The sequence below is a fragment of the Syngnathus leptorhynchus genome, chromosome 5, assembly GCF_054491065.1.
Source record: "Syngnathus leptorhynchus isolate UIUO chromosome 5, UIUO_Slep, whole genome shotgun sequence".
Lineage (NCBI taxonomy): Eukaryota > Metazoa > Chordata > Actinopteri > Syngnathiformes > Syngnathidae > Syngnathus > Syngnathus leptorhynchus.
In genome coordinates, this window is record NC_141199.1 from 7,524,313 (window position 1) to 7,596,401 (window position 72,089).

Below are 72,089 nucleotides of genomic sequence, written 5' to 3' on the forward strand. Positions count from 1 at the left end.
AGAGTATGGATCATTATTTTGTGATTATAAAGTAATTTGTTGCATCTGAAGTTGAAATGAAGGTAAAATGGAGAATGATTTGAATTAAAAATCTGACATGATGCATTAATGGTGCGCCTTATAGTCCGGTGGGCTTTATATAAGAACAAAGTTTTAAAATGGGCCATTCATTGAAGGTGTACCTTATAGTCCGGTGCGCCTTATAGTGCGGAAAATACGGTAGCTGTAATCTAGCTAACCTACAAGATCAGTATTGAATCGTAGGTGAAAACATTGCATGAGATGGATGGATGAACGAACGGACGGACGGACGGATGGATGGATGTTTGAAAATGTTTTTAAAATAGAGCCGATAATGTACATTGTAATGCAATGCTCCCAATAGTCCGTAAAATCTGATAATTCAGAGCCCTGCATACAATCACCACTGTCAAAATGATGCAAGTTTACTGACCTGCCTCCAATACACTGCAGTGCACCCTCCGCAGTCCCCATTAGTCTCTGATTGGGAACACAATTATATGTCTTGAAACTCACTAATAAATAGGCAGGTTTGCTCTGAAAATACTTGTGAGTACCGTAAATAACACCCCCTTTCAAAACAAAAGCAACTGTAACACCACAGTGCTGCCAAACTATTGTTTTTTCCTGCTCCTGCTGTGCTCTGTAAGGCTCAGTAAGGCTTTCCCATTTCAGCGGTTGTAGTTTTTGTTGTCACCCAATTTCCTCAAGAGCTACACACCGTAGGCAGCTGACAATCCTATTTTGGTTTTTTTATATGCTTGCATCACTACTTTCTGATGTCAGAATTTTAACAGCTCTGTCGCTTTATTGCTATAGCCAATCAATGTTAAGATGTTCCAGAATTACTGTGGTAGGCCCTTTGATTTGTTAACAAAGTAGTGTTTTGCGTAGTAAAACCAGGACAGCTTTTCAAGGCAGGGCTAACTTACAATAAATGTTATTCAAATCGAAGCTGCAGACTCACGTTAGGTAGAATGCTTTTATCAAATTTCTGTGAGATTTTTTTAAAATCTTTTTTTATTCCTCACACTCTACTGTAAAGGTATGAAAAGCAATGTCAAATCACAACCATACCTTTCTATAATAGGTACTGTATATACAAAAATGAGCTGGAAATATAATTTCAGGTTATCTGTTCAGAAGCAGTAGTTCACCCAATAACAGCTCACAGTGCATGGACACACAATGTACAGAAAGTCAATGAAACATTTTTCTTATCTAAATGACAACTAAAGAACCAAATGACCCATTAAATTCTTTTCCAGCATGAGTCTAGGAGTGTGGACTGAAGATTGTATGAGTGATGAGGCAGCATCTGTTCCGCTCTCTACAGCAATGATAGACTAATCAAAGACAATTATGATGTTGACAAAGCCACCCAGCCGACAGTACTGATTCAGTCTCTGCAGGAGTTGGATATTTTCTATGGAAGTATCGGAAACACTTTAGTGTCATTTGTGCGCACACGGTTTTGTCTGTGAGCAATATGTAAGAGATCCACGCTTCCGTAGTTAGTAATTGACTGAAAATACTGCACACCAATAATTTAATAATTGAATGTTTGGTACATACCCTCCATTCATTCATCCAACCAATTGATATACAGCTTGTCCCCATGGGGGTCGCGGGCGTGCTGGAGCGTATCCTACCAGTCATCGAGCAGTAGGCGGGGGACACCCTGGACCGGTTGCCAGCCAATCGCAGGGCACACAGAGACGAACAACCATCCGCACTCACACCTGGGGGCAAATTGGAGTGCTCAGTCGGCCTACAAAGAATGCTTTTTGAATGTCCTGCTTTTGTCCTGGTTCACAGGGATATTTAATGCTAAAAACATATAGCAATAAAATGTCTTTATAGCACACTTACTGTAGTTTCATGTCATGTTGCATTAGTTAGTTCCAAAAAAAAAAGTCAAATGGTTGGTTTTGTAACCTGTCACTCTCAACAGTGACAGCAAAACACAAATAGTCTGAATAAATGTATTGTTTTGCCCATGACATGAAGTGAAATGATCTAAGGCAGCCTAACACTCAGCCAATCCATGCCGCAATAATATTTAACACCAACAAAATGTGTAAACTTTTGTCGTTTTAAACAGTGGCGGTGACAAAAACGATTTCTGTCGAGCTGATCCCATGGTCTGTCTCTCCGTTATTTCTCTCTCTAGTAGCTTGCTTACTATATAGTCTGTGTGTTTCCTCTTATTTTCAAGATACATGTGTTAAAAAATACTATTTCAGTCCATCTTATTCGTCTGTCTGGATCTTTTTCTGTCAGGGAAATTTTAAGAATTTATGGAGGCTTGCAATGCTTTGCAATGGTGTTTTCATGGTGTCAACATCAACGTTTAAGCCAATAAAGTCCATTAAAGCAGTTAAACATGGCACCTGTCTTTTTAATCAAGGCCTGCAAGCTTTGAGGTGTAATATTAGGCACCCACTTTTGTGTACTATCACACAAAACCCAGATGTGTGACGGACATTTTTACAGTGAGGCCTACCAAGGAGTGGGCCGATCCACGGCAAAACCACAGCAATTAAAGAACAGCAGTGCACAGGGAACCTGACATTGCCCCGGCAGTGCTGCGATCCAACATGGCCTCCCTTGCACAGCGTAAATACTGACAATGCAGCAACTGACTAAGAGAGAGAGAACCAGGTTATGCAAATGATAATGGCCTCTAAAAAAGTGGAGCGTGATGACAATGGAGTTTCTTCTAACTATCAGGAGCAGAAAGTTAACTATAAAAAAGTCACTAGAGCTCTCAACCCATTCACTCCATTTTTCTTCCTTGCTTTTCTTGTTAGTAAGTGATTGTTGGAGTCATATTTAGATCAAAACTCTTCAGGATATTTAGAATTGCAGATTTTTAATCCAAACTCCAAATTCACCTAAATGTGTTTTCAGATACAATTTGTTTTCTTAAGCAATATCATGTCTCTTGTCACTCAAAGAGTTCCTCGTATTCCATTCAATGAGTCTGTTATCTTGACTTGTTTTTGTCTGACTTGAGCGAGAGCGACAGGGCGGCTGGGTTTAGTAGGTATATTTTCATACCATTCTGGTGGGAGAGACTTGGCCTTGTTTTCAAAGCCTGCCGCCAGATGGTACGAGCAACTTGTGAGGAAAAGGAGGAGATAAAAGAAAATAAGGTTGACTTCAAAATGAGAAGACCAGATGAGAAGACAACCCAATTCACACACGGACGTGCGATTTTGCATCTCAATCACCACTTCAAAAGACCACTTAGGGAGATTTTTTTTTTTTTTTTTTGCTCGAACCTTGCATGCTATTGTTAGAATGTGAACAAAACCATCTGTCCATCCCACATGGATCATCCTACATTAACATGAAGTACTGTCGGTAATTACAAAGCACATTGATTTTACACATCTTTCACTATGCTGTCAATGGAGAAACAACCTTGGACTATTTGGTTTATTGAGCGTTCTGTTTTCACATCCATGCACCCTACATGCAAGCACAGCGTGAACATATGAAATCCAATCAGAAAGTTGAGATTTCTTTGTTCATTTTTAATTTCTTCTATTAATTAGTGTCGCCCAAACAGAAATGTAACTCCCGCGCAGATGTAGACTTTGTTACACAACACAAAAAAAACAGATCACACACATGCAGGCATGCAAGGAGAAATTTTGAGTGAAATGTGTTCCCCGAGTGCTGCACCACTTGAGCGGGGGTGGTAGGTAAGATGGCTTGCTCAATGGTACCTCGGCAGTAGTCAGCAAACATATGAGCATCTAATTTCTAAGGTGCATTCGAGTCCAACACCAAAGCCCAGCCTACTCCTGCCAAAATTGGAACCCAAATCCTTTCAATTTTAATCTGAACAAATTGCTGATTGATTAAACATAGCTTTGTTTATAAGGCTTGTCTCGTTCTGACATTCTGCTGAGACACTCATGACAATTAACTGTTTTACTGAAAGACAGACTCTTTATCTTGGGAAGTGAAAAGGTTCCAATGGGATAAAGTGTAACTTGTAGTATCAATAAGAAATAGCTGTTAGTGTAGCACAGGGGTGTCAAACTCAATTTTGTCACGAGCCGCATCGTAGTCATAGTTTCCTTCGGTGGGCCATTATGACTGTCAATCCAAATAAATGTATGTAGAGTCTCATATTATATTCAGTATAAGCTTCAAAACAAACTGATGAATAACTAGTTTTCAAATCAGAGATTAGTAAACTCTTCAAATATTTTAAAAATATGTTTTTAAAAGTGAAGACAATTGGCAATTTTCGTATTGACACATGAATTTGATGCGCAATTTGTCTTTGCGGGCCACGTACAATTATGCGGCGGGCCGTATCTGGCCCCCGGGCCTTGAGTTAGACGTCAGTGGTTTAGCATATGGTGAAGCCAGACAGCTTAGACCCGCTTTAGACCAGCAAAGGGGTACACGTCAGGTCAACCAGTCATGTATAAAGATTGTACTTGCATGACCTTATGAAGAGATGATCCTGACTTCTGTTTACTGCTCAAACCTGAGTAATCACTCCAAAGTTCCGTCTGTAACCCTTACTATAGACATTAGGGATATCTACAGCATGGAGGATTTTAAGACCTGACATGAACTATTGTTTCCACAAGTGACTTGGATCAGACAAATCGGATGGGTTTAGAGATAAAATAATCCTGCTTTTGGGGACAATAGTTAACAATTGAACATCGATGTGTGTTTTTGTTAATTACACTCTCCTGAGTTGCATTCCTCAATGTTATATAGCAAAAATAATTACAAATTACAATTATTTACAACATCATCACAAATGAGCAAACTTTGCTGGTTGAGCAACCGGTCCACATGTGGACTGATAACTGCGGTTCTGATAAGAGCGGTTCGGTCCCTGTATCATCGATGCCAGAGTTTGGTCCGCATTTCCGGTAGTAAGTCGGATTTGTTTCCAGTGAGGGCTGGACTCCGTCAAGGCTGCCCTTTGTCACCGATTCTGTTCATAACTTTTATGGAGAGAATTTCTAGGCGTAGCCAAGGTGTTTGAAGTGTCCTGTTTTGTGACCTCAGCATTGCATCTCTGCTTTTTGCAGACTATGTGGTGCTGTTGGCTTCTTCAAGCCGTGATCTCCAGCTCTCACTGGAGCGGTTTGCACCCAAGTGTGAAGCGGTTAGGATGAAAGTCATCACCTCTAAATCTGAGACTATGATCCTTAGTCGGAAAAGGGTGGAATGCCCTCTCCGGGTCGGGGATGAGATCCTGCCCCAAGTGGAGGAGTTCAAGTATCTTGGGGTCTTGTTCACGAGCGAGGGCAGGATGGAGCGTGAGATCGACAGGCGGACTGGTGCAGCGTCTGCTGTGATGTGGACTGTGTACTGGTCCATCATGGTGAAGAGAGAGCTGAGCCGAAAGTCGAAGCTCTCGATTTACCTGTCGATCTCCGCTCCTACCCTCACCTATGGTCACGAGCTATGGGTCGTGACTGACAGAACAAGATCCCGGATACAAGCGGCCGAAATGAGTTTCCTCCGCAGGATGTTCAGGCTCTTCCTTAGAGATAGGGTGAGAAGCTCGCTCAACCAGGAGGGACTCTCCACGTTGAGAGGAGCCAGATGAGGTTACTCAGGCATTTAATCAGGATGCCTCTTGGACGCCTCCCCACGAAAGTGTTATGGGCATGTCCCACCGGCAGGAGACCTTGGGGACGACCCAGGACGCGCTGAAGAAACTGTTTCTCGGCTGGCCTGGGAACGCCTTGGGATCCCTCGGGATGAGCTGGACGAAGTGGCTGGGGAGAGAGAAGTCAAGGCGTCCCTCCTAAAGCTGCTGCCCCCGCGACCCGACCCCGAATTATGGATGGATGGATCTTCACAAATGGCAGCACAGTGCTACATGACACCTATGCCTGTGTTTGAAAATGCTTTCACTCTGGTTTCCCAATAAATTGTACTGCAGTGATTTTTTTTCACCTGTGGCTTTCATACATAGTGTGTTGGCACACCCCATGTGGTTTGACAAAATGAAATCAATTGATGTGTTACAAGGTCAGCACAACAGTTACAATTGCATTGAATAAAAATGCACATCGTACCGTACACAGGGAAAAGCAAGCTGTGAAAAGGTGATATTTTACCTGTTGAACCTCGAACAGATGGTATTAATCAGTTATAGAAGGGAATCAAATCCAAACTTGAATTTGAGCCAAACGTGAGTTGTTTGATGATAGTAAACTGATGATGGTAAACCAATATTACCATCATCAAACAACTTAAGGTTGGGAATGATCAAATGGCTAAACTGCAGCTTTTAATGCTTAATTCAAATTTTGGGCTAAAATCGGATTTTTGTGTGTAACCATTCACATTTTAGATTAAATGCAACCTCAGTCTGCCTTGTGTGTCAACCATATGTGTCTCCAAAGAGCCCTGCATGTGTAGAAGAAGAGACGTCACTGACAACGTAGTGTTTCCGGAAGTAAACGTGGTCTCGCTTGTATCAGTTAATCTTTTTATCATCTAATATCTACAAAGCAGCAATGTGCGAGGCAGTAGAATTACTTGGAGGAAATGAGACGAGGCTTTCCATTGACTAATTTCATGGAGACCTCAACTAAAGATGTTACAAGCTATGCATTATAAATTAACTATCTGCATGGCTAAATTACTTCTATAACGACAAGGTCCATTTTATGCTTGGGGTAAAAGCGGGATAAAAGTTAAGTCAAATATAAAATCAATACTGCTCCTCAAAACAACTGCAGATTCATGGACCATCAGTCAAATGCCAATCTCTCTCCCAAGAGCGTGTGTTGTTCTTTTGATAATGTACGTATAGGTCAGACCTGCCCATTCAGACTGCATAGCAATAAATCTGATAGGTATACGATGTAGGACCACATATACGTGAAAGTGATTCAGGTCTGATTTGAAAACATCGGAATTAAGCCATTCAAACTGTGAAAAAAAAAATCAGATACAAGTCACTTATGGGCAATAAAAACCTGCAGTCTGATTGTAGTCAAAGTCTTCAGTTCTAATTTTGAACACTATCTGGAGTAACTTGATATAAATATTGTTGATCATTATTCCAGACCACTACACGCCTTAAATAGCTTAAGGACTCTGGATCAATAACTCTCTGTACTCATGTGTTGTGTCTTCAATGGTCTTTTTGCCATAATGGCTTGTTGCTAAAATGTTAGAGCGGCTCAACCTACTTTTTCTACATAGTTTGGTCAGTAAAGCTGAAAATAATTGTTGATTTTGTTTTAATTGACACAATTTCTTTCTTTTTTTTGAAAACCCTTAATCTGTGATGCTCCTTTCCTTGCTGGCTGCCACTCGCCGCTAACCTGCTGCTGCACGAGCATTGATTTTTTTCCTTCAGACATTGCTTGGAACATACGCTTGTAACAGGGTAGTGGTGGTGCCACTTTTGCACTTTAATGTTACTGGTCCAGTCCATTGTCCAAGATAGAGTCCAATATGAACCGCTTTCATCCTATAGTCTGGTTGGTTAAACAACATGTCGAATTGAAAAGAGAACTCATGGGCTGCACCTCCCAATACTTTACTTACTTAACTTTTGTTCTGTATTCTGAGTGATTCAATCGAATATATATACGTAAAATGGAAAAATGTTTAAAATGTTTCACATGCATGAATGTTTATTACGTGTCAATCTAACCCACTGGTGTCAAACTCAAGGCCCGGGGGCCAGATACGGCCCACCATATCATTTTATGTGGCCCAATTGCGAATTGTCTTCACTTTTAATATCTTTTCTTTTTTTTTTATATTTGACCAGTTTTTACTTGTCTGATTGGAAAATGACTAATTTGTCAGTTTGTTTTGTAGCTTGGACTGTGTATAACATGAGGTGCTCATACATTTATTTGGTTTGACAGTCATAACGGCCCTCCGAAAGAAGCTATGACTACAATGCGGCCCGCGCAACAAATTATTTTGACACCCCTGATCTCCCCCTTTTTACTTAGAGAACATTTGCACAACGAATACATTTTTTCACCTGGCTTATTTTTGCGGAGTATTCTCGCACTGTTGTGTAACTGCTCTTTCCTAAACTACATTATTATTGCATTTGCACATTTTTCCCACAATCACTTTTGGAATAAAACTTGTGAAAAGGTCTCTAGTTGAACATTTGGAAACAAACACTTTCCCCAACTCAATACGGTACAAGAAGATAAGCTACATTTTCAGATGGATTCCGCATTCCCCCTGTGTATCTCTCACTGTCTTCAATTCTCACTACTTGCTGTACTTGCTAATAAAACCATTGGGTATTTCGGTTCCCAATAAATGGATTATACTAATTTTGCTCCCTGACAACACTGCATTGACAGTGTGTGCCTCAGTTTAATATTGCTCCAATTTCACTGCCTGTAATTTAAATAAAACATTATTATAATTAACCATTTTGACATCTAATTTAAACTAATTAATTTCAGAGAAATAAAGCCTGTGTTATTGAGCTCCATGAAAGGCAATGACACTTCTAATCAGGAGGACAATGTGTATTTCAAATTGTATATTGTATAACCGTTGTTAATTGGTTCATGTGATCAAATATACTGGTAGTCCCATCTGAATATTAGTCTGAAGTGCTCATTAACTGGCTATTTGCCACCAGAAAGGTGAAGGACAGCTCAATATGCGAAAAGCATACCAGTATATCTTACTACAACAGCCAGGAATGCACACTGAAAATATTAAAAGCCAACCTATTCAAGTGTGCCACTGTATGCGAGCCAAGCATTTTCTTGATTTTTAAATTTTTGTAGGAGTGGGTAATGGAGCGGCAGACAGGGTTCAAGTAGTGTTTTGTTGTTCGTCAACGACACACTCAAACAAATTCATCCTTTGAGTGAATGTGGTGAATGGATTCACTGTATGAGCTGAACCGTTCCTTTCTCAATTCAGTTGTGGTCACCCACTATTTCTATCTATCTATCTATCTATCTATCTATCTATCTATCTATCTATCTATCTATCTATCTATCTATCTATCTATCTATCTATCTATCTATCTATCTATCTGTCTGTCTGTCTGTCTGTCTGTCTGTCTGTCTGTCTGTCTGTCTGTCTGTCTGTCTGTCTGTCTGTCTGTCTGTCTGTCTGTCTGTCTATCTATCTATCTATCTGTCTGTCTGTCTGTCTGTCTGTCTTTTAAGCGTTGTGTGCAATCCATTCTGTCAATATTTTTCCACCTCAAATCATGTAATTTTTACTAATTAGTGAATTGTAGCAACATCCAAAATCTGAACGTGTAATAATGATTTGAATCGATGGTCGAAGTTTAGTCCGATATTGGAGTAAGAAAACTACCTATCTGCAAATAAATATTTTTAAGCATATTGTGGCCACATTGTGTAGACTAAATGTGTTGCCATTGCCATGCAAACAGTGTGATCTTGCATTACAAAAAATGACATTTTGACGTAAACTCACTTCACTAACTCAAAGAAAGCATTGTCATAAAATCAGCTGACTAACAAACTCCCAATGAGTTCAAGATTCATAGGATCTTTTAGTGTTCGCTTAGTTGAGTGAATCTGAGTGTAATGACACAGATAGCTTGATTTGTGCCATCTGCGGGATATCAATATTAGTATAAATTATGCACAATTTTCTACTCATTTCATAAGTTCTTAGTCGATAACATTCAAAAGTTGACACAGGAACAAAAATGTATTTATTCCTCTTTCCTCTTTCTAAATGCTTCTCTTCTCAGTATTTTTGTTTGCTTTGTTTATAAATGAATATGGCACTTAGGGTTGACAGGCCTATGTGGCTCTCATGTGCTTTTCATACTTCTTCTCATTAATTTCGTATTTGCGTTTGTATATAAATTTATGTGCATGCTCATGTATAAAGAACTAGTCTTTGCTCATGCAGTCTGAGCTTTGTACCAAGGAATCATGACATAGCTGCAGATGTCACAGGGGTTTAACTGCAGCTCAGGGGAAGGACATGCACAAAAGCACATGCTGTATATAAATATACACATTATGGGCAAGCCAAAACCACAACCATTGTTTTTCCCAGCATCAGGTTGATGTGTGTGTGTGTGTGTGTGGGGGGGGGGGTTCAAGGGATTAAATACAACATCCAACCTTGGAGACTTGCCTTTGAATGGATGAGTCATTTTCGCTCTCCAACAGGGTTGCTCCGATGTTTTATCGGTAAAATATAGAATGCTTGATTATCTTTAAAGGGCTTGAAGAATGCGGCTCTAATTCTGTGGCCGAGGTAAGGACACTCTTGTTTGATCGTTCTGTCACAGTTGTGGCAGTGAGAGATCAGATGAACGAAGGAAAAGGTTATTAGTTCCATAATAAATCCATAACAAAAAGGTTTTGTATTCATGTATCCATTACAACAATACACGTGTGCGCTTAAGGCCACACACTTGCACAAACATGTGCGTGCACCCACACTTAAAAACACACATACTCACAGACAGGCAGTTAAAATGAAGAAAACACATCCTTATTTGTGATCAATAATACAGAGAATTGCTTCACCGTTCTCTTTTGGTTATCTTAGACCGGCTTGTGATACTGTCCAGCATTAATGTTGTGTTGTATAACATGAGTATCACGTCTCCGCTCCTCCATGGCGCCAATCACCACGCGGAGTGGAGCTTATCCACGATTTCTCCTCCGACCCTCGTGTGTCACTTCACGTTTGTCATGGTGTCAGTTTGCGTCTGTCCCACGTCTGCGCTCTCGCCCCTCCCCCGCCTGTGTTCTACTCATGATCATTGTAATCGCCGTCACCTGCCCCCTTGTTACGCGTATCGTATTTAAGTCCTGTCCGCGTGTCACTCCCTGTCTGATCGTCCTGTTGTCCTTCCTGTTTGTCCTTCCTGTTTGTCCTGTTTGCCCATCCTGTTAGTCCCTGCATGTTAGTCCCTGCATGTTAGTCCCTGCATGTTAGTCTCTGCACGTTAGTCCCTGCACGTTAGTCCCTGAATGTTAGTCCCTAGTTTCCTGTTAGTCCCTGGCTGTTTGTCCGGCGTGTTTACTCCATCTGAGTCTTCCCACGTCTGATTCTCGTCCGTTTCGGCTGCCCGTACGTATGTTGCTATGTTCTCCTGCCGGAATGTTCCCATTCGTTTCGACTGCCAATACGTTGCTATGTTTTTCTGCCTGTTTGTTCCCCCCATCCTGTCCTTCACCACCCTTTTCCCTTCAATAAACCCTGGTCTAAGCTGCATTTGGTCACCCTGCTCCATTCCGCACATTAACAATGGGGAAACACAACTGGAGAAGTATGCTCACTTTGTTGAGGACTTTTGACGTAACGACATAATGATGTCCTGGAGCGTATCCCATTAGTCTGGGCGGTAGGTGGGGTACCTGAACTGGTCCGCAACCAATTGCATGGCACACATAAAGAAACTAGCATTCACACCCTCAATCACAACTGAGGCTGGAGCCTATGCAACTCAAATGTCCTTTTTACTTGACAGCAAGTGGCAAAATTGCCACCTTCTGAGATAGATAGAAACAGGTGGCCTGTTTAATTCATATTCCTAAATTATCAATCAAAACTTAGTGTTTTGGCTGGTTGTGCTGCACAGATAATTACTGCTGAAGCTTGAATTTATGCGCTTCGATTCTTTGCAACTTTCTAACGTAGTTTGGTCATGGACCGCATTTATTTCTTTTTTTGTTGTCATAAATAGTGCATTTTAATTGTGAGCACTAACATTAAAACATTTAGAAAACATCACACAACCATTGTTGATCCCCAAGACATTGGGATGTAGCTTTGTTTAAATAAACATATTTCAAATAATCACTTTTTGGTTCTTTTATCACAAACAGGGTATTTTAGGTTGCATTACCTAAACCATCTGACACTCTGATGAAGGCGGAAGTTCATGCCGAAACATGTCAGGTAATGCAACCTAAAATACCCTGTTTGTGATAAAAGAACCAAAAAGTGATTGAAAAAAGGAAACAGAATGAACTTAGTACAACTATATTTCAAATAAACTCAGAACAAAACGTTGTTTAGTGGACACTGCAATTGACTTCACTGATTTTGAAGTAGTATTGTAAATGGACGATATAAAGACTGTCCAAAGCTTAATGACTAGCGTTTAAACCTTGGCACAATGGATTTGATTTCCGTGGCTAATTTAAAGGCATTGGATGAGAAGTCGGAACAGCACTCCATTGTGTGACCACAGAGACAGCGATCAATCAGTAAGGGCTCAGGTAGGACGTCCCTACACAATCGCAAGCCCAATTGGTAATATAATATTTTTTAATAATTGGTATATCTGATGAATTTTCATCCAGAACAATGATGTTCCCCAAATGTAAACACGTGTATCTTACTGTGTATTTCCCTACTGCAATTTCTCCAATACACTCGTATGGATGGCTTTGATTTTATTACACTTTCAAAACTTTCTAAATAATGTGCTTTACGGGGTGACACAATTTCCAAATTCTATTGTATTACAAGAACATTTTGAGGCTGACTTACCCTTTAAATACATGTCATTCAGCCTGTGATTTAAATGTTGCAGCCACTTGTTAAATACTGGCCAAGAGGAGGATGTCACTATAAATATGCTCAAAACCCTTTGCAAAGCAGTGTTTTTATTCAGTTGCAGTGTTACCTGACTTGACGACACTTTAAATTATGTCAAAGGTGCCGAGTAGCTTTGATCAGCTGCAGGGCATCTATTATAATTATAATCACATCACTTTGGACAGGGCTTTTATTATCAATAATGCACGTGGATTGGCTAGTTACTTGCTTACAAAGCAGTCACTGAACTTAAAACCCCTGAAGAGCCTGAAAAAAGTTGTGGAACAAACTTTAATTTGTCTTTGATCCTGTCAGCAAATAAGAGTACTAGTTTGATGTGATGAATCACAACAGTTTTTTCACTTATGACAAAAATGCACATGTAAACCTATGTAAAACTTTCACACACAAAACAATATATGACTATTTGAAAGCATGAATGATTCTGCTATCCTTAACTCAATCACAGGGTTTTTATTCTAATTACTGTTAATGAGTAAATGTTTCATAATTCTGTATGACTCCTACCACCCTCAACATTTTTCCCGGGCTAAAGACCCCTGTCTCAATGTGACAGCTGAGTGCATGCACAAGAAAATAAATGAACTAGATATAATCTGGGTTAAAGAAAGGTGGAAAGAGATTTGGAGAAATACAGACACCATCCATCAGTGGATCAATGCCTATCTTGAGCAAATCCTCAGTTTTTGGACCAGATGCGTTTCCTCAGAGAAGGATTTTGGCTCCAGTGTCTCACTGTAAAACTTTTGGGATGAGAGGTTGAAGGGCATCAGTTAAGATTGTGGCCCTTGCCTTAATATGAAAGTTTAATGTTTGTGTAGCGGTGCTGATTCGAATGTGTCTTGTTGGGAGAACATATATACGAAAAGCTCTTTTCGACCTTGAACTTCAATAAGTCCAAGTACAGGTCTAGACTTAGTGTTGAGCATCTTCAAGCCCTACTAAGGGTCTCGACTGTTTCCTCCCTCACACCAAATGTGGCTCAGCTTTGCGATAGGAAGCGCTGCCAGGAAGCAAAATGTAGGCAGAAGCCATGTTCAGAACAATGCTCCTTCCAAGGTTTAAGAAATGTTAATACAGTCATGTGAATGTGGATGATAATAAATTTCTCTAGTCAGCAACTACATATATATATTTAGCTTCTTCAGTTTTCTATAGCTGCTGTATTGTTTTCATTATTACCATTTTATTTATTCTTTACTGTTTTATAATAATTTTTCTTACAATTGATAACATGAAAAAAAATAGAGCCAATAAAACCAACCAGCTTCACGCCAAACTCTACCTCCAGTGGCCCCCAGGTAAATTGGGTTTGAGACCCCTGGCTTAAAGTGAAATAAACAAGTTTGTAGTGTGTATATTCTAGGACCAGGCTTGTATTATCAAGTGTAAAGCAGTTATCTAGTTACAGTTATTTTTCATCTTTTCATGCATTTGTTGCCCTTGGAGATTTTTGTTTCTTTAAATCATTCATCGTGTATGTGGACTTAGCCTGTTTTGTCGATCAAGTTGTGTTAACTCAATGTTGGAGGCTAAGGTCTGTCCTCTCCTGGGTTGTTTCCTCCCTTAGGGGGGTCAGAGCATGAATCCGAGGCCTGATTCCGTCACCCCAGGTTACCAACTCACTACTTTGTATCCAGAATATTAGAAGAAGAGGGGATGGTGGCTGAGGGCAAAATGTTTCAGGCTTAATGAGTGCATAAGCACGCGTGTGTGTGTGCGTGCGTGCGTGTGTGCGTGTGTGTGTGTGTGTGTGTGTGTGTGTGCATGCATGTTAATTTTTGGTGCTTAAATTGAGTAATTTTAAAGTAGGACAAAATGACTGAGCCCCATTGAGGGATGAATCCCGTTCTATATTAAGAGTTGCCATTTTACACCTCTGCGAAGCTGGCTTCCCACCCCACGCAAAATTGGGGGAAACTGTTTCATTTGTGCTTTGTTTGTGCTGGTTTGTATAGTAAAATATTTTGTTGGTGCTGCTACTGTTTTAGTGTTATTATTTGTAATTTTTTAGATCACTACCCGCTTCACTGGGGTCATTTTGCCTACTTAAGAAATCTGACTGTTGTCTTCCAATCAAAACAAAACACATAGAATCTTATTTCAAAGCATACACACACACACCACCTTTAGTAGAAACGTGGTAGCCGACAACATCAAAGACTATATATGCCTTTTTTTAAGAAAAAATATCTATGATTTTTATGTATTATGTTTTTATCAATTTATATGGTTAAAAATTCAACTGAAATACAAATATTGAGAACCTATGCCAGTATATGTCACTTTCATGTAGTTAAAATTACTAAGGAGCATGCAGACCACACAGAAAGTCAAAGGAGTTAAAGTACATTAATTAGCAATATTGCACAGTTAACATGATCCAAATTTTCATAATGAGTAATGTTATTCAAATAATTTCACCCATTAGCAATATCGTAGTTTCTTCCAAGCCCATACCACTTTTTGTTCTTATGACGGTAGCCTACATTCACATAAATATGGACATATAATAAGACGGCTGGGTGGACCACTGGTTAGTACGTCTAACTCATAGTTCAGATGCTGCAGGTTCAATTCCACCTGGTCACACAGGGCAATTCCACACTGCCCTGTGTGGAGTTTGGATGTTCTCCCCGTGCCTGCGTGGGTTTTCTCCAGGCCCTCCGATTTCTTCCCACTTCCCAAAAACATGCATGCTAGGGTGATTGAGCAATTGCCCGTAGGTGTGAGCGCAAGTGCGGGTAGTTGTGCCTCTCTGTGTGCCCTGTGATTGGCTGGCAACCAGTTCAAGGTGTCCCTCGCCTACTGCCCGATGACAGCTGGGATAGGCTCCAGCATGCCCGCAACACCCCTGTGGACAAAGCGGTACAGCAAGTGGATGGATGGATGGATGGATGGATGGATGGATGGATGGATGGATGGATGGATGGATGGATGGATGGATGGATGGATGGATGGATGGAGATGCTATACAGTGATGAAATGTCGTACAGTTTCTCAAGGATGCAGAGCAGTTCTGTAGTACCGCAAGCTTGAATATATGTATACCCAATTACCCAATTGGATTTCAATGGATTTTTCATCCAAGTTTGTGTGTTTACTGTCTTATTTGCCAAAACATTTTATTTCCGGCAGCCTTGAAGTCGTTCATTTGGAGGTGAGTTCTGTAGTTTGCGATGATTGTAGAAAAGGTATTTTTTTTCTAAACTTAGTACGAAGACATTTTCTGCAATATATTGTTCTTATTTTCTACTTCTGAGGGAGATATTAAGCTTTTTAGCTGCACAGTGCTCTTCAGTGGTTAACCCTTTTGCAAAATGTGTCTGTTTTCCATTTTGCAGGCATATGGGTAGAATGTGTTCAGTGGATTAATGTAGCTCTATCTTTAGAAGAGCTTTCACCCAGAGTATTGACCTCTATTAATTATATTTAGATCAGCGTTGCATGTAGAAAGCCCCCTATTTTATGATATCTCGCCTTGGTGGTGGCATCGAGTCTGGCAAGAAAAAAAAACATTAAAACGCACGATAACACTAACAAAACACTAAGTCAAATTGGAAAATATAATGTCTTTTTCAAGAGAAGAAACTGCATTTCTTAATTGCAACATCATTTTTTTACGTATAAAGAAGAAAGATTATATATTATTTTTCAATCTATGAATGAACATATTAACTTTAGTGTCATACAAATATGAAACAACATTGAAGGTAGAATGTTGCTACGTTCGGTTCAGAGATCCTCTTTACAAACTGCAAGCTGGCTGACTACGTTTTTTGTGAGAACTGATAGAGAAAAAGCTAGTTAAACTAATTTTGACCTTGTTCACATAGTGGTGTAGCTATCACAGTAAAAGATGCTGAAAATCACATCTTTCGTGAGACCTGGGATAAATGCAGACCATAAAAACCAGCTTCTGCTTTGAATACTCTTAACTTTTTACCCACTCCAAGGGCCGATGAGCCATGTTTCATTCCATCAAACGAGTCATGAAAATGTTCTTTGAGTGTATTCACATTCAGTTCGGGTAGTTATTTTGAGAACTGATTTAATTAAAATTTAATCTTTGGATTTAACATGCCTCGTCGTATCACTGCAACAAGTACAGTACTTTCTCTAAAGGTTAAGAAGTTAGAAATAATTGATTTTTTTTTATCTTTTCAGTTTTACGTGACTTGAAGATGTGAGGCCAATTCTTATTGACTAATTATTTTTGACATGAAATTGTGACATCTTCCAGACAATCGTAAGGATGTCCATGTCTTAAAGTGGAGGAAAATGACTGCATGTCTCAGGTCAATTGTTGTTGTTGCAGGCCGACAGAGTAGGAGAGGATGAAGGTGCATTTGAGCACACACTGTAATAGCTGTCTGCCGGTGTCCGACGAGGTGGCGAGTTGATGTGGACCAGCAATGTGTCTGTGAAAGGCTGTGCATGCGTGTTGACTGATGGGCCTGTAAAGAGATAAGGCGGCAGAAGAGGGGGGGAGTGGAACATGTGTGCCTGCGTGGGCGTGTCATGTTACGCTTGTGTGTGCGTATGGCAGAGTGCGTATGTCTGATGAGGTGTCTGTGTTGAAAGGTGATAGGGCTGATGGGGTCTCTTGAAAGTCTATTTAGCCAGAGTAATGAAGTGCGTCTGCCAGGGATGAATATGAGGGAAAGGCTCGGAGGCTCAGACTGACAGCTAGGTCACCTCACTCAACCTTGTATAGTGAAAAGAAGTGAGCCAGACACAATGATTCAGTTGCAATGACTTTGTCTGCTATGGAGGCGCCTTAAGATCAAGCCAACTTTGGGTCATTGATTAGATGTCCATCTTCTTTTTAAGGTCATCTGTATTTGCCTAAACAGGATGCTCATCTTGTTCTTTCTTTTTATGGTTGTGCCAGTATATTGAACTTTTATTCTTACCAAAAAAAAATCGGGAATTTTATTCAAATGAACTCTGTGTAGAAATGTATTGGGACCTAAAATGCAAGAACAGAAGAGTTTTTTTGATAATATTTTGGAGTTTTTATGTTACCCCTATCAGAAGGTCAAATATTGCATCGTGCAATTAGTACAGCCATAAAACCACAAAACGTAATTAATTATTTTTGGTTCGAAACCACAAACTCCTTTGGAAGAATATGCAGCTAAAAAAGCATTCAAGCATTCTCACTTAGGAAAAGTGACGTAGCATAATGTCACATTCAATATGACCCTCATTAGTCATATGGCCAACTGAAGCGTCTAAAGCTAATTACTGTAAGAATCAATGCAGCCTTCTGGATAGTAAACTTACATTATATAATTTCATTCGTGAAACCATAAGGCGGTAAAGACTCCTGTTAAGTTTGTGCTTTCATTTTGTTTCATTTTGGTAATAGTGTTTTCCTTCACTTATCTCCTTCCCCTTGTGTAATTATCTTTCTTAGCCCATCAACTTTACTTTCCCCTTCTTCTAATACTCTTGGCCCCCCATCTGTTCTTCTCCAGTTCGTTACCTTGCTTTGTCTCATTAGTTGGCATTTTTCCTTATGCTTACCCTCGTACGGTCGCAGATAATTTAGGGGTATGCTTGCCTGGCTTGTGAGTGAGCAGTGTGGGATCCATTCCCACTCAGAAATGGTGTGCATGTGGGTGTGACTGGTTGTCGCTCTATGTGCCCTACGACTAGCTGGCAACCAGTTCAGCGTGTTGCCTTTCACCGGGTCTCAGCTGGAATAGGCTCCAGCAACCCCGACAATCCTCAACAGGAAAAGTGGTGTTGAGAATGGACGGATGGTTCGTCTTATGTTTTGAACCTTTGTCTGGTCATATTAACCAATGCTTTTAGCCGAGCTTGTGTTCAATGTTCTTCTTTTTGCTTTGCTTTTATCAAAAGACTTGTTCATTCTTAGACGTATTCTTGACTCTGTGTCATGCCTATAATTCTAGCTTGTCTTGTAAAATCATGAAAAAAAAATGTAACAGTGTTCTTACTGTTCACGACTAATTCAAATGACCAAGTGTCTGAGAACATCTTAACATTTTATTTTATGACAAGGTCAGCTTTTAGTTCAGTGGAGCATTTTTGTTAAAAGTCTCATTTGGCCCATACAGGCCAGGTGCTTCTTGATAAAAGGTGTGCATGGCGCTTGGTATCTCTGTAAATAACATTTAATTGTTCCCAATGGACATGTCAAAAGGGAATCAGTTTTTTTTCTCTGAATTTATAAGAAAATCATTAATCCCAGATCAAGATTCAAAACTGATGATAGTTTCCTAGTAACATAATGCAGAGATTTATCTCAATACCAAAGTCACAACATAGCAATTAATACAGCACATGTAGTAGGACTGCTCAATAAAAAGCAATACATGTTGATTAATTACCACATTTATATACATATATTTGGAGCCCATCTATTTCTAGTCTTCAGTCTCAAGCATTAGCGTTTGACGGAATGTTTCTGGATGAGATGCTAATCCAAAACCCAAAGGCCATTCATTCATGCAGGAAACCACCGGATCAGTCACATGCGGCAGTCACATGCATCACTGTTTCTAAAAGAAGGAAATCTTGTGATGGACACAAACAGATCATCTCTGTTTGCAGCCAGCCAATTGACAGAAGCCTCCACCCCTTCCGATGACCTCGAATTCAAGAGTTCTTTCTCCTCTTGTGAACATCTGCCAAGCCATGTAAGAATCACATTGAAGTGAAGGGATGATGGGATTGGAATGTGAGAGTGGAAGAGTTGTCTCCAGTGATTTCTGGAAGATGGGCGTCAGCGGAGAGTGACGGGCACCATAACCTTTTTTTTAGGTCATAGGAAAGTAGAGCAAAACCACAGTGATTACATCTTTAAAGTCCACAAGATTCGTCAGGCATAACTCAGTGTCTTATGAAAATTCAAGCACTAAAAATAACAGCGAAAGGTGTTCTGTGATAAGACTGAGAAAAGAGCAGGTTTCCCAGTGGACTTCTGGCAAATTATTCCCGACAAAACACAGATTAGAAGATTTCAATGACACAGTTTATTTATTACTTGACCTGTGTGTGTGTGTGTGTGTGTGTGTGTGTGTGTGTGTGCATGTGTGCACGTGTGTGTGTGTGTGTGTGTGTAATTGTAAGCATATGATTGTAAAATCTTTGAAATATAGCTCAGTAGTAATAGCCCCCCCCCTCCCTTCCTGTACATGAGCATATACTGAGATAAAAATACACAGGCGACCAAGATCTCGGTAACATGGTGAATATAACAATCAAATAAAAAAGTCAACCAATCCTTTGTTGACCTGAACGGGGTTTGCTTTTTTTTTTTGTAAAAGCATTCCTCATTTCCAGTCAGAACGACTCGCACTTGAAATTCTTGATTGAATGAAGTGTACAAACCAATGGTTACACAGTTTTCAGGAAAACAAATATTTTTGTTTTTATATAGTTGTTAATATATATAGTTGTATATGTATAGATTTATATTAATTTAAACGCTTTTTAAAAGAGCACAGTAAACACTTTTCACACATGATAAAAACCACCGGATGTGTCTGATTGTTTATGTATAGGCCAAGGGCATTAAAAGAATCACATCCTGGTAATTCATCACTTCACTTCCATTGATCATCACTAGTTCAGAAGTTCAAACATTCTCATAATACATGACCTTTCAGCTCCATTTCTGTAGTAGAAAGTCATTCAGAAAAAGACTGAACCTCTACGTTGCTGTATGCATCTATATGTTGTAATATATTTGCATCTATATTTCTTCACACGTGAACCACACAGAAAGAACCGAACTGAAAACGTTATATAAAGACAGTCGGTCAAAAAACAGAAACACTAAAATTGTAGTCAGTTCTCTGTGTCCTTTTTTTTTTTTTCTGTGCCATCAATACCTGAATAGCACCTGCTGGCCTTCACTCATTATTTATACCCACAGTCTTTGTACAGTTGGCTCACTGGTGACCATAGAAATAGCTAAAGGGCTCCACGTGACGTTGGTCCAAGTTGATTACGCTTCATGTATGTAAACAGGCACACACAACTCTTCGGAGTCAAAACCACATCTGGGAGTGAGCAGGTCCTTCATGGTCTGTCGTAGTCCTGTTTCACCACTTCTCTTTACTGATAACTTTGAAATCTTCACGTCAAGAAAGTTTCAAGCCCAGATCTCAGTCCGGCTGAGAGAAATAAGGCCTTGGAATGCTAGTCAAATACTGAAAGGTTGACAGCTACTCAGAATTGAATACTCCTTGCCTCTTTTGGGAATCAAAGCCCAGGCTTTGTTGTAGTTTGCCACTTGAAAGAAAATGGTATTCATCCAGAGTCGTTGTTGTTGTCCAGCTTTCTGTTTATTTAGTCAGTTTGAGGTCTCTATCATCAGTGTTGGTGGTATGTTACTGAACTTCACGCTGTCTCTGACAGGTCCACATGGAATGAGCTAGCAAATCCTCTTGCGGGCTGTAAGACAGAGAAGAGTCATTAAGACAAATGACACTATTTCCCATGTGGCTTTTTAGTAACGGCTCCAAATACAGCTGATTGAAGGATACATGCCACAAAGGACATTCTGTGAAGTTATTTATACACCATTAGAGCTACCCCACAGTGCTTAATACTAAACAACGGTGAAGATAAATATTTAAACGTCTCTGCCTGTATTGTGTAAAAAAAATATATAGACTGCAAAAATTGTTTTTGTAACCATAATAAATGTATTACCTGTTATTTACTAATAAAAAATATCAGTATCACCACAACCAAAATGGATGTAATTTTAGCATAGCAGCAATATTTGGATATAATTTTAGACCCCTTCCAAAATCACAAATCCAAAGTGTATGAAATATCTTGCGCATTTATCATTACTCAGTGAGGCAGAAGAGATGAGCAACCTGCTGTAGTTAGAGCAGGCTACCTAAAGGCTTAATCGCAATAAGCACTGGTAATTGTTTTACAGGAGAGACATTGTTTGGCACAGTTTACTAGGTCAAAAACAATCCTTTACCTGAGAGACAGCCCCCAGTCAGCATGCAGTTTCATGGCGGATGGTGGTGTGCATGCTAGTGACTTGATTGGAAATGACCTCTCTACTGAGTGTGTATATCGAATCCATTCTCTACTCTTAGAGCTAATAGATTATTCATGCTATGTGGGAGCTCGGAAATGATTTGTTATCGTCTCCTAATGAATGCTGTAGAACTCTTTGGAGCTGGAAATTCTCTTTCATGTTCCAACTCTTATCAGTATGATGCAGCTCAACTTTCCTTACTGAATGTTTTTGTGTGTTGTTTGTCAGCTTTGCTTCCTACACAAGGGACACACTCTTTTCCATAATAAAGTGGAATGATGATTATTTCCTTGTGCATTTCGAGTCTCGTGTCAAGAGTGGATTCATCCAAGTTTTAAACAAAGACAGTGCTCAGACAAACGTGTGAGACGATGTAACATAAAAACATGGGATGAGCTTGATGTAGATGACCTTGATTCATATGACCATCAGATAGTATTAAAGAATAAATTGGCAAAGGATTTTACAGGTAATATTATAGAGGGTGGGAGTGAGACAAACGGGCCAGAGCAGAATCACAAGTCCAATTTTTCTTTTTCTTTTTTTATTAGTATCTTTTATGTCACATAATTACAGACAACATTTAAATTAGTGGGGAAGTCTATGTCGTGAATTTTGGGGAAAAGGAGGGTAAGCATTAATTGATTGCATTTGACATTTGACAAAAAAAAAATATTAATTACAAGAGAACATTATATTTATAACACACTAAACTTGCACTTTTAGGCTCCTTAAAAACAGGAGAATTCAAGTTTATTGTCGAGATCTGGAAAAAATGGCATATTCAGCACGCCCTCCTTTAGTATCTGTGCTGAACCAGACCAAAGTCAAAGGGTCCTAAGGATTTTTCATACTGATACTCACAGAAAAAAGTGGATTTGTACGGGAGGGTCCCCCTATCATACTCTTTCCTCTCTAGCGTGCTGGAGCTGTACTGCGGCTGTTGCGGATGGAGGTGATGGTGAAGGCTGTTGTGTGACTGTGACCTTTGACCATCCTTGCCAAAGGTGAAGAATGACTTATTGCTGGACGAAGCGGTGGACGATGTCAAGGCGACTTGGTCGGAGAGGTTGACAGAGGAGGGTACCTCAGTGTCTGGCAGTGTGGCATCCATTCCGGGGACATGGAGGTTGCTGCGATAGTCTGGCCCCTGGCGTCCATCGGATGGGACGAAAGATGGCATCCAGCAGCGGTCGGAGTGGCCCAGGGCTTTGCACTCTTCTGTGCAGTTGGAGAACAGATCAGCACCTGCAGTCAGGTCAGTGAAAATACAAAGAGGAGATTGTAAGCACAATGGGAATGAAGTAGAAAAAGGCAGTAATAGAGGATGCCAAATAATAGTTACAGCAGGTAAGGAAAAAAAATTTTTCAAAATAGATGAGAGAGAGAGAGAAGCGGCAAATTTGTGGAAGAGGACAAGCAAGATGGGGAGAAAAGATCTGGGGTGGGGAGGAGACACAGATTATGAATCATTCATCTAACGAGAACAAAAAAAATGTGTGAAAACTACTCATCAAAGAGACAAAGCCAACACGGATTAAACAAATAGTTTGTTTTCCTCTAAACCTCATTCATTCTGTCTGAAATGTGCAATCAAAGTGAAGCAGCATTTTAAAAAGCATCTCCCCAAGTACCGTCATCTTAAAACACCACCACACATAAACAAAAACTACAATTATCCCCAAGAAATGTGACATGAAGAGCAACCAAGTATTCACTTGATGGACAAATTACACGTGTCAGTCATGCCTATACCACGAGACAGTCTGTAATTGACATAAAGTTACAGCCAAAAACAAAATAGCTCCTCTTAAAAAATGATATTAACATGGGGAATGATATAATAGAAGAGGGGACATGAAAGGGATCCACGTTATGTTAATTACACTCTCTTAGAGAGAATAAAGAGAGGAGGGTGGTAGGATAAGTGTATGAGCGAGATTATAAATGGGTAGAAAAAAGAGACAAAAAGAAACATGAACAGAGTCATCATAATAATTACACCCTGCAGCCAATTTTCTCCTTTGCAGATTGGTTGGTGTTTCCCCTGTAGCTGCTAAAATGAGAAAGCAACGGAATGGTGTGATCAAAGAATGAGACGGGAGGTTGAGGGCTTACATCAGGGAGAAGGAAAGCAAAGCGATAGAATGAGAATCAGAAAAAGGGACAATTTGCGACCCCTCCACTCTCCGACCCCCGAGACCAAAATGGCTTGCTATCAAAGAGCCTGCAGTTGCAGAAATGCACCCTTGTGAACAATGTGACTGCTGACATCGAGTAGATACTATTGTTACCCGCCGAGCAATTGTACCTAATACTTTGACCAGTGACTGCATGCATATAAAATGTTTTCATAATAACTTAAACAAACTCATGCAGAGTAATCAAAACATACAGATGGGAACACATATTTTCAGTGTACACTAAATTTCTAACTTTCCCTGTTTTTGTTTTCCTATTTAACTTTTCTCTTGCTTGCAGATAAAACTGACTCTCAAAATATCTGTCCATAGTACCGAGAATTATATTTATCCACTATGAACGAAGAAAGCGCAAAGAAAGTGGGACATGTCATAAATGCACCTCGTCAAATGTTCTATTTCACTCATGTTTACTTTGACAGGATAATAAATCTCTTCTCTGCTGTGCACCTAAAACAACTATTTGATCTCCCTTAAACAGGTCACACTGCGAGAAATAAATAAGAACATGTGGGGAAACCGCTGTATTATTATTATTGCGTTATAGAAGTTGGAGCATTCCAGAATAGTGTTGTGCTTGAGCCCAATCCTCTGTCACTATTTGTCTGCCCATTGCCATGTGCGATTTGCCGTAAAAATGATTTTGTTTGTTTTTGTCTGACTATAACTTGATAACTTTTTAGTTAATGCTCCATTATTTTATTCTTTCCATTTCAAATGTATTCTTTCAGTTATTGTGCTATCTAGAATCAGAGATAAATAAACTATAGTATGATTCACCTTAAAAAAATACAAAAGACACAGGCCAGTCATTTCTTCTGAATGATAATTAGCTAAAGTTTGACTAAAGATGGGTGAACACATTGATAATGGGGCTGAATCTGAGGAATTTCCGATCAAAGTTAGCAAAGACACAAATGTCGGATGTCTATATAACTATCTTGACTCATTTTTCCGTCATGTTAAGAATGATTTTTCAGGGCTGAAAGCCTTAAGAAATAGAGAAGAAATCATTTCTATTGAGCGTTTGTCTCATGAGTTTCCGTGTCATTCACAACAGTCAAAATGACAAGGAAAGAGGTTCCAAGTGCATTATATGAATAGATGAATGGATGAAAATGTCCAGATGTCAGAGGATGATGTCAAAATAGATATAGTTCAAATCCAAACATTTTCTTCCCCTTCCAAGTAATTTCCCTTCAAAGGAAAAAAAAAAACCCTTCACAGCAATCTCTGCCAAGCCTTCACGCATTCCTGGAAGAAACTTCTGCCTGTACTTATGTATGTATTGACAAACAATTCTGCTAACTTGCCAAAGCGAGAAGCGAAACCACTGGCGGCCATCTTGCATTGCCACTCGCTAAGCTCGCCTGACTTGAGTATAATTATTTCTTTGCTTTATTTGTAATGTTATTTTCTTTCTCTATAGTAAAAATATCACAGTGTGAGGTGTGCAGTTGTACCAATACATTATGTCTGGGAGAAGTGTTATATGCCCATTTGTTTGGTAAGATTCTGATTAAAATGTCCACTTGTAAAGTACATCTCTGAGTTTGAAAAATATATTTTAAGACACCAGCCCTGGAACCTTTCTGACACCACTTGCACTTAACACATAGGCCTACTGTAAGTGAACCGAAGCTTCTTTTATTCTATCTTTTCTTACGACTGTTCTTCCTTGTATTTTCTGACAGTCAGTCTTGCTTATCGCTCACTATGATATGCATTTGGTTAACATGAATGTTGGACTCATATCCGGACGGCACTGTGATCTTGTTCAAATGTCAGCTTTGATAAGCTTCATCCCACCATGGACAGGAAAAGGAGTTTAAAATAAACAATTAACGAATAAAACAACAATGTTTTATGTTCTCATTATTTTCACATGACAAAGATTAAATTTAAATTTGACATGGTTTTAATTGAAAATGAAATGTACTCATCTTGCCACCATCATCTGCCTCTAATTCCAAAGATAAATGTCATCTATGATCATTATCATCTGGTCAAAGCTGAGTGAGCACTGTGTGTTTGTAATAATGCTGCTACTGTAATTCAGGACACATGGGAGCAAGGCAGGCCATGCGACCGCAGTGACCATGAAGTCAGATGAGACACAAGGCTCCCAGACAATCAACAGCGCGGGCCAAACAAAAGCGGGAGTCACAGATTTCCAGGGCAGCAAAGCTGCAGGAGCCATAAGGAACAGAGAAAAAGAGTGCAGAAAACACAGATGGAGAGCGCAATGGCCAAAAACAGACAGGGGGACACTGCAGATGGAACAGGAAGTGTGCTTAAATACTTACAGAAGTGGAGAGCTTATATACAAGTAAATACACTTTGATTGGTTTGCTGTTATTCAATTATTTGCTTCAAAATATTTAAATGGAACTGTTTTATATTAATATGTATGGTTGACCTTTTAATCCCAATTAGAAAAATGACTGGGGATGAAAATGAACAGGGACACGATTTTCATCACTTCAATATGACCCAATTAATTATTTTTATTATCATTATTATTTGTTAATCCTACTGCAAAACATCTATGCAGAGGCAACCCCTGGCCTTTAGCCTTTCAATGATTTGTTGACATTTGCGTGTGCTGAACTCAAGCATCCTAATCTTCTGTGGGCAGATAAGTGCTTGACAGTAACAATGCACATACATCTCAAAATATATCGGTTTTAATCGAATCAAAACCACCAATGAGGTATGGTATTCTGGAGAAAAAGAGTAAACATAGTGTACAAAGACTCTGCAACCTGAGAGGGGCCGTTGTCTGCCAGCTTGCTCTTAACCAACAGGGACATCAACACATATGTTTGCAAACACATGGCCTTAAAAGTACTCTTATGCCAAGTTATGTAAATGTTTGGAAGCAGAGAGGCAGACAGGCCATGTGCGCATGACACCCAGTGGCTGTTGATACTCATGAAGCACCTTCACTTCCTCGGGCAGGAAGCAAACAACAACCAAAACAGTGAGTGGCAATGACAGTCCCTGCCAAAAGCGCTCTCCCTCATCATGACCTCATCCGGCAGGCAAAGACACACACACAAACACACGCACTCACACACGCATGCAAAGTTGAGCACATGCACATGAGGTAAACAATGCTACACAATGCAAAGACAATCTACTTTCTAATAAGCCATCAGCACATTTCCCCCCGACTATTTTGTTTTTCATTACATCGCTGCGCATTTCAGAAATCCCATGTTGGAGTGATTTGACTAATTGTACTGCCTGACATACAATCAGCAAGTGGGAGCTGAAGGAAATGAGGGAAAACAAATCCTGAGGGAAAAAAAAATGAGCCACATGTTTGAATGTGCTGTGTGGGTACCCAGATTAGACAAACTCACCCCCCCCCCCCCTTCCGCTCATCCCTGTCCGACTTTCTCTCTCAAGCTCTCTTCTTTGGTGTCACTTTTTCCACAAAAAAAAAATCTCTACTGCTGGTTGATGTTGTCTTCTAGCAAGACTATATATATATAATTTTATACTTTCTTCTTTGTTCCAGAGAGAATACAGACATGGCAATATTTGGACAGCAGCTCAAGACGGCAGGGGAGTAGCAAAGCTTTGTGGCATGAGCTGCCCAGTGATGAGTAAACCAGAGACCTCCCGGGGCAGAAACAGCGCAAGATGGCTGCCACTCTACCCAGCAATGACAGAGAGAGAAATTGTTGGGAGTCTCACAGAGGCAGCTACTAAATGTTTTGATGGAGAGCCGAGATGGCTGCTTGCCCATATGCTGCCTGGTTGATTAATATCCCACCTTACTGTACAGGCTCTGGGTGACTACTGGTTATTGATCTCTGCTTTGTATGTTGTTTGGATGCAACAAGATGTGCTGGATACTTTTAATGAAACCGATACAACATTCACAACTGTCACACCTCCAGTTGTTGCAAAATACAAATGAGCTTTTTAATTGACTATTTTTTTAATGACAATGCATCCATTTTTTTTAGCCTGACCTTAGTAGAGTCGGGGTTAGCTAAAGCCTACGCCGTTAAATATTGTGCAAAAAATACCATTATATAATAATACTACTGTATATACTATTACATCATAATATTTTGCCCTATATTCCCTATGTGAGTTACTGTCTTGGATGTGAGAAAAGGTGGTTGCTAAACCCAGCTCGCTAAATGCCTTTGACAGATCACTGACAAGGAAACATGATGCCAGCTACTAATTCATAATCATCAATCTCATACACTCTTGCCACTGTGATTTAATTGCCTCATTTGTCATGGCGTTCGTTCTCACGAAAATGTCATCATGACGATAATTTTTGTTCTCCCTACCGTCTCAGCATTTGTATGTGAGATGCCTTTTTTTTTTTTTTTTGCTCCTTCACTCAATTTCCTATTAGGGTGAGACAAGGGAAATAATGCAGCGAGAAGACAGTGCCGTATTTGAATAAAACAACCTGAATGAAGGTGTGAGCAGGATAAGGGTGTGGCAGTCAATCACTTGTGCTGCCGATCCTGACACAGCAGTGTTTCACTGCAGACACACTGCTTTCAGGAAAGCTATTTGCACACTTTTAAAAGCATCTGGAGATAACCTCACAGGTACAATCCCTTTGATTTAGAAGAACATCGGGAGCCTTATTTTCTAAAGTGTCAAACGGGTGGCTCGTGTGGTTAGCAAGTGCAGGTGTGGGTGACAATTTGCCAACTGCAGATAGTTTTCACTTCATTTTAAATATTCAGAGGCATACCAAAAGGGACATTGTGATGTGCGGTCCTGTGAGGACAACCTGCCTCTAAACCCCCTTTGATAATTGCTATGCAAAGGCTTCAGAAATGAATTACTGCTCAGCCAAGTGTTGCGGAGATCCAACGTGTGGGGGAAACAGAATGAAGGATGAGACTTTGCCGCACACATGCGTCACATAGTTCTTTGGATGTGTACACACTGGTAAATTTGCTTAAGCAGACAAATTCTGGAGAAATACACAAAACTGATGTGAGGTCTATGCTGGTTTTAGCTCAGGGTTATTCAGTGCCTTCTCTTTGAGGAAATATGCACTCAGCACAAATGCATGTTGACCATCACACACTGCCCACAGTGAACCAGGAGACATAATTGTGTACGGAACTGATGTTTACTAATTAAAAAAGACACATCCAGCACTTTAGATGGAAAGATCCATAAGAGGTCAAGAAGCAATCTGCAGTGGAGCACAACATATTTGTGGTTCAGCACTAATCGCAAATTATTTTTTAACGCAAAGTCACAATGCAGGGGGCTTGCCTGTTTGATACACACTAAACAAGGCCATCGGTGGAATCCGTAAGAAAAGCTCAGCAAAACATCTCTAAATCTATGGACAGCTGCCATTTCACGTTGTTCCAGTGTGGACACAGCACTTTTGGGTCAGTAAACGTTAAAGTGCTAACTGCTCCATCAGCCCAACAGGCTACAAAGCAGCATACTTATGGGCTGCTGTATTGATATCTAAAGGTTGCCCCGGGAGCGCTGGCACCTTTGATATGACTGCTGCGCTTTGCTGTGTTGCACCACTCCAATAATTCATCACTATAATATCATCATCAACAACAAAATTGTTGACATGTGCGTGCTTAGCTGTACAGTAATTTTTGAAAATGTTATTAATGATATTTAAATGTTTTGGCAGAACAGCTTGTGGTATATTCATGATTTGAACTATAAATATAGGCAACTATAATCACTTTTAGAGGAACATTAATCATTTGCGGTCAGTTCGATCTTTATCCCGGGGAATAGCGAAGGTCTACTGCATACACTGGGCAGAGTGCCAAATATGCTATGACGACAAAGTAAATATATTTCCCTAATACTTCTGCTCATACTGACATATCAGTTAAGAGACCACAAAAGCTCACATCAAATCAGATTACATTCTGCGCCATATATTATTATCTCTACATAGAAACACAACTACAATGATAGTTGCACAACTTAACAATTCCTAATTTATGTTCTTACCATTTTGGTTCAATTTGTTTCAATTTTCAGTTAGATAGACTTTACACATGTTTATGACAAAATTATTACAGAATGACGCTCCCTCAAATAATGGCAACTTTTTCTTGGGCTTGTTTTACAGCCAATGTCTGTCTGAAATCCAAACTGACTACTTTTTTGACAGAGGAAATTTAAATGTGTACTACAGTATTAATGAAAAAAAAAACAACAACAATACGACACCATACAACTATAACTAATGTATGAGAAACATAAAAAAACTAATGAATGAAATGCCCAAAATAAAAACTTTATTTTACTACATTGGCATATTTGTCCACAAACAAACAGACTTTGAAATGTTGTATGCCTCCATATTAAAAAATACCACTGATGTTCTACCACCTTCCATAGAGTGGTCATCCGTTCACTTAAAAATCAAACACAAGGGAAAAAGTGTTGATGCAAATTATAAAATACAAACACCGTACATTATGTTCTCAAAGCAGTGCCAAACCGGAGCTGAGTGTACTTGTGATTAGTTATTTTAAGTTTGGCTCTCTCTTACTTAACATGTAACATCCACGCCAAATAAATGGTAAAACCATCTTCCCTATGAGCATCGTACCAAGACTAAGATGTCTTAAAAGATTGTCTATGCTCTCTCACCCTTTTTCTAAAGTTCTTTCTTCTGCTCTGTTGAGTAGAATTGCTGACAGTTAGATAAAGAGTTAGATATTTAAATCGCAACCGCCGCCTGTCTGATTTACACAGTGTGACCTTCCTTAAGTGCTTGAAAAGCACGAGCAGAGAGCTATGCTATCAGTTGCATGTAGATGTCTCTCTGTTTTGCCTCAGGTGGTAAATAATGTCAAACGCCACAGAGGCTGATGAGTACCGTTCACGGTCCTACACCACACATCCAAAGAAGTCTAGTTTATATTCCCAGCACTGATACGATATTTGGCAGACTCAGGTCTAGACGGGGACCTTATATGAGCTGTGTGGAGCGAATCCTCAAAGGAAAAGGGCAATTCAATATGAAATGTGATTTTCGATAGCTCCTCTTTTTGTCTGACTCCACTTGGATCAATAAACAGGTATAAATGTGATTGGATGTTTGCATAAACACGATGACTGCTATGGTAAACTATTTACAAAAAAAGGACTCTTCAACACTGGAAACCAAAGAGAAAAGGGTACAGCTGCAAATAAACTGCATAGCAAGGTTTATTTTTTAAATAATAGCCAGCGTGAGTATTTAAAAAAAAATACAGCTGCTTCTTAGTATCATATTAAGAGGTACAGTTGTGTACCTTTTGGGATACAATTATTATTCATATCCCAAGCTATTATAAAAAGGGTATCACTATCAAGTATTTTTAGAATCGATTATTTAATCGATTATTTGATCGATTAATTGAATAACTGAATTCAATTTTGTTTGTGTTAAAGTGTATATATTATTTGCTTTGCCAATTACTGCTTATTAACCAATTATTTTTGGCATGAGTGACAAACATTACAAACATTATTTATGTAAATTGTTTTCCAAAGTAAAAGTGGATGTTTGTAAATGTCTTATTTTGAACAGTTAAATCAGTCTACTTTCAAGGGCTAGAGAAATCAGAGAATTATTACTTTTCAGAGCCTGAAAACTTACGTTTTCAACAATCCTTAGTAAAAAAAAAAAAAAAATGAGAGGATTGATTTGACAAACATTTGTTTTCCATTCATTGATAAATTTTCACGCCACACATATTGAATATTATTCCACATACGGATAATACAGGTCCATTGTTGGCCCTGAAGAAGGTGCAACAGTAGGAGCTCTATAAGAATTTAAGCTATGAACCTAGAAGGTCACAGATGAGGTCCTGCTGTGGACATACGTTTAAGAAAAAAAAAATAAGACAGTATCACACTTTGCTGGAAAGATGCTGGTCTCCTTCCAAGATACTGTTGAGTTGCCCTTGAATACGCCCCCGCCCCCCCCCCCCCCCCTTCACACACACACACACACACACACACACACACACACACACACACACACACACACACACACACACACACGCACATTCTTAATAGGTGTTACACTCGGACCTGCTTGTGTGTCATATGGTTCTGAGTGGTGTGCACCACAAAATATACAGCAGCATGTGAGATTGAAATCGGATTATAATGCATTCGTAAATTATCCACCCCCAAAAAACTATTATCAAACATGACACCCCCCCTCATTTTTTTTTTTTTTACAATTCAGTACTTTAGAATACTGAGGGACAGATATAGACTGTAACCCTATCTCTTACACTGTCGATTGGCTGACACGTATAAAAATGAGAAATGCAACAATTCATACAGCTGATTGAAATGCATCTCATTATGTCACTTAAGCTTCAGTGCCTTTCTCTTTCACTTGAGTGAATTTATTGATTAGTGCCACAAAAGAACTGCAGGCCTCACACTTCCTCCATGTGAGTTGCTGTCGCTTCAGTGCTACTCAGCGGAATAGCAGTGAGAAGATGAGAGGAATAAGGAAAGCAAAGAAAAGTTTTGCTCAAAAGTCTTTTCACCTGAATGCAATTAATTCCTATTTCGGTTCATGTCATGGAAGCCAGCTAACGTCGCATGGCCATCCCAGTCTTTCTAAAAACTATAAAGGTTCACTGTCTTCTCAATTTACCACGTCCCATGGACAAACCGGTTATAATGAAAGACATGTATGATGATGCTTAGAAAAACTCACCGGCAGAATGACCCCGGTTTGTGGCATCATGGTCACTGTCGCCTTGTTCGCTATCACCATGACCACTGTCTTTGGAGCTCACAATGTCTGCTTCCTGAAATGCCGAACTGGGGGAAAGAGGCATAATACAGCTATTCACAGAGGTGCAGGAGAACAAAACTAATTCGTGGGTAGAGATGGAGGTCAAGCTACAATACTGGAGGGGGGATTAAATGAAATGCCAGGCAAGTGCAAGCAACCGAGAGCGAGCGAGCGAGAGAGAAGAGAATCAGAACCCCTAACGCATAACTGCATTAATACCGTCACGGCGGCCATCACGATTCTAAATTGGATGTTACACATGGCATGTAATGAAATCCAGTCTTAGAGCTTTAATAGGCACCGCTCTGCCAGTTATGGGACTGGTGCCAAATTGAAGAGCTACATTACGGACACATTGGGAACCATGTAGTCTCTCAGAGCCACAATTAATGATGCAGAATCCACAAGACTGATACTGATGGGTGTAATATTCAGTTTTATAGATCTGTGAATAGACACTGGTTCCCTTTGGCCAACTAGATGTTAGCGGTCCTTAGGTAGTGAATGGCTAGGTGGTTTGCCTTACTCAGCACATTGTTACAATCGGGATGTGTGTGCGTGCATGTGTGTTGGGGGGTTTGTACGTGATGGTGCACATGCTTAGTATATCTGTGTGGAAGAGAAACAGACTAAGTCCTTTTCACTACCTGTTAACACGTCTCGGTCTGTCCACCAGGTAGCTGAGTTCCGCACGTTGGTGTTTATTCTACAAAACCCATAAAAACAAAGCATGTCATTTCAACTAAAAATAGACATAGGTGAACACATCCATTAGAGAAACACAACTGCATATATTAGCGTAGCTTGTTACAAACTATTTATGCTGTGGCATAGGCAGTACGAATGTTGAATGCATCCACTTGCACGCACGCATCCACTTAATGATTGGGTGAGAAGAGAGCAGTGGAGAGTGGGTTAGGAGGCAATTGAATGTGTAAATGATTGAGCCAGCCTACGCCGGGACTGAACAACCTTTGTTCACGCTGCTGCCATGCTGGGTCGTGCAGAGAATACTTAAAGCCCAGCTAAGGCAAGACTGTGACTGGCTGTCTGGCAAAACTCCAGCCACACCGCAATCAACAAAAAAGCTTCAAGTCCTCAAAGCTCTCCGGTGCAAAACGCACAGGCTGAGCACAAAATGGGGCCACCAACTCACTTATCTCTTTTCGTCTAATGTTTGCCGCCTCAATATATTTTGGCAGTCTGAGTATATGCAGTATATGAATCATTCTTGGGAGAAAAGCGGACATAATTAGAACCATCTATGTCCTCCACATAGTGAGTGTATTTATTACTTGATTCTTTTTTATGCAAAAATTCCAATAAATGAAGTTGCCTCGTAGTGTAATTTCCGTGAATGAAATTGACTGAATATGATTTCTATCACGTTAATTTCAAACGGCCTTGAAATTAGAATATGCATACACAGTATACATGCATTATGGGCCTGTCAGTGCACTTTCATGCAAATTTAACCAGAACAAATCAAAGCAATAATTAAAAAAATATATACTTTGATACAGTGTAAATAAAGATACATCGAGTCAGAGTGACAGGAACTCACATGAGCTCTGTCTGCTTTAGCTGACACGAGTGAATAAAAACTAAAAGGCCACGGGAGATTTGACAATTGACATGTCCAATCACCATTAGGTATGACAGTGATTAAAGGCCACAGAGCAAAATAATCAGGCAATACAATTTTCATCATTTGAAGGGCTTTGCTTTGACGTGATTTCAATAGAAAACATGAAACATATGGATTTCTGCTCATATAATAAATTTCAATATTGTAATGCAGCTGATGGGAGGAAAAATATGGATTCTTACCTCACTGGAAAGAATACTGCCGTTGGATATGATGTCTGGTTGTTGGTCGCTGTAACCAGTAACTAAGGCGCCACACGGGTTGGTGTGGTCCGTATCGGTGCTTCGTGAGGGGCTGCATGGTTTCAGGAACATCAGATCAGTTTTGGCCGATTCTGGTGTCAGACACACTTGGTAGCAGTAGGAGTTCTGATTCTGGTGATGATGGGAGCCAAATCCACCTCCCACACTGCCAACTCCTGACTCTTCCACGGGCACCTGCCCCACAGGCCCAACACCTGATGTCACATTGGTACTCTGAACCAACATGATGTCGGACTTACTCAGCTTCTTCTGCTTGCGGCCTCGAGCGTGCCTGCTGCAACAGGAGCCGCAACACATGCAACAGTCACCAGCCAATAGACAGGTGTACAGGTTGAGTTTCTTGTCCTTTTGGCAACGCACGGCCAAGACAATCATGGCCAAGAGGAAGATAAAGGACACCGAGCCGAGGGCTATGATGAGAATGAGCGTCAGGTCGAGAGAGGTCTCCTTTGCCTTGGAGGCAGAGCCGCGATCTCCACTGCGACCTTCGACCACACTGTCCACTAATATCACACTCACGCTGGCTGACGACGAGAGGGGGGGCTGCCCGTGGTCCCTCACTTCAATTAGCAGGTCATAATGGCCCTGAGAGTCCCGCTTGTGAGAGATCCGGCGGGCGGTCCTAAGCTCCCCCGTCCTCCAGTCCATGCGAAACATGCCCATCTCGTTGCCACGCGAGATGCTGTAGGACAGCCGAGCGTTCTCGCCGTCGTCCGCGTCCATGGCCACGACGCGTGTCACGAGGTAGCCAGGCTCAGCAGACCGTGGCAGGGGCTCCTTAGCGGTGCCATTTTTACCAATGGGGGCTATGACAGTTGGGGCGTTATCGTTTTGGTCCACTATGATCACGTTCACAGTGGCATTCGAGAAGAGATCAGGTGTTCCTGTGTCCTTTGCCTGGACCATGAAGCTGAACTCTTTGAGCTGCTCATAATCGAAAGAGCGCAGTGCGTAAAGGTAACCGGTGTCCTGATTTATGGAAACATAAGTGTCCACAGACATGCCCTGTATGTCACACTCCAATATGGAGTAAGTAAGAAGAGCGTTCTGTCCAATATCAGGGTCTAAAGCGCTCACAGCGTGAATGAAAGCCCCGGGCACATTATTCTCGGTCACATACACGTCATAAACCACCTGCGTAAAACGGGGCGCGTTGTCATTCTCATCAGAGACGTGCACTTTTATGGACTTGCTGGTGGCAAGAGCGGGCTGCCCCTTATCTTTTGCCACCACCGTGATGGTGTAGGACTCAGTTGTCTCACGGTCCAGCGGGCCGTCCGTCACAATAGTGTAGTAGTTCTTAAAAGACGACTTGAGCTTGAAAGGGACATCTCCCAGGATCTCGCAGCTCATTAAACCGTTCTCGCCCGAGTCCCGATCCGAGACGCTGAAAAGTGCAATCACGGTGCCGGGGGCGTCCTGCTCGCTCACAGACTCGGTCACGGTGCTGAAGCCAATCTCAGGAGTGTTATCGTTCACGTCCACGAGTTTCACGAGCACTTTGCAATGAGCAGGGACAGCATTTGCTCCCAAATCTTTTGCCTGCACGTAAATCTGGTGCGTGTTGCTCTCCTCATAGTCCACCTCACCGGCCACCTCTATTCTGCCTGTTCTCGCGTCAATGCTGAATAAGTCTTTAATCCGGGGGGTGTTGTGGTTGCTGAATGAATAAATAATTTCCCCGTTTTGCCCCTCGTCGACGTCAGTGGCGTTGAGCTGAATTACTTGGGTGCCCACGGGGGAATTTTCGCGCAAATTAACAGAGTAGACGGATTGGTCAAAAGTGGGCGCGTTGTCGTTCGAATCGAGAACTTTAACGACTAGGAGCGCGGTTCCGGTGCGCTGAGGGTTACCTCCGTCCACCGCGGTGAGTACGTAGCGATGCACGGCTTGATGCTCCCTGTCCAGAGGCTTCTCCAGCACAAGCTCGGCAAACTTGTTCCCGTCACTTTGAGTCTGCACGTCCAGGTAAAAATTGTTATTATTGGTGATGGCGTATGTGCTGAGAGCATTTGCGCCCACGTCCGGGTCGAAGGCGTTCTCCACTGGGAAGCGCGTCCCGGGGATGGCGCTCTCAGATATTTCCACCGAAATGTCCGTCTCGGGAAACCTGGGCGAATTGTCGTTGATATCCATCACTTCAATCTCGACGCGAAAGAGTTCCAATGGGTTGTCCAAAAACACCTCCAGGTGCAGTAGGCACGGGATGGTCTGCTTGCAGATTTCTTCGCGGTCAATTTTCTCTCTCACCACAAGTGCGCCGTTTTCTAAATTCATTTCCAGATAGGGTGTCCGTGAACTAGGCACAGTCCGAAAGTGGCGAGCGGAAAGTTTGGTAATGTCCAGCCCCAAATCCTCTGCGATATTTCCAACCACGGTGCCGGGCTCCTGTTCCTCTGCCACTGAGTAGCGGAGCTGAGAGAGCGCTCCATCCAGGATGGAGACCAGAAAAAGCAATCGAATCATTTCTGCTTTCTCCCTCCAAGTGCACTTCAAGAAAGGAAAAGTTAATTTAAAAAAACAATCTGTTACTCCTTACTTTTTACAAGCAGCGCACATTCCCAAATTATCTTCCTGCAAAAACGCAGTGAGATTAAAAGCATAACAAATTCCTCTTCTTTGAGTCGGGTAGGATAACATTTAGTCGTTTGAGCGGTGTGAAGCACAGCCATCTGATCCGAGCGCCTCTGTTTTAATCAACTCCGCAACGCGCGGTTGAGTTTTGGCGTCTGGCTGATGCATAGCCAATACTTCCTGCGCGCAGAAACACACTGAGCCCTTCTTCTCAAAAAGTCACCACGAAACTGGAAATTACTGGCTGGTTGAGGGGAGGAGGCGAGAGAGAAAGAAAGAGGGGAAAATGCAATTTCTACATGAAAACTATGACGAACACCAGAGCGCTTTCCCCCCCAACCTCGCTGCGTGAATGTAATCAGTGTGTCCGTGCGCTGAAAGCGGATGATGTTCTCAGCTCGGCTTCTGTCAGGCGAGTGTGAGCAGCGGGTTGGTTTTGCGCACTGCTTCTTTCCCCACCAGCCAATGGTGAGCTCAAAGACCGCGCGTAATGCCACCTGATTGGGGCTGCGCGACGCCAGCGAACGCGCACACTGGAGCCTCTTAACAAAACCAGTTAAGTGCAGTTGCGCTCGTCTTCTCCTCATCTCCTCCAGGCCAAGCCTTGGTTTGGCAAAGTAAATGTTCTACACATTCGGCAAATTAAGAAAGTCCAATAATAGAAATTAAGCCAATAAAGCCAGCCCATGCTGCTGTCGAGGGAATGCTCTTTTTGGTACCTGTTAAGGCTGAATTATTCAAAATGATTCGATTTAGCATCAAGATGTAATGTTGCCAGTAGCCAGTGGTGCAATTATTTTAGAATGTTTCGCAGTGATTTGAAACAGAGCGTGAGTCATATATTATGCTCACAGCTAAGGGACACCACAGAAACATCCACTGCTGGTGAAGCTACCGACTAAACTCCACATGGTGCTTCTTTTCCATTGTCAGGACGGCACTCAGAGCTCGTGATCAACGGGTACGTTTTCCATGTTGTTGGGGATTTGTCACTAAAAGGGTTTCCCATCTAGTACGATCACACATGGGTTGCTTTAATTCAGTTTAATGAAGCATTATGCTTTAGTCCCACCGTGATGCTAATAGCTTGGAGTCTATTAGTTCCCCTATCTTCCATTTCTTATCATTAACTCTTCTCACATGCTGGCCTTGGTTGTATGTGCAGTTGCATCATGCGCTAATTTAATTGACAATGAATATATTAAGTACGCAAATGGGGGAGGGGGGGGGGTTCCGAGGGGCGCATGAATATTTGACGTAGTTTTTGTGCGTAGTTTTGAGACAGCAATAACAAAAACGATGAAAAGGGGTGTAATTGAAATTAATTAGCATAAGTCTCCAAATCCAAGTGTAATAGACGGGGCCCAACAATATCGACCATAATGCAAAGCGACGTGCCCATTGTGGAGTGGATTAAACAGTGATTCTGCAACTAGCCACGCAAGTCACAAGAAACAAAGAGCAGACGTTGGATAAATTTTCACCCATGTCTGAGCCAGAGCTGTGTGACTGAATCGAACTGACACTAAAGTGGGCGCTCTCTCTCTCTCTCTCTCTCTCTCTCTCTCTCTCTCTCTCTCTCTCTCTCTCTCTCTCTCTCTCTCTCTCTCTCTCTCTCTCTCTCTCTCTCACACCCCCTCCCTTGGCCTGTAACAGGCTATTTTAGAGGCCAACGACGCCCCCTGGTGTCTGCTTTTCCCCCCATCCATTTTCAACCACTTATTCATCAAGTTCACGGTCAAGGGTGGGCTGCAGCCTTAAACGCAGACCTACATGATCACAATTTGTATTGATATATACATATATATTTTTTTACCATTTATCTCAATTTTGTGATGGACACCTGCACATGATAATAAATAGGGACAAACTTTGGAACCGACCTGTCCATTTTGGGTCTTGAAATACAGCAAATAGTTATATAGATAGCAATGGCTGTGAAGATGACGCACAAAATCCCACACAGACATAGATAAGAGAGATGATGGTTAATGATGGTTTATGTCACCATGGTATAATAATAGCAAGTGAGGTTGAAGTAATTTTTTTCTTTACAATATGTGCTATGCGACGCCCATGTGTCTAAACACCGTAATCTAATTAATATTGTGTTTGTGGAAAATGAGTTAGGTAGCAAAGCCTGACCGTTTTTATCCATCTTTACCATCCCACTAATATACACTCTAACCCCGAGGAGGTACAGTTAATTGTTTGATGTGCAGTCACTTGAGGATTTACCTATTTGCAGATTTGTTTTTGCAACCCTCACTATGAGTTGGAAAACTCACTTAATTTCTGTTTTTATGCTTTGTCCAAAGCTGTGCCTAAAAACAAGTACAGTCGTACCTCGACGTACGATTTCCTAAACATACAAATTTTCCAATATATGAAGTGCAATTAAAACACATTTTTCTCTTAACATATGAAGAAAAATGTTAACCTTTTTGTGAGGTTCAAACAGTTAACACAATTATGACAAACTAAACTGCTAAATTGATTTTACTTTTCATGATTAAAATAAAAATATCTATGAGCTCCAAACACATCACAATGCATCACGTTTAGAGTTCGTCACACTATTTTGTCTGAAATACTACAATTAGGTGGCACAGTAGGCGCCCTAGTAAGCACGTCCACCTCACAGTTCAGAAGTGCAGGGTTCAACTCCGGCTACAGCCTTCCTGTGTGGAGTTTGCATGTTCTCTCTGAGTGGGTTTCCTCTGGGTACTCTGGTTTCCTTCCACATTCCAAAAACATGCATGGTAGGTCATTTGAACACTAAATTGTCTATAGGTGTGATTGTGAACATGAATGTCTACGTCTATGTGCCCTGCATTGGCAATCAGTGTCCCCGTCCTACCACCCACAGATAGCTGAGATATGCTCCAACATGCCCGCAACCCTCATGAGAAGAATGAATCCTAGAATTAAGAAATAAGGCAAAGAGGTTTATATAACAGCAATGATATCCAATATGTTCCCTTGAACTCAGTGTGTAACTTAAGTGGTCTTCTGCATCATTAAAGTTACCCACCCCTGGTATAAGCTCCAGATGCTGCCACAGATGACGGGCCTGATACAAATCTCAAATGTTGCGCACAGTTCCAGTGATATGTGTAATGTGCATACCTGCTGAGAGCCAAACTACGTAACAGAGAACATTGCGTATCTTCTTCGTCCTGGTCATGTGTTTGATCTTGGCAGAGAACTCGGGGATTCTAGGTTAGGGTTAATTTTCCAAAACACACAGGATGTAACTCTGAGATATCATAAAAAATCTAGAGACAGGAAAAGTCAAAGATATTTAAAAAATATTTAGGGAACAAAGCAAAATTGAATTGAAAATTACTTACTCAACCCCATTATGTCAAATTTAAGCTTACTATGCTTAGAGTGTCCACTTGATGCTAGAAATTGCACATTATGGCCTGATGTCTTCTTTCAGCCACTCAATTACCACCATTTAGAACGTTTGCTCTGCAGCTACTGGGCATCTCCCAAGTTGAATAAATAAACAATAGAAACACACACACACACACACACGCACGCACACACACACGTAAATCAGCATCAATCACAAAATGATCATATAATACTAAAACCATCGATTTTACCAGCCTGTACCAGCTCCAAGGACTGAAAGTAATGTAAATGTTCTGTTTGTGTGTGAGATTTGTTTAAACCCTTTTAAAACTGTTTGTACGGACATTGATTCTTCTGCTCACACATTTTTGTCTGGTCACTGTTGTCGCATCTTACACACTCACCGACATCCTTCATCCAGGATGAAAATCTGTCTGTGCCATCAGTGTTTTTATGTGTATTAAAATGGTACAATACATATTTTTCAGAAAAGGGATCCATTCAATCAAATTTCATGGAATGATCTTGGAAAAGATCTTGGCCCCATCTCAAGGTTTCTCATTCTTGCACAGATGTTTTTTTTGTTTGTAGTTTTTCCTTGCTCCCCGGGGATATCGTTAATATTTGTCAACTGTGGGCATGTGAAGCCCTGGGAGACGTTTGTGCGATTAAGGGCTATATAAAGGAATTTGACTTGGCTCACTCGCTTTGACATAAACCAAGTTGTAGCTACTACTTACAATATAATGTTTTTTTTTTTTTGTATGTTTTACGGTAATTTGTTCAGTACCCAATGTTTTTATGTGGGACTTTACATAACTTTTACCGTACCGAATGATGACGCTAATTTCAATTCAATTTTTGAGATATTTTTAAGTTCCGTGCTAAATGAATCTTGTACAAGTACTACACCCATACGCCAAAATTCTCACACTTATTTATAATTTGGTTAGCAAGAAAAACATCATGGTCATCATTCTGTCTTTGTGGTGAAAAATGCTCATGCATTTTTGAGAAATTACACAGTATAATAACCAGCTGTTTTGGAGGGGGAAACAAACTAAGGCCAGTTGGTTGGCAATGCTGAGATGGGTTTTATAATTTCATAATATAAACAAAAATGAAATTAAGACATCATTAAGTGGGTTAGTACCCAAAGGATATACCTCATGTGTATGACAGAGTCCTCTAATGAGCCATTAGCTTAAAAAAAGCTACTTTGGAGAGTGTAATAGAACTGAGTTGTGGATCTATGAAATAGTAGTAAAGGAGAACAACAGTGTCAATTGAAGTCTGTAATGTTTGCATTCGAAGAGAATGTCATCGAAGTTAATTGCATGAAATTCACTATAACAAACAAACTGCATCTTGTTAACATTTATGATACACATTGATTTTCAAACACTCCATGCTCATAAATGCTGAAGGGTTTGTAAAATGAACAGAAAAGTCAATAAACAACCAATGTAGATGCAACTACTTCAGCAAGCTGCACATTTTGATATCATCAAGGCCTTCCCTTATGTTGCGTTTCATATTACAGATGTAAAATGAAATGTACAAATCGTCCAATGGAAAACTTGATATATCTACATAATGGGGGGAAAAAAACACACTTTCTATTCGAGTTCCAACTAAGGATTAACAGTAAGAGTGGAGTGCACCCAGATCAAGATGTACAAAATGGATGGTTGTACCTTCAGCTCAAAGTGACTGTGTGTGTGATCAGTGTCTGTCCCAGACAGCTGCATGGTGACTCCTGGGCCTTGGGGCTATTACTCAGTGTGATGGATGGAGGGACTGCAGAAGGAGTGGTGGTGAGAAAATGTAAAGGGCGGAAGGAAGGAAGTAGGGATAGATGGGGCTCCAAAAAAAGGCAGGGACAGTACATTGGGGCAGGATGAGAGAAAGGTTGGTGTGAATGGAAGAACAGGGGCCTCAAGAGGATGAGGTGCTAAATTGTGTGGAGTTGAGTTGAAGAAAAAAAAAATGCAATCTGGGTGATGTGCTTGACAGCAGTGAATGGTGCTGACGTGAAATGGGCAGAAAAGGGTTGAAGAGCACAAAATGAAGCTGGCATTATTTGAACAAAGTGGTTGGTTTTTACAAAGGATCATTATCATTTCTGCGTATCGTGTTTCTGCCAGAAAGATACAGTGTCATACAACTTTATTCATCGAAAACCAAAGAATAAAAATGGGGTTTTCAAATGAATTTGAAAAATACGAAGAATTTACTTGTCGAACATATAAGGGGAGGTCATTTCAGAAAGAAAAGACTGACAACAGAAAAGGCTCAATCCCCTCTGAGGCTCTGCTGAGTCATTTCTAACTCCATCACTTGGATATAGAAATTGTAATCACTTGTGGTGAGAGGAGTTCTTGGTGAGAGGAAATACTCTGGAAAAAGCAGCACTGTGGTCTTCAATGTTGCTTGCATCTCTGCATATCATAGAATTTGCTATTTGCCATGCAAATCTGCACCTTTTGAGCATGGAAGCGAGCAGCTGCTTTGAGGCAGTGTCAGACAACAATGGTCAATGGTAAATTTAAATTTTGTGATGGCTTTGTGAATCTAAATCTACATTTGAAACTCATTTTAAATATACCTTGACTTTGTTCTGACATGTCAATCTTTTGAGATATTTTTGACCTAGAAAAGTTTTCAAAATATGGATTTTATAATGCATTTGTAATGTGTTGTGACTCCGTTTTAGAAAAATCCACCTGTTGCTTCACCTAACCTTTATTTCAGAGTAAATTATACAAGAGGTTTTGCTGTGTTAGAAATTGTATTATTATTATATTATTACCTTGAATACCTAAGGAAGAAAAAGAGAAAAAAAGTGCCTTGGATTCTGTTCTTGTCTACAAGATAAGTTCAAGTTGACATACGAAGGTATGAAGGACATACGAAACATCAAAGTTCAACAATTTATGAGAAGTATCAAGAAATGTAGACATTTTTACCGCATTTATTCTACAACGGTGAAAATGGCTTATTTTGGAAGCTGATCTATATCATTCAGTGGTCCAACCCTGATCCTGTCCCAAATTCTGCTCAGCCAATGTAAAGCACGTGTTAGATTAAAAATCAGTGGGTACCTTCTACCTCATTCAGAGGAGAGTAGTCACAGCAACCATCTGCATGTTTCCAAGAGTGGAAATTGACCCCAAAGTGAGGAAATGATAAAAACGTTTGTGGTGGCATATGCACACTGCCAAACACCTCTCTGCCCTACACCTCACCAACAATTTATGGGGATCATTTGTAAGTTGTATATTGTTTATTGGAAGGTAATGTTTATATAATGACAATGACTTTCGGCTCTTGCAAGAGAGTAGTTATTGAAAGGAAGCAGGGTGGGGGTGAGAGTGAGCAGGTTTCGAGGATCACCTCTGCAAACTGGTTATTCAGTGCAGAGGGTCTTTGTTCTTTGTTTTACAAGGTTGTGGAAACAGACACTCATGGAGCATTTTTAGATAACTAACTAAGCAAGAATGTTTCCACATCATTTTGAAAATTTCAACAACTGCAGGGAATGTGGAAAGTTTCAACGAGTCAAGGGAAGGTGGAAGGTTTTAACAAAGTTCATGATTCTAGTCAACATTCCAACATAATCATACGATCCATCCATCCGTCCATCCGTCCGTCCATCCATCCATCCATCCATCCATCCATCCATCCATCCATCCATCCATCCATCCATCCATCCATCCATCCATCCATCCATCCATCCATCCATCCATCCATCCGTCCATCTATCATCCATCCGTCCATCCACGTATCATCCATCCATCCATCCATCCATCCATCCATCCATCCATCCATCCATCCATCCATCCATCCATCCATCCATTTGGCTCATTTCCCTCTCTGAGCTAGCATACGCATATGGCCTGAATTGTAAAGAATGTAGTCTATTTGTTATCAGTCATACTTTACTTAACTTGCTGTCATGTAATACAGAGACTGCGTAGGCCAGCTAAGTGTTTAGCAAATCCACTGGGGAATTTGTACTGCTGCTTTGGCATCTTGCATAAATGCTGCTGATTTTCCTAAAGCTGGCTCCACTTAGGAGCATTTGGTCTACTCATTATTTGTCTTGCAAAAAATGGGTATTGCTGTATTCATTTACGGCGGCCCTTTCTTGTTGTATGAATGTGGAACGTTTGGGGGAGTGAGGTCTGTTTCTTCTTTTTGTTTCTTTTAAATGCAAGACATTGATATCTATATGATTAGAAATGTTAATTCAAATGACCAACTCAGCACAAATGCTGTAAAGTAAAAAATAGTCAGGTCATTTTTCAAAACTTCTACTGTGATCTGTTTTCACACTGTAAGAAGTGAACGTGAAGTATGTGAAGTAGTGTTACTTTTAGCAGTCATTTTTAAATTCAGTCTCAGTTCTGAACCAGTTTGAATTGCACTTGTTATTTTTTACCACATTTTGTCCACCTCAACTTGTTTTAGTTTTAGTTGACTTTAAGTCGATAATTTTAGTCTTTATAATCATCCATCCATCCATTTTCTGAACCGCTTTGTCCCGATGGGGGTCGTGGGCGTGCTGGAGCCTATCCCAGCCGTCATCGGACAGCAGGCGGGGAACACCCTCGAACTGGTTGCCAGCCAATCGCAGGGCACACAAAGACAAACAACCGTACGCACTCGCACTCAGACCTAGGGGGAATTTGGAGTGCTCAATCAGCCTCCCAAGCATGTTTTTGGGATGTGGGAGGAAACCGGAGTACCCGAAGAAAACCCACGCGGACACGGGGAGAACATGCAAACTCCACACAGGGAGGGCCGGAGGTGGAATCGAACCTGCAACCTCCTAACTGTGAGGCGGACGTGCCACCCAGTGCCCCGCCGAGCCCCCGTCTTTATTTCAGTCAAAGAAAATATGATCATATTCGCCTAGCTTTAACCAACAAAAACTGTCAGCATTAACAACTAAATGAATTGTATTAGTATGTTTTAGTTTTAAGTTCGCATCCAGGTACTAGGTTAGCTGATACTTCTGTCTGCTTTAAACATATCAGTAGTTTTAGTACAAAATATGCTATGTGAGCTCAATGAGCCCCAATGAAAATGGAACATTTTATTCCTCTGTTTTACCAGAATTTTTTGTTGTCTTAAGCCTGGAGCTCATGTCATGATTTAAAAATTATCAGCCGGCTTCCAAACTCTGAGATCCTACAAGTGGTGAGAAAAAAAATCATGGTCAAAACGAACCATGTACGGTGTGCAACCACTCAGCTAGAGCAACACATCACACACAATCACTCATCCTTGAATATTCCCACGTTCAACAAAAAATTTTGCAAAACCTTCCGAGATTAAACGGGACTACAAACAGACAGGTGAAGCAACAGTTTAGGGTTTGTTGTTAGTGAGAATAAAGCATTGGTCAAAGGAGTGGAAACAGCGTGAGCACAAACTTTCTGTTGCACATTGACTGTTCTGATTTTGGATTCCCCTTTGCACTTCCGCGCCGCTGCGTCACCTTGCTTTCTGATTGGCTCCACATCACTGTCAACCGCCTGTGTGCTCGTCTGTTCTCGGGGGACATCACACATGGTGTGAAGTTGGGCCAAAAACGTCCAGCATGTTGAATATCCCCGAATTGAGGTCGGACGCCATCCCGAGCGGCCTCGATCAGTCTGAGCACAGCCCACATGGTATGATTCTCTGTTAAATTTATCTTTGGAGTACTAATTATGAGAATTTGGAGAATTTGGATGGAGAAAGCTGTGGAGAAGAATCGTGATCGTTAAGAATCTGGGGGCCGGGGACTTTCCCCTCTACTATCTGTGCCCATGAATGTAACCCTTGTTTTACAATGTCTTACAGAAACAATAATGATGATGTCACCTGAAGAAATTGAGGAAGTGAAAAATGGTACTCAAGATTTAAAATGCAAGGATTTTTATATTTTTTACAATAATGAACATCTGATAGCTTGCCTTAAAGTTTCCATCTCAACTGTACAGTACAAACCACATGATATTACTTTTGTTAATTTCCACCAAGCAATAAGTGTGCGTCTCAGTTTGGCCCCTGGCTCTGACGTGCTTAGCCTGGGGTCTGTTTAGTTATGGTGATTGTCTCCTCACAGTTTCAACATATACCAAACTGCATTTTCCAAGTCTCCCTAGACAGTAGCCTGATCCGAGTGCCAATATTCATCTTTGCTGGAACTTTGTTCTCCTTGTAATGCACTGGCCTTTTCCTCCCAGGGTTAGGTGAGGCCCCCTCCATCACATTCCTCCCACATGCACATTTTCTATCGCTCTCTTGCTCTTAGAAACAATGAAAGCTGTTGTCCAGTAAAGATAGCAGAGATGCTTAACCAAATATAAAATGTTCATTATTCATGTGTAGAATGCATTGCAAAAGACACTAATTGAGTATAATAATAGCTTGATAAAGTATAGCCACAGTAGATATTAAGTTCAGTCTGTTTCCTTTCACCCTGCAACCTCACTTATCACCAATCTAAACCACATTTAAACCAGAAACCATATAATAATAGCTTGATAAAGTATAGCCACAGTAGATATTAAGTTCAATCGTTTTCCTTTCATCCTGTAACCTCACTTATCACCCATCGAAACCACAATTAAACCGTTGTGTTATGATGGTGGCATGATACTGTATGATTGATTCTTTTGTGTTCATGCAAACCTTCTCTCTTAGGAATGTCCATCCGATTTAGAGACAAGAGAAATACCGGACACTCTTGCCATGGTTATCACATAGATAGGTAAACCGTGACTTTATACACCATTTAAACCAAGATTTTAGAGCTATGTGTGTGTGGTGTGTGTGTGTGTGTGTGTGTGTGTGTGTGTGTGTGTGTGCATGGAGGAAGTGGGAGAGAGAGAGAGACAGAGAGACAGAGAGAGAGAGAGAGAGAGAGAGAGAGAGAGAGAGAGAGAGAGAGAGAGAGAGAGTTTGGCCTTCAAAAGACCAACCAGCGTCAACTTCAAATTGCTATGAAGGATGCTCCTGCTCTCCTTTGGGCTTTTTCTGATGTTTGAGCATAGCTTAGCTTTCTTTATTCAAGCATTGTTGCATTAAAAGTTTATGACATAGAATTGGTTTTGCAGTATTTTTCTGTGTAATTCAGTGTATCCGCAAACCTCATAATCACTGAGATACAGCTTGCTTTTTTTTTTTTTTTACTGTATTAAAGCCTCAAAACTCTGGCAGTCAATTAGGGAACGCTGTGGGTGTCAATGGAGTGAGGAAGTTTGCTCGCTGGTATTATAGCTAATTAGCCCAAACTCAATTCCCCTGACGGAGACAGAAGCACAAATGTATTGTTGTGGTTTCAGTGCCATTCAGGTGGTATCTCTTGAGCTCCAATGCCATAATCCTCTTCTCTACATTTGTTTGGATAAGGATGAAAAAGAGGAGTTAATTTGTATAGTTCAGTTCAGACTTGGGTGAGTTTGCAAGGGGGAGGTATGCTGAGAGTTTACTAGAGTACTTTATCTGTCCCTTGGTTTATGGCTGCCGGTGCTGTCACGGTTTCTTTTCAGGTCTGTCAAGTGTACTTAATCATTCCTAAATTGATTAATTCATTCTCACCAAAACAATCCGTTTGCTATCTGCAGGAAATATGCAGAGTGTTATATGATCATTCTCGTCAATGTCCTTCCGTCATTGGTCAAAATCGGAGTGTGCGCGGAGGAAGTGCAGTTTTAACTCACCAAGACGTCATTCAGTTGATCACGACCCCAAAGATTGAGAGAGAGAGAGAGAGAGAGAGAGAGAGAGAGAGAGAGAGAGAGAAATAGAGAAAGAAGAGAGAGAGACAGAGAGAAAGACAGACAGAGAGACAGACAGATAGATAGAGAGAGAGAGAGAGAGAGAGAGAGAGAGAGAGAGAGAGAGAGAGAGAGAGAGAGAGAGAGAGAGAGAGAGAGAGAGAGAGAGAGAGAGAGAGAGAGAGAGAGAGAGAGAGAGAGAGAGAGAGAGAGAAAGAGAGAGAGAGAGAAAGATAGATAGATAGATAGATAGATAGATAGATAGATAGATAGATAGATAGATAGATAGATAGATAGATAGATAGATAGATAGATAGATAGATAGATAGATAGATAGATAGATAGATAGATAGATAGATAGATAGATAGATAGATAGATAGATAGATAGATAGATAGATAGATAGATAGATAGGGTTGAGTGAGTTGGTTGGTTTGTTTGGAGGATGGAATGGCCCCTAGTCATGACTCCCTGCCCTAAACTGAGGCACAGTGTAATTGCTGTTGGGAGAAAGGACCTCCTGTAGTGCTCAGTATCAAGATGAGCCGCCTGCTGCAAAAGTTGCTCTGTTGCACAAGGATGTAGTAAATAGGTTGGTCACCCTTTAGCACAAAAAAACAGCTTCAAACATTTCTAGGGGACTATATTGCCTCCAACATTAAATCGGGTTAAGGGAAGATATTATCTGTACCACCATTTCCCTGTAGTTGAATTAGGGAAGCAGAAACTGAATATTTTGAGTCTTTTAATTTGATTATTAATTTAGCAAGTAATTGATGAATCAGTTTTTCCTTTTAATTGTTACTCCTTTGTTAAAAAACAGGACATTACTTTAAATTGACAGTGCAAAAATGTATAAATTAATCATGATTCAGTTACTGTTTTAGTCCTTTCAGAAAACAGGAAAAAAAATATTTGCCAATGTTTTATTTAGATTGAAAACAGAAATACTCTGCTTCCTTTCATCAAGGAAGAAAGAAAAAACATTTAAAAAGAACAAATGAGTAGGAATGAAAAAGACATTGAGGCATGTCATCCGAACTACAGTTCAACAGAACAAAAATATGTATTGTATGAATGGAACAGGGTGACCATGTGCAGCTTGGACCAGGGTTTATTGAAGGGAAGGTGGGTAGTTGAGAACAGAGACAGTGGGCAGGGAACAGAAGTCCACTCGGACCAGGAACAAGAGGGAGCAGGTGACAGTCATCACGGTAATACGGGGACGTGGCTGAGGGAAGGTTTGGGGCTGGGTGGCATGTGGTAAGGGCACGTGACAAAATATGGCATTGGAGGTTAAAAGCTATGACAGGAAATCACATGGCAAAACTACTATATTGAGGTAATGAAAAGATTAAAATCTCGCTTTCTGAGTCACTTGTTTTTCTTTAAATGAATGCCGGCATGTCACTTCAGAAAAATAACAGTTTTGTCGAATGTACAAAATATGACTCATTTTTTTAATGCTTTAATGATTGTATAATGTTTAATTACTTCACTTCTGACCTTCACTTGTGAACTGACTAGACTGCATGTGCCATCTTCTCAACTTACTTTACACTTGTTCTTTAAGTAGCTGCTTTGTTCAGTGACCTCACTTTCTCATGTGCATTTTTATGTCGCTTACATTGTACCATGACTATTAGCAAAACTTGCGAACAGACAAATATACACAAAAGTGAGTTCATTGATAGTAGAATAGAAGAGCACTTAAAAAAAAGTGCTTCGGAAAGTCTGTAAGACCATTAGTACAAGGCATTACACTCTCCCACTAGATTGTTGACGATATAGTAAGTTTAGTCAGCTGTAACATTTTCCCTCTCTGGGAGGTGATGAATGGTGCGTCTGGACACTGCTATTGCGGCAAATAATTCTTTCATTAGTGTCCTTGATTCTTTCATACTGCAGAAACAACTTTATGCAGTCTACAGGGGAAATTCTTGCTAAGTAATATTAATATGAGTCAAAGGCCCTCTTCATCTCAAGTGCTTTATTTTACTTTATAGTCAGCAACATAAATGATACTCCTGGGATTAGATTCTTAGATTCAATTTTGTAATGTTGATTGTAGACAGGTGCACTATAACAGTTTGGCATTCATCCAAAATTGTATAAAAGTAAAATATATTGGCAATAGCAACAGGAATACAAACAAGGAGAAACAACATTGTTAGTGTGTGTGTGTGTGTGTGCGTATACATATATATATATATATATATATATATATATATATATATATATATATATATATATATATATATATATATATATATATATATATATATATATATATATATATGGTATTATTCATGCAAGTTAGTTAAAGTGGAAATAGTTTTCTATTTATCTATGTTATTTGTAATATTCATTTGAATTTCTCTCAGTAAATAGAATTCACCTCAGTCGTAGGATGCTACTGTATGTCATGAGCCACATTCCTCTGGTATCATGAAGCCTTTCCTCTTTAGCAAGACTTTAAAGTGTCATTGTAGGTACTATTTCTCTTAGTGGAACAAATGTACTGTAAGGGCAAAAAGGACAACATATTAATTGAAATGAGAACTATAAATCATTTTCCACTGAGTATGCTAACATTAATCAAAATGATCAAAACATCTCCTGGCTACCATCTAATTTGTGCCTTGCCAACGCTGTCAGTGTACTCTAGAAAGGAAAGCAATATAGGTGGGAAGTTTTAAAAGGAGACCAAACATGATGAACTGGGGCTGACATTCGGCAGTTCTGGTTGGCTGGCTGGGATGAAGGAGGTTGATAAGGGATGGAGGGCACAATTTTATGAGTGGCAAGAAAGAAGGGAAGAGCAATACATACAGCACATTCTATGACCATATATATAATACATATATTTTCTCTTGAAGATGCAGATGGCAATTGCATCATCATGAATGTACCTTATTTAATTAATTAATGTATGTATGTGTACACATACACACATTGAATCCTCACATATTCACACTGCTATTTTCACTATTAATGGATCAATGCTGCTCCTGATACACTCTGCTTTCTTTCAACTCAGTTTGAATGCACACGGCTAAGCTCGTGTCAGCTCATGGATGTGCTCTCGACTGCCACAACAGCAACAATCAACAAGGGGGCAATCTATCAGTTGTCAGCCCCGCTGTGACGTTTTAATTAATTACTCAGAAGGAGACAAGGTCAACACTGCACATGGTGGACTGCTGGCCTTGCCTCTCTACTGGAGATCAATAGGGCTTAACATACGCGCAAAGACTGAGACTCTTCCAGAGAGTTATTAATGAAATGGGAATCGGTCTTTTGTGTGTTCCGAGGACTTGAACAGGCGTAAAGGATGTCAGAATGGTATGGGTTCACAGTCAGGCATCTCCTGAGTGGGACTTAATGGATGTAATGGCTTTAAGAGAGGTGCTGTGTTGGAAAAGTAAGTGATGAGCAAAACAAAGGTAAGAGGGTGCATTTGAGGTGTTTTATCTTAGCTGATATGACATGGCTCCACCTTGTGGAGGTCAAAATTTTCATCAATCAAAAGACATACTTCACATTTTTTGTGGTGTTTGAAACATGTTTACATAATTTGGAAATATTCTTTCTCTGTTGCATCTTTTCCCTGCACTTCCTTGTCATGAGTATGCATGGTGCTGCCATTTGCACGTCTAGTGCCTTTGAGATGTGCAATTTCTAAAACGTAAAATCAGCCATCACAATTTGTCAAACCAGATCCGATTGGATACTGCACATTGCGCGTGCTAAAGTAATCTGTATACTGCACTGTACTTAGCGTATTTTCCGGACGATAAGTCGCTACGGAGTTCAAGTCGCACCAGCCATAAAATGCATAATAAAGAAGAAAATGTCACACTGGAGTATAAGTTGCATTTTTGGGGGAAATTTATTTGATAAGATTCAACACCAAGAACAGAAATATCATCTTGAAAGGCAATTTAAAATATAAATAGAATAGAGGCAACAACAGGCTGAATAATTGTGCGGTATGCTAATGTTACATGACACATAAACAAGAAACTGATAACGTTCCTGACATAATATATTAAGTTATTCAAATACCTTTAGCATAAATAACATGCTAACAAGTTTATAACCACCCATGTCACTCCAAATCCATAAATCCAATGAAATCTCTATTCTTGGTGTCACTTTTAAACAACCCTGCTCACTCCGGAGGTAGAAGATGCGGCACTTCCTCTTCTACGTCGCTTACGTCAAACTCATTGTCAGATGCAGTTCTAATTATTCCACAGGCTTTAAGTGCCCTCTTGCGGTTTAGTTTGAAAATAACATTTGAAATGATATAATGTGTTCATAATTTCACACATAAGTCGCTCCTGAGTATAAGTCGCACCCCAGGGCAAACTATGAAAAAAACTGTGACTTATAGTCCGGAAAATATGGTACTCCTGAATGTGAAAAACATTAACTGTTCTGCAATCTTGCACCCAATTTTCCTCGTATATATTTTGTTCGTAGATACATTTCCACATGTGAGTGAACAATCAAGTTTGCATCCGTTCTTACACATGTAAACCTTTAATGACTCAGACCCCAAGTAGCATGGTGAGGCTATGTTCAGACCGAAAATGGAATATCACATCTTCCTGCCACAGGAACCACAGGGGGGCTTGCTTTGAGGGGAAAATAAAAAGGGATCTTGGTTCATATCTGAAAAAAGCAAACAAAGGTTTGGCGGCCGGTGATTGTGCTACTTTGCCTGTTAAATGTTATCTTGGGTCACAGTTCTACAGCTGTAAACAAGTCAGTGCAGTAATCGTAACTTCCTCGTTCCCAATTCTCCAAGCCTGCTCCTTTTTCGCTCTAGCTTGGCTGATACAGGAAGCTGGCTGTGTTGTATGCCTCTCTCTGCCTACAGACTGCAATGATTACATTGTATATTTCACCACGCTCTGTCTGAGCGTGTGTGATATAGAAAGCATATTCTAAACATCGATTGGCGTGACAGAAAGTTCACATTTTCAAATGGTAGGGACACCCCCGCTCATGTCGCGGCAAATGCATCATCCACATCACCCTTCATCCAGTCACGCTTATCCGCATGAGCTGCTTTGCCCATATGGAATGGTATCGTCGGAAATGCTCAACTCACATGCGGTCTGACCACAGCATGAGAAATGGTTTGGAAGTGTAGGGAGGTAGCTTTTCAAGAGCAATGCATTATTCATTACAATAAAGCACAATCTCATTGATTTAATGGAAATACGATTCTTCTCCTTCGATCGTGCAAGACAAAGGCAGTATTTCTTACCATAAGTCATTGTCTCATTATATAATACTCTGAGGGACAGTAAATGTCAGTCTCCTGGGAGACCTGTTTCCAAAGTAAAATCTAATTTTAGGTAAGTACAAACAATTCTTAGTTCACCTGTATTTCCATCGGAATTGCTGTGTTTTATTTTTTTAGTTTGAGTTTAAAGTTCAGCCTCAAAGTCTCTTGCCTGCTTCACAAAGGTGCCCCGCCTCTATAGGTTGTAGCACAGTTTAAAAACAATTCCTCAAATGAAGACATAATTATTTATTTGAGAAATGTATTCTTTGAAGTACTCTAAAACCTGATGAATAATGTTAAAATCATTATAAAGGGAGATAAAGGAGACAACACCTTGGAGAATTGTATAAAAGTCAAGTAGTTTGAGTGGTCGAGAATATGAATGTGTTTTAAGTGGTTTATTTCAGCATGAAGGTTTGTAGCATGAATTATATTCTGGGTAAGGAGGAAGTGTGTTTTTTCTTTGTCAATACTGACAGATCCAGTTAGACGTTTGGCTCTGGGGGAGCTTAGCTAGTCTAAAATGCACTAAAGCGAGGAACGCCAGGGGGCAACTCTCAAATGTCTGTCTATTTATTGCAAAAGGAATATCAACACACACACATGCACACTCATATGAGGATTGCTTGCTTTAAACATTTCAAAGAACTCACAAAAAGTGCACAGGCCTCACAATTCACACACGTCATCCTCCTGAGGTGAATCAAACCAGCATTTCAACACTGGTTGAGTGATTTTTTTTAACCCCTTGAGGCCTGAAGGGAAGTAATACCCTAGTCCTTCTCCACTCTAATTCCGATACTTGATTTTGCAGTATGCCTTAGGGCATTAATTGAAATAGCATTGGGTGTCTTTTGATTTTTTTCATCCTCAGTTGGGTATAATTCTCAGGTCCACTTGTGAACGATGTGTAAAGGGTGAAGTTGTAGGTGGAGAGTGAATGACATTGGGGGATTGAGTGTAAGGCTCAGAATACATCAGGCAAGTGGTTAGACTTGGAGATGTGAACTGTGCTCTAAATAGATGGATCTTAAAATCTATAAATTCGAGAGAAAAAGAAGGGAGAGGCTTTGGTTCGTCTAAGTACCAAGTCAAATATATAAGCTTAGAAAGAGCCTGAACTCCGGGTTGTGAGAGGAGGACGTGTAAACTATCACAAGCTGTATCATGAGAAGCCGACCTTAACAACATGATGGACACCTAAAGCAGCCTTTTTAATGATTTTAAAATTAAACCAGATGCAGGAGAAGATTCCAGCCACTGTTTTGATTAGCCTTGTTTCCTCGTGTACCCTGCCCTCCACTCTACTTGCTCTAAACCAAAATAAAGTGCGTCTCCACTGCCACTACGAGAGCCCCTCTTCACCTTGCTAGTGATGTCATGTTACGGCAACCGTAGCTAGCCCGTAGTCCACGGACTATTACGAGAAAACCCCAGTAACATGTGCAAAGCCGTGGATGAACTGGGAGAGCAGGGCTGGGATGAGTCTCACATATACTTCACCTTAAAACGCAGTGAGTGACACTCTGATTTTTGCAAGAAAAACAGGAGGTCATTTTAACCATGCCTCTCTGGCCTCCTCACACCTTCGGGACATCCAGGTTGACCTTAAAATGCCACAAAAAATAAATAAATAAATAAATAAATAAATAAATAAATAACTGCAGCAGGATTTTCACGAAAGATGGATAAGCACGTGCTACAAAGCATCCTCGATCAAAAACGCCCCCTCAATCTCTACGATTTGTCATGTTTATTTCTTCACAATTGTCCGAATTTTTGTGTGAGTTCATTTTTTTTCTCATATCCAGCTAACCAGCAACTTGTCAAAGATTTGCTCCTTGACACGATGGTCAGCATGTCAAATGAAGAACCAGTGAAAAAAGCACCTTGTTGAAAATTCAGCAACAGAAGCAGCAAATTTGGAAGGATCTTAGATGAGCTTTTGAATGAGGGCACTTGTAAGTCCTGTAGAGATGGAAAAAATAAAAGAAAACATTCAGTACTTCCAGTTTATTTATTATCAGAGGCTTAAACACTGTTAAAAAATAAAATAATTGAAAAGTGACCTGATTCTCTTTGTGATATACAGCTTTGATTGACTCTTATCTCTGGTCGTGTAACGCGAATGATAAATCCACAAGCTAGTAAAATGAATAAAATAAATAAAATAAATAAACATATTTGGAAAGTTTCTTCTTAATGGGAAAATGGTCCTGTGAGGATTCAACACGAGTCTCTGCCCAGGAAGAAAAAACAACGTGCATTTCATAGATGATACCAGAAGACCTACTTGAAATATAAATTTAGGATGACAGGTGATTCCCATGCGCAAAACATGAAGACCCTTCAGTGCATGCCACGGCTCTTGGTATATCAACCTACTGTATGTATGTATGTATGTAGTATGTATGTATGTATTATATATGTATGTATGTATGTATGTATGTATGTATGTATGCAAAGCAATCCAGGACTCACTGTATTGTAGACTTCTTCGTTCCAATTTGTGTAACACCATTCAGAGGAAATGTTTTAGCTTTTCTGGATCTTAGTTTACAAGTTCATTCATGGCCACAAACTGTTTATTGACAACTTCCAAAGAGTTCCTGAATTCCTAAGTAGCAATACCGCTTATCAACTCATTAACTTGCTTAGGGAATTTCAAGCCACAGGCATGTAATGTAACTCTTGGCCTTGTGCTGTACAAATGGATTGCATTTATGCAGTGCCTTTCTATCCTGAAGGTAGTAAAAGCACTTTTGCATGTATGCATCAGACACAGTAAAGTACTGTATGCTGTCATCAATCAAGAAAAGATAAATGTTTTTTTTTTTGGTGTCACAATTTAACTTCAGCGACCCCACTTTGTTACATTTTTCTGGTCTCAAAAAAGTAAAACCAGTTAAAACAAACATTAGAAACAACACACTTAACAAATTAAGACACATAGAGGGGCACTCTAGTTGTAGTGCTTTAAACAATAGTAATATAGTTATTACAAATAAAAGTAATGAATATAAATGCTTAACGACACTATTTTTAAGAGTCAATGCGTACCGAACCGAAAACCATGAGCACAAAACTGTGTGAGTGTGTGTGTGTGTGTGTGTGTGTGTGTGTGTGTGTGCGCGCGCGCGTGTGTTTATCTGAAAGAGCAATTCATAATAGAGAGATCATTCCTGCTGCCCTTTGTTTTGATTTACTGCTGTGTTGCTTGAATATTGCTGACAATGCCCACTGCCATCCACCCCCCCAGCCCGGAAATTTTCTGCACACTACAAACTAGAAGAGGATGAAAGGGGTCCCGCTCTTAATTAATTAAGCTTGTTCATGTCTTGAGTAGAAGAACATTGATTTAGTTGTGTCAGTCCCTTCAGTTTTGTGGTTTCTGACAGCTTTCTGCCAAGTATGACATTAAATAATAAGATCTGTCCTTCTTTTGCTCTCCTATTCCTTTCACATTCTCTGAGCATATGTGTGTGTTCATCTGACTGACATATTGCCGTTCTCTGTTATAAATATTTAGTCAGAATGAGACACAATAAACAGCAGGACGTACGCACACGCACACACACACATTTGCAAGCACACACACGCTCATGCGCGCACAGACACACGCGCACGCACACACTCCTTGCACTGCCAGTACCCTCTTAAATATTGCACGGTTGGCTCTGGTTAAAAGAAACTGCACATCAGGCCAATTCCATTTTGGGAGTGCCAGTTTGATTCTTCGGATACTAAGTATTTGTACACAAGAGCAGACTTATTTCCCCTTAAAATAGAGGCATCTGTTATATTGGTTCCAATATGCAGTTTAAGATGGAATTTTACTCGTCAGGGTTCCCAAAGCTTGCAAAGATATTTGTAGATTAAACATTTCTTGGGCAGAAGTAAAAACAAACCCTGACGAAAACCCCGAATGTACTACGTTTGCAAGCATTTGCCACTCAATGAGATAACAGCTTTAAGTAGTTACTGGGGATATTTCTAGCGTATAAGAAAGATTTCCTACTAATTTGAAGTTAGGGAAACAGCCCAAAAAGTACATGTACGTTACACAGATACTGGTTCTGTGAAGTTAAAATGTGCATTTATGCCAAGTGAACCTGTTTTCATTTACACATATAGTGTATGTTACACATCTCCAGTGCCAGAAGGTGCAAGTGGGTGGGGGGATGTGGGTGTTTTGTTTTTATGTGCATAAGCTCTGTGTATGCTGATTATGTGTATGATGTTAAGTGTGACGGGTCGCCTCTGGAGGTGCTATAGAGCATAAATAATGCCTGGAGTCATGTTAAGAGGGGATCACATAAGACCGAAGCATATAGCCACAAAATGGGTTAAAAATATTTGAAGTGTGTATATTTCAAGGTAATACCATGTGTTTTGTGACAATGTTTCGTTTGGTGTTTGTGGGGTATAGGGTCACAAAAATGCCAGGAAAAAACAAACAAACAAACAAACAAACAAACAAACAAACAAACAAACAACAAAAAACCTGGTATCAAGGTCAGGTAATGTCACTGAATCAATTCACGAAACCTGTTCATAACTCCAATGTTCATATATATATATATATATATATATATTATTACATCAGACCGTTCATGAAAAACAATGTTTGAAGATTTTTTGTGCCAGTTTAAAAAAATATACAGCGCCTCCTACAAATTTTTAACAAAGCATTCCCTTTTACCTAGATTTGTGAAAATTGAAAGACATATATAACAGCCCAAGTCCTACAAAAAGTCTTTTGTATCCATTTGCTAAAGCTACCAGAAAGTGCGTTATTTTATCTCTATTTTGGAATTCGGTGGCATTTTTGGACATTTATAGTGGTCATATTTTTATAAACATATGAAAAAAAGTGGGTGTACTTTGTAGATTAAACATTTGTGTTGCTTGAATATTGCTTGGGTTTTCTACATGGTTCAGTACCATGTGGACTGAAGTTTCTATTCAGTCATCTTCAAACTGTGTGTTTCATCGAGACATGTTAATGATGAAATGTTATTGAAAGTTTTTTTCTCGTCACACGCTGTTCTGGTTGCTGTACGCAAATATGAACTTTACCGTTTTTGATGGTTTAAACCTTCGTGAAAACTTGTGAAACTGTATCGAGCCTGGCAGAAATACAAGTTTTACTAAGACAAATACAATTTGAGCTGTACTATAAACTGGTGAGTAGGACCTGAAAAGAAAAAAGTGATAAGACAAAACTGAAACCACGCTTTCAGGCCTTGAGTTCCTCCTTCCTTTCTTCTTCCTTGTTTGGCCCACTTTACATTTCCCAGTCATCACTCCAGTGTATTCTGTATGTATTGTTGGAAGGCAGCAACTTTTGGGAAAAAAGATGAGGAGCGATGTGATAGTTGCAATCATCCCTTATGCTGCTAAGCAGCTTTCAGCCCGAGGTTCTTAGTACTCCATTCATTTTCACTAATAGCACTTTTCTCTCCTTTTTTCTACCCATCTTCCTCATGATCTCTTTCTCCCTCTGTTCCCTACTTCTCCATGAGTTCCTCATCTCCTATTCTCACATCCTTGTCGTCATTCAACCATTCAGCTTCCAGTGTTACCGTCGTACTCGCTTTGGAGCTTTCATTCTTTCACATTGCTCGTCGATTTCTTCCCCTCATTCCATCTCACCCCCTTTTCTCTGCCCCAGCCCGTCCCCTTGATTCTCTCTACCCGTTCATCATGTGGGTACATTAAATCCGTTGGTGCTTGGAGCACCCTTTGATCGTTGTGAGTGAACCTACATTCTGACTGGCACTCTGGACGACTCCTGTCTGCTCGCAGGGTGCTGACGAAGGAGCACTTGGTTCTTAGACACCAATCATGCTCCAAACTTACGAGACGTGTACATACGCACATTGGCGACTGCGACTGTGTGTAATGATATTTTCTGGGAACTAAATTAGTTCTTCATACAACCCAACCAAATATCCCAAAATATATCCTAATTTGAGTGTGGTTTCCCTTTCCATAAATTCTCTTCTCCGTTTCTTTCTCGGAAATTGAGACCCCACCCCACCCCCCACCCCGATGCTTTATGTAGGTCTTTGGCAATAATATGCTGTTTAATCTTGTGAAATGAGAAATTATCATCAAACAAGTAATGTGGACTGATGAATACTGATTTACCATGCACCATTCCCCTGCAATGACTTGAAATGTAATGAAATGATTGAGTTGTTTATAATGCATGAGCGCACAGCTCGTAATCAAACGAAATTGTGTTGTTCACTTTCTGGGGAAAATTAAATAATGATGATGTTCTTCAAAATGAATGCTTTGTGGGATTTACATTCAGCAAGAGTGGGTTAGGTGAACTAATTTCATTGCATGTAATATGTGATTTAGAATCAGTGTGGAGGGAAGCAGTATGGATTTTTTTATGTTTGATTATAATGCAGCATGTTAGGAAAGAGAAACATGTTTTATTCCTTTGTCGTGCATTTGTTGATTGTTTTGCCATTGCAGTTCTTTTGGAAACATCAAGAGAGAAACAGATGCCTTTTTATTGTCACGTTTTGTTCTCCTTTATGTGAATGCCATGTCTTAAATATTTATACTACATTCCTGACACTGCTCTCACTTAGGATGTACAAATGGCAGAAGAACCGCTCATCTTTGAACATTCAAAACTATCTTTTAATAGCTTTTGGAACAAAGCAAATACAAAATAAACCACATGTCACTATCACAGTAATTCACGAGACTGTGATATTCATTTGGGGATATGATAATCGTTTATTTCTAAAACTTTGTCCCTCTTGTCATGAGGGATAGGAGCATTCATAAAAGCTTAAATCCCTTTAAATCTCTGTACTTTTACATTGACATTTGGTTCAATACACTAATTATAGCACACAATATAACGTGACAAAGATCTCCGCCTCACATTCACACACACACACGCGCACAGGCACACAGGCACACACAACCACACACACACACACGCACGCACACACACCAATTTTAGAGTGGCTTTTCTTTAAGAAAATGTTTGTGTTGAACACACACACTCTCACACCACCCATCATAGTTAAGCCTGGAGAACTGATGTGCCCCTAAGCCGCCCCCAATGCATTATGCTCCACGGAGTGATCTCTTGATTTTTGGTGACTGCTACTCAATGACTTGAGCATAAGCATGAGATCAGACAGCAAGGTAAGGTAAACATCGAGAGACAGCTTAAAATGCATGGATACACATTCTGTGTTATAGGAAAGCGGGATGAACGTTTGGGGGGTAATACAAAGTTGTCATTTTCAGCCAGAGGTAAATTATGATTTATACAGTACATGCATGCACATACAAAGACTGTCAATTTATAATTCTTTGTGCTTCCGCTTCACATTCATTTTCTCCCAATCATTCTCGTGCACATTCATGCATTACTCTTACCCATAAGCTGAGGAATGAAAACCTTAAGTGTTGCGCCTCATGCTGGTTTAGCTACAGAGTAGAGCAAACAAGATTGGATTTGAACGTGGCGATAAAGACATAACATAAAGGCTCTGTTAACTCGCAAACATAACACACAAATGCACATATACAAACACCCACAAAGACATCCTTGCAAGACACAAATGCACACATGCACACATAGAAACAAACACACAGTTAACAACATACTGCTTCTTCTTGCTGCAACAAGTAACAATTTGTTTACCCTTTTTACCTTTGCCAAGGAGGTTATGTTTTCCTGGCAGTTAATGTATTACCATGTTGTGCTTTGGCAAGTGAAAAATGTATTATTTTTTACCCTTTTTACCCTTCCCACTGGCGGAGATGCAGACAAGGTTTTAAAGTCTAAACATGGGGTTCCCATCTGTCCTATCTTTGCCAGGTGTCTTCTTGGTTCTGCGGCTGGGACAGATCAATTCTACGTCCATTCATTTAACAGGAAAAATTGCTTCAGGTCAATCAATTGTGGGAGGGGACATGTTTCTCATAAAGGTTGTTTCAAGAATGCTTGAATTATTGTTATTAATTTAAAGTTATTCATCTCAAAGTTACACGTTTATTTTTAATTTATCCAAAGCAAATTGAGCAAATTGAAAATGGAAGCTAGTTTCATTTTCGTGATCAAAAAATTCATGAAAAGCGGGCCATTGCTAATTCTTCACAATCGTGTGTTGGAGGAAACAAGAAAAGGGATGGATGGGTAAAAGAGAGGTTCTGATAAAAAAAAAAAAAGAACATTGTGAAATGAACAGAACCCTCCTTTAATGAATCAAAAAAATGTGTCAGTGCAGACCCTAAAATGGGACTCAGGGTAATTTCAACATTTTTGTAGTAGAACTCGGTCCATTGTGTAGTTATAAAACTTGATACAGCCTTGACCACGAGATTAAATCCAAATAAATGTTTTATGCACTATGCTGAAAGGAAGAGGTCAAGTCCAAATATGAGCCGAGATGCTGTAGTTGAATGTAAACAGAAAATACAAATTGCAAATAGTGTTATGCAGAACTGTAATTGCTTTCTATCGGAATGCATGGTCAACACTTAGAAACTGTTTGATATATCTCAACACTTTAGGGCAGTTATTGCAAGGCTTCAGTCCCTCTGCTGTACTGACCACTTTTCCCTCAAGTTTAGTATGATGAACAACGCAGAAAACTAATTTGGCTGCTAATTACAGTAGTGAGAGCTCTGTGTTCATAAAAAAATCCCTCTGGAGAAAAAAAAACTGGTGCAAGTCAAGTTAATGAATTTCACTGTTATGTTATGTCGAAGAGGTGGCAGAGGGAAACAAAGTATGGTTACGTGGGTTAAAAGATTGAATAACATGCATTAATAATGAGACCTACTTCAACACTTTGAAGCAAAATTGTTTCATTACACTGAGTCTCCTGTGCAATTACTGATAATTATTAGTTATTAACACATCCCTCTCTAGTGTGTTAAACCCAGAGTCATAGTAACCTAGTTACCTGTCAGGATTTTTACTGCATGTAAAATTTGGAGGCTGCCACCGATGCCGTATTTTGTTCTCTAAAACTTCTGACACCATGAGAAGTGCTTTAAGTTGGGCAAAATATTTAACTGTGACTGCGGTAGCGTGCCGCAGTGATTCTGTCAGAAACGGTTACAAGTCACTCCTGAAACTGGGAAAGGTGAAGACGTCATTTTAAATGTGTTTACCTTGGCTCTCAGACATTCTAAAATATGCTTGTTCCTTTCACCGCATCACCCTGGAGAGGGTCATGAGGGTTGCTGGAACTATCCATGTTGACTTTGGGCAACAGGGTGGGTACACCTTGGACTGCTTTGAGAAGGATGCTTTGAGAATTATTGTCAATTGATTGTCTATGTGAAGCCCTTTGAGACTGCTTGTGATTTAGGGCTATACAAATAAACTTGACTTGACTTGACTTGACTGATCAACCTGCCAATTACAGGAGACATTGACAACAATGATTCACTAAAAAACAATTTGGAATCCACAAAAAATATTGAAAAACGGGACGCAGCTGCAATACCTGTTAGGACAAAATGGAATCCCCACACAGTTAAGCCGTAGCCCGGACTCAAACAAGTCTCTTTGAATTTTAAGACAGATGTGTTAACTACGTACTTGTCCAGACGAGGGTGTCATATGATCCTGGTTGGGGATGAAGAACACACTTTTGTGTTTGTCAATTTTCATCTTTAGAAGCTAGGTTGAGGTATTTTTAGCAAGTGTAGAAAATTAGAACAAGCCCTCCCCTACCCCACCCCCAAGCAAAGTTAGAAGGTCAAGTATAAAGTTGCATCGATGGCGGAATAAATTAGGTTCGTAAGTTGAGGTACCACTGTAATTGCATTTATACACAGTATGCATTTCACGTCCAGCATGCTCTGCATACACGCAATGTAGTTTTCTATGGCCATGCATTACAATGTTTTGATTGTCTTTGTGTCCAACTACTGACAGTGCTTTCTACACTCTGGACTCTGCTTCCATGAGTAGAAGCAAGTAGTTGGCCTCATTGCACAGTCTGCTGCCAGATGATGAGAGCCAGCCTACAGAGCGATTTAGAAGAGGAGACGGGCAAACACCAGCTGGATTGTGCACACTTGTGCGCACTTGGCGGTAAAATACACATACACACTGTTGTCATGGTAACAAAAGACAGGTTTGACATTGGCCATGCAAAATATGGGATGAATGAGGGATGGCTCACATAATACCGGGCCTCCCTTTAGAGGCTGTTATGTTCAGATTGCAGGTCTGTATGCTCAATTGGGATTTTTGGGTAAAATCAGATTTTTTTGTGTACATATTTTGAACCAAATGGGTCCCCTAAGTGCTGGAAGTAAATAATAGTCTACCAAGTTAAGCCTCAATTGATATCATCTCATACCTACAGACGAGAGATGCAAGAGGAGGTTGAAATTTTGGGGGGAAACGAGATTAGTTTTTTTTATGTCTTTGTTTCATAGAGACGTCTAAAGATGACGTCATGCGTAATAAATGAACCATCTGGGTGTTTGATTTTTTTTTTTTACTACCAGTACAAATGTCCGCCTCCTATTTCATGTTTCAAGTATGAATAAGTCAAAGTAAAATATAAAATAAATACTCTTACTCAAAGAGACGTCATAGAGACATCTACTGAAGATGACGTCATGCGTAAAAAACGTGTTTGATTTTTCTTTACTACCAGCACAAATGTCCACCTCCTGCTTCATATTTCAAGTATGAATAAATTAGTCAAATATAAAATAAATACTCTTCCTCAAAACAATGTTGCAGATTCACAAACAAATGTCAATCTCCAAGGCAGTAAGTAGAAAATAGTTGCCATGCACTGTACATTGATTGAAACCTTCCAAGTGAAGTGTTATTCTTGTTTTTTCCTTTTCCCAAAGTTGTTTCCTTTTTTCTCTGATGATCTGAAGTTGACCTTAATGGAAAAAAATTCCATAGGGTAATGTTTGGACATCTAATCATACAGACTGAGTTTAATATTTTTCAACTTTAGACTGATTCAGTCTTTCAATTCAAACAACAATCAAAAAACATTGGAGGTTGGATTAACTTCAGATTCTGATTTTGCTACTTGACAACATTTTTTTTTTCAAATTGGTATCAAAATAAAGTAAGAACGCACGCACACACACACACACACACACACACACACACACACACACACACACACACACACACACACACACACACACACACACACACACACACACACACACACACACACACAAACACAGTATTACTACTAATTGCATCAGCACCAGCAAGACTTTCTCACAGAACCACAAAAAATACAAATTATATTGTTTGTACCCTGTCTTAGATAGTCCAATAAGGCCATTGTGGGGGTACTATGCAAACATACAGACACACTATATTTACAAATTTGGGATATCTTTATGAGCACAAATTTCAGAAATTCTGTGAATTTTTTTGGGGTGGTGGGGGGGTGTAATACATGCAACGGAAAAAGCCCACGACCCTCGTGAGGATAAGCGGTTCAGAATGGATGGATCGATTGATCGATCAATTTATTTAGTGTGCTGGCATAGTCTAATTTATGTACAAACCATGTTTTTTGCTTGCTTTTTTAAACGATTGCTATCAGGGAGCTTATTCTACCGAATTTAAATTGGAATTGGAATCAAGAATAACTTCTCTCACTGTCAAGACCCCCGCTTATTTTACCAAATTTAAATTGGAATTAAATCAAGAATAACTTCTCTCACTGTCAAGACCCCTGCTCCCCACCCCCTTCTAAAACAAGATAGATAGATAGATAGATAGATAGATAGATAGATAGATAGATAGATAGATAGATAGATAGATAGATAGATAGATAGATAGATAGATAGATAGATAGATAGATAGATAGATAGATAGATAGATAGATAGATAGATAGATAGATAGATAGATAGTCAAATAAAATACAATTCAATAACAGACTTTTCAACAGTGTTTAGAATAGTTTTGCCCAGAAACATTGTCACAAAAGTAATAATCTACCAAGCACTACCAAGCACAAATTTCTTAACTTTTTGAGATGGGTTTATGATGGACATGCGTCATTTGAGTCGTTATGCCACAGTTTTGTCCAATAAGATCCAGTTTGTTTTAAACTCTGACACATTTAATAAAATTGGCTCAAAAAAGAGAGCTGAATGGATACAGTAGATCATCTCTATATCTTGCTCCCTCTCTTTCTTTCCTGTCTCTCGCTCCCTCTCTCTCTTTCTCTCCCTCTCCTCTCTCTCTCTTTTTGTCTGTCACTCTCTTTCTAATAATCATAACCTAACGGTGTTCTGAAATACTCTGCGCTTGAGTTTACGTACACAAGGTGTGTGAGGGAGAAAAAAGTGAAAAAAAATCAAAGCTATACAGATGTATAGAATGTTAAGTGGGGAGAGAAATACAAGTAGTGGAATCCACTGAAGGAGAGAGAACTTGTATTGCCTTTGGTTGAGGTTAAAAGCAAGGGAAGGGAAGTACAAAGGATGTATGTGCCCAAAATATGACAGGTTTTTGCACCGATTCTGTGGTTTAGTGTTTGACTGTTTACCTCGGAACAAGGGCAGAAGTTCAAGGTTTGCCTTCAGAGTCCACGGAGTGTCTTGCTGATTCAGCCCAAGAATCCTTGGATTTGTTGACGCTTCCTTAGCCATGGTCATCATCCATCATCTCTTGAATGCTGGGTGTAATGTATTTTTAATTCCCAACAAAAAAGGAACACATAAGATGCAATAAAAACATCGGCTATGATTTGCTTTATAATAATTGCAGTAACTTATTCCTGATTTGATTAGATGTACGTATTACCACCCCGAGTGATTACATGATCGAGGTTTTTTTAAGCTTCTCAAGAAGACAAAAAAAAGAATAGTTAAGGTAAAAAAAAGAAGAAAAATAATACTGGTAATATGTCGTGGTAATATGCTTCATTTCAGCACAAGACACACTATGAATCAGATTTGTGCCAAAAAAGAATTGTGAAAACATTTTTGCAGCACAGACAAATATTTAAAGATTTTGCTCTCAATTTCTCATTTTGCGTTTTGGAAGGGGAGTGGCGGCTCAGTGGCGCACTGGGTAGCACGTCTGCCTCACCGTTAGGAGGGTGCGGCTTCGAGTCCACCTCCGGCCCTTCCTGTCTGCATGTTCTCCCCGTGTCCGCGTGGGTTTTCTCCAGGCACTCCGGTTTCCTCCCACATCCCAAAAATATTGCTTGGTAGGCCGACTGAGCACTCCAAATTGTCCCTGAGTGCGAGTGCAAATGGTTGTTTGTCTCTGTGTGCCCTGTGATTGGCTGGCAACCGGTTCAGGGTGTCCCCCGCCTACTGCCCGATGACGGCTGGCATAGGCTCCAGCACGCCCGCTACCCCCGTGGGGACAAAGCGGTTCAGAAAATGGATGGATGGATGGATGGATGGATGGATGGATGGATGGATAGATGGATGGATGGATGGATGGATGGATGGATGGATGGATGGATGGATGGATGGATGGATGGATGGATGGATGGATGGATGGATGGATGGATGGAAGGGGAGTTGGGGCCTTGACAGTGAGGGATGTTAAAAAAAGCTCCATAATGGCAACAAAAAGGAAGCAAAAAACATGTGCTTTGTACGTACTAAATTAGATTATGCCAGCGCCCTAAGTAGATTGATCCATCCATTTATCCATCCATCCATCCATCCATCCATCCATCCATCCATCCATCCATCCATCCATCCATCCATCCATCCATCCATCCATCCATCCATCCATCCATCCATCCATCCGTATTACTATGTACGTACATAAACCCATTCACAGCAGTAGAATAGTGCAGATACCCTCACAGAGACTCATCAACTGTAGGGGCAAAGTAACATGGTACTTGTCTATCACAAATTTAAGATAACATGAAAAATGTGTTGTTTTTGTCATTTACAGCTAGCTGCATTGCCTCTCTGTCTTGTTGAGCAGCTGGACACTTGTTTCCGGTCTCCATATGTCTCTATTGTTTGCCAAACTCTGTCTTTGCTACCGTCTGTGTCTTTGTGTCTGTCAGACAAAATTGAAAGGAAAAAGAACCTTTTTCCCCATCACATTTTACTATGCCATTGGACAAGTGGCATTCTAAACTGCAGCTTGGGAAAGAGATTGTATGGAGGAAAGAGATCACATTATTCAGTGGATGCTTCTCAGCTGGCTTCATAACAGCTTACAAATGAACTGGTTGTAAAATGTCCAAGTGTAAAATAACTGCATGCACGAACAATAACATTTTCATCCCTTTGTATCGTTTGTTTTTCACAATGGAGAGATACAACAAAAATGCTATTCAGAATTCATGAATCATAATTGTAATATCCAGTACATACTATCGGACTAGTCCCCAGTGAACACATGCTGTACACCTATTGTAGTTTTCCCCCACATAATTTCCTCCGCCCACAGCACCTGTTTGTACTATATCATGCAAAGAGATCCACGGCCTTGGGGTGCTCCAACTGTCATAGCAAATGAGAATAATATCTAAATGCATGACCCTAGAACAACTACTGTCTGACAAGGTCATAGTAGATCTTGGCTTTTTGTCCAGGAATGGGATTATTCTTTTTTAAAATTAAATACACAGGTGGAAAATGTCTCACAAATGCTATTTGTGTCTAGTTTATATACTATATTACATTATTTATCAACTGAATTGTTTGTTCTCACGAGGGACACAATTAACCTACCATGCATGCTTTTGGAATGTGGAAGAGAAACCGGAGCACCTGAAGGATACCCACACATGCACGGGGCACTTACTGTGTTTTTACTCAAGTGTATTGTGCTTATTTCATCATTTCATCTCTTTTTCTCTTAACCATGTGCAATATTATTGATATTGTTATAATTTATTATCTTTTTATATTCAGAATTTCATTGTGGGCACAGATTTTCTAATTTGTCCTCTTTGTTTAGGGTATTTGATTGAAACACCCTGATGTGTTGAATGCAAAATACTGTTAAGTTATTTTGCTCAGTATTCAATAATAAAGGCAGAAGTGTCTTTACCTAATTTATAGTCCTCAATTATTTTGGAGAGCATTTCTCAGCAGTAAGACACATTTCAAGGAACTTCTAGTCTTTTTGTGTGTGCAGCAGTTCTTGTTCCTTTCTTGTGGGAATTCAATAAAATACCCTGTACTCCACCCTTCAGAGTTTCAGGGTCGGTTATTTTTACGTTCCATTAACAGTCCTTCAACTAGGAGAGGTGTAATCAGAGAGCAGAATCTTGTTTAAGAACCGAGAGACTGCAATCTCTTGGTTCCACCGATGAAAACGGAGAGAGGCCTCAGCATCAGCAGTAGCAGGACAGCACTTTGAAGTCAGGCATTAGGAAAAAAAGGTGCCTCTGATTGATTTCACGCAAACAGGTCTGGGAACATCAAACGGCTAAAGTAGGTTTTTCTGGGCTTTGAATTTGCCACTCACCCTCTAGTTGAAAAAAGGACATTAGGCTTACAAAGCAGAATGCCTTCAGACGACAGATGGTCAGCTTGAGTTTACTAATATGACAAGCTGGATCGGACAATCATTGCCTAAAACCACAACCCAACTGAGTATACAGATTTGTCACGCATGTTGGTAGAAAACGTTTCTCGAAAAATAAATAGGGCTTTTGAGTAGACAAATTAGTCACTATTGAGATGACAAACATTAGTGATGGGAATTTTACAAAACGTTCTATTTTCAACTGTACTACCCGTGCTACACGTCCAAAATATATTGAACGTATTTATCCAGAACACAGAAACAATGAAACCAGTTAGCCACATGGAGACACTCGGGCTTGGCAGTGTTGCTTGCCATATTGCAACGTACTGCTATAAGGCAAACATTCTCACTATCAAACCATTTACTATTTATGTCCAGCTGCCCTAAACAGCTTTCATTTTGGCAATAAGCCTGTTAATTAATCCACTGTTTTTGTGTTTTAAGTTCTTGGCACATCACCAAGAGCAGTCAAAATGTTTATTTTATAATGTAAGGATTCCATGTGATAGATTACTGTATTTCTCAAGTCCATAGCAAGCCTTTTGACGCAAATTATTTTATTAAATATTTCTCTGTGGATCACGATATTTATTGATGTTAATTATTAGATTTCCACCTGACAGACATAGCACTTTGTTTAGGGAGTAATTAGATATTTAATAGGAATGAGTTGAAGTTTGAATGTAACTGCCAGACTGATGCCTGTCACCAATCGACTGATTTGTGCGGGGTGGGAAGATTACAGAGTAGATGTGGGTATACCTGTCCCATATTCTCTCATCAACTGTATATATGTCCACTACATTTTAATGATGGCCGAACCTCCACATTACATCATGTTGATTTGTGATAAAAATTGATCATATCCAGTGGATAGGAATGATTTGAGGTGCCTTGCTTTCTTAATCTTGAGTGCCTGAAGAGGCCACTATTCATATGTTTTGCAGCCTTTCTTCTGATGTAGTACATCCAATTTCTCAGTGCCTTTTCAGAAGTATCTTCTCTTTTACTTTATTATCTCTAACAATAAGAATCTCATATTCTCCTTTGGTCTCAGTCTCCCTTTTTTTCTCTTTATCTTGACCATTGTCTCCTAATTTTACATAATACAGTAATCCCTCGCTATATTGTGGTTCATTTATCACAGTACATCGCAGATTTTTTTTCACAGAAAAATTGAAAATTAAAAAATTGAAAATAAAACTTCTAAATTGAGGAATTATGGCATAAAAGCTGCCCACACGCCAGCAGAAGGCAGGGAGTGCCCACACAATTGCAGTACGTACACTTGTACTTTGTTATTAAAAAGTTGTTATAATAACGAGTTATAAAAACACATTTACAGTATTGTACCTTGTTATAATTTTTTAATAATAAGAGTTCTAAAAATATATTTACAGTATGTACACTTGTACCTTGTTATAAAAAAGTTAATAATAAAATAGTTCTAAACCATATTTACAGTATGTATAATTTAGCTACATCTGCATATGTACATACGCACATATGCACACACACACACACACACACACACACACACACACACACATACACACACACACACACACACGCACACACGCACACACTCACACACACACACACACACACACACACACACACACACACACACACACACACACACACACGTATCATATTTATATTTATATTAGGTGCAGAGGATAGAATGGATGATGGCAGTGTAGAAGGTCTTCTGCAGCCCCTGTGGCAGGTTGAACTTCCTGAGCTGTCTCAGAAATTACAACCTCTGCTGGGCCTTCTTCCGGACAGGTCCCAGGAGATTGTGGATCCCAGGAACTTGAAGGTGTCCATGGTAGGAATAGCATTACTGAGGATGGTGAGGGGTGGAAATGGCAAAGGGTCTCTCCTGAGACTGTCATCTCCACGGTCATGAGCAGGTTCAGCTCCGGGTGGTTTTGGCTGTACCAGTGGACCAGATGCTCCACTTCATGTCAGGTTTACAGAACAAAACTGGTACAATTATGAGTGAACCTCATTTATGGTAGTGAACATTACTCCGGATAATTTTTTAGATAGTCTGTCAAAAAATTACAGAGCAGACAAAAGAAAGAAGATTTGGATAACAGTTAAATACTATATTCTTTATCGTGTGCTTTTTGATTGCAACTGTCATATACCATGAGATTTAATACTTATTTTTTGAAAGTCATGTTTAGTTGGTTTTGCTTCTGCATCAAACAATACCATCATGATAACATTAATAAAGCATAAGACCTCCCAAATATTTATAAAATTTTATCCATGTATATCTGTTGAGCTGCCTTAAATCAACAGCGGCAGAGTATAAGGGAATCGTTCCCCTCCTCATTGTCCATATTTGGTTTTATATGAGGTATTGTCGGGAAAATGCAATAGTGCAAGTGGTGGAATAAGACAATGGGAGAAAAACTAGGCAGCAAAGGTGAAAAGAGTGGAAGGAAGGGTTGTGGGTTTATGAATCTTGTTTAATGACATATTATTCAGAAGTCCCCCAGGCCAAATCCAACTGTTTTCTCTTTTATAGCTTAATAGTATTTTCTCCATTTCTTTCGCTTGCAATTTCCTCATCTATTGCATACTATTTGCTTCCACTTTTATATCTTCTGGTGCTCACCCTATGTATGCAACTCCCACCAATCCTTTTCCCTTAATCCCATCCCCAGTAGTTGAGTGACAAACCTAATTGGAGTGTTGCGAAGGTCCAGAGGGATAGAAGACATGTTGAAAAACAGACACTCACTGTGTGAAGATCCAGTGATTGCTAGTCTTAGTGAAATGGTCTGAGAAAAGATTAACAACTGTGCATGTGTGTCAGAGTGTGATGTACCTTGTTTTAAGCTTGAATGTCAAATTCTTAATGGCAACTCCCAATCGAAGCTCTACTATCCTGATATGATTTCACACTTCAAATTGAGGTACAAAAATCTTGGAATAGCTGATGAGATAATTGGATTATGATTTAATTCATATCAGCATCAGCAA

General features: G+C 40.0%; 1 protein-coding gene across 1 annotated transcript; it reads right to left on the reverse strand.

The window, feature by feature from the left end:
- Positions 1-20,856: 20,856 nt before the first annotated feature.
- Positions 20,857-37,018, reverse strand: pcdh10a (protocadherin 10a). Its single transcript, XM_085911587.1, has 5 exons — positions 34,472-37,018; positions 33,289-33,347; positions 32,561-32,667; positions 22,505-22,888; positions 20,857-21,030 (listed from the first exon to the last, which is right to left on the reverse strand). Exons 1-5 carry the CDS (start codon positions 37,016-37,018, stop codon positions 21,011-21,013), a joined length of 3,117 nt encoding a protein of 1,038 aa, XP_085767713.1. The 3' UTR covers positions 20,857-21,010.
- Between the last annotated feature and the right edge of the window lie 35,071 nt (positions 37,019-72,089).

Bases quoted from the DNA above. Each gene is read 5' to 3' on its own strand.
- pcdh10a (XM_085911587.1), bottom strand. From the start codon at position 37,018: ATGATTCGATTGCTTTTTCTGGTCTCCATCCTGGATGGAGCGCTCTCT. The intron at 32,668-33,288 runs GTAGTGAAAAGG...TCTTTCCCCCAG, and splicing joins AGACCGAGACGTGTTAACAG to TTCGGCATTTCAGGAAGCAG. The intron at 22,889-32,560 runs GTGAGTTTTTCT...ACCTGACTGCAG, and splicing joins AAACCGGGGTCATTCTGCCG to GTGCTGATCTGTTCTCCAAC.